This window comes from Pristiophorus japonicus, chromosome 2 (genome assembly GCF_044704955.1).
Source record: "Pristiophorus japonicus isolate sPriJap1 chromosome 2, sPriJap1.hap1, whole genome shotgun sequence".
Lineage (NCBI taxonomy): Eukaryota > Metazoa > Chordata > Chondrichthyes > Pristiophoridae > Pristiophorus > Pristiophorus japonicus.
The window spans coordinates 207,128,504-207,200,592 of NC_091978.1; positions in this window are offsets into that span (position 1 = coordinate 207,128,504).

The following is a 72,089-nucleotide window of genomic DNA, read 5'->3' on the forward strand; positions in this document are numbered from 1 at the left end:
CCAAATGGCTTCCTTCTGTGCTGTAACCATTCTATGATTCTATAGTCAGACATATTGGGGCTAATTTTGGCCTCAGGCCCTGGTGCCCAATGCACTTACCTTTTTCTAAGCATTCTGCTGTGGTTTCTTTAAAGACCGCCAGTTAGCCTGCTCAACACGAGCATGAATGGTGTGCACTCCGTCTATTGGTACCTGAAAATTTCACCTGCATCCTAGTGATGTCATAGAACCTCAATTTGCATGGGTTAATGAGGCTTGGGCATCTGGCTCACCCATAACAAGGAACCCATCACAGCACCGGTGGCCTAGACATCTGCAAGTGCTGCGCCTCGATTTTTAACACGCTACTGCCCTGTTCCCACCCAGTGGCAAAGCTGAAACTCTGCACTGTGGTCTTTGTTCGTGACATCACAAGTTAGCTTTGGAATGAGACGGCCTTTTAATCTCATCTGTCCAGAATACTAATCCTATCATCTTTCATTACCGTGTCTAGTTCTGTCTTAAATTAATCTAGTGACCTTGCCTCTCATCCGTTTTTATGCATGGGTCACTGATTGTTTAAATAGTTAATTGGTCTCACACCTGCCCAGTGATTTTGCATGTGTGCAGGATGATGATATAAATTATAAACCATTATTATCTCTTCCTTCTAAATTCATGACAAACCACTTTAGTAAAGCATGAATGTGATTCTGTGTTTCTAACAGTTCTTTATTGTGCTAATCAGACACCCAATCAGCGACAGCAACAAAATTCATTCCAGTGGAAACAACATTGCAATGTCTCCACTCAGTTTCACAAAAGAATTTAGGAAACAATGACCAGAATGCAAGGTCAGATTTTGTTATGATAATTATTAGGTATTTCTCTTTTTCAAATCAGAGAACAGGTGAAGTAAAATATATTTTTTTGATTGTGGTAAAATATCCTTTTTAATATTCTATTTTAGTTCTTTGTGAAATGTTGATTGATAATAATGAGTCATAATGAATTTCATACAGATCCAAATAGACATCATGACCTGTCTTTCTAGATTAATATCATTCAAAATATTTATTACACTGCCAAATTCCTAATTGGTAGAAGTGATAGAACACTAAAATTTATGCATTGCAAAAAAAAGCCAGCACTAATTTTAATTTCAAACAGCAATCATAACTTCCACGAAATGGAGCTACCAAAAGATCAAGTTGCTTTCAATGCTTAGTTTTTCATATAATGAAAGCACAGTAATTGTTGATAACCGTCGCATTGACATAGTCAAAGACTTCCAGTTCAACGTAGGCCCATTATGATTCATGTGCCTCACTCGCCACTAATTCCCCACCGAAATGTGACAATTTAGTATTCATGTGCTATCCACAAGAGCTACAGCAACATGTGGAGAAAAAAACAGTGGATTTCTCTGCATTTTGAAAATAAATCCCAATACTATAGGGTTTAATGTCCAGGACATTATTTACTTCAGAACTAGCACTGCTCAGGAAGGTTTCATTAAAAACAAAAGCATTTCTAAAAAAGTAAAATGTACTCTAGCATGTTATATCATGTCAAAAGAAATGTACCATGATCCCAACAGTTGCAAAACATAAAAGCAGGCTCTAAATACTGTAGCAACTTGAAAGGATACACCAGCTTTAATTTTCCAAGGTTCTTCAGGTCTTAATGAGTCTCAGATTGAGTGAGTCAAAGGGAGGAATTTTTTAGATGGTCAGGGGTGTGTTTGGAGATAGGTTGGGTGGGAAAAACATTTTTGACAGCATATCAGGACCCTGCTGTCAACCCACCTCCGTACCCCTTTCCCAGATGTCAGGTCTGTCAGCGCTGAACAAACCCGACACGCAGCGGTGGGGGAGGAAATTCAGGTCATTTTCACCTTGTTAACAGCACATTAAGAAGTATTTTGAGCTTAACTTTACATTTTACGTGGTCGCTCACAAGGTCCACACTGCTCAGGGATCACGTCAGGTAAGCAGGTCGAGAGTTGTGTGTCCAATGGAATCATCTCATTACTTGACAGCTGCAAATGTGCTATAAATGCTGCCATCTTACAGCTGTTCACTTTCCAAACTCAGAAGCTGCTTACTGCAGTTGGAAGACACATTGACCTTTATGCAGATTTCAAGTCTTTGGAGTAAACTCTCTATCCAGTGTCACCTCTTGGAAAAACCTCTCTCACCATTGACAGATCGCTTCTGTCATCTGAAGTGCCAGCAGCACCGGTGCCCTTGTAACTACCTCACCTTGGTCCTCAGAATCCCATCACGATCAGCCCCAACACCAGCAGCACTAGGCACACCAGCAGCATCAACAACAACATCAACCTTCTTTGCAATCAACTGATGCTGCACAGGACACAGGGCATCAGCACCCGAGCACATTGCTGCCCGGGACGCCAGGGATGGCCTCATCATGGCCACATTTACTTCACTTGACACCGTACACCCTGGCTGCCACATGATACGCCAGGTTGACACCACTCCACACCAACACCATAAAGCATCCCTACAATCCTTTCATACTCATCACCATTGAGGGGGGGGGTACCGTTATGTCTCACGATTCATTGCAACTCACTAAGCCACTTCCAAAGGTGCACACAAATCTGTCCAAGAACACAAAGTGTTGAAAATAACGGTTTCAATGTTTGACACTACATTAACAGAAATTTCAAATGAACATTGCATAAAACACCCAAGTGCCTACCCTTGTGTGTTGTTAGTTGGTATGATTAGACTAGGATGAGGGTGAGTGTGAGGGGTGGCTCGTGAGATGGGGATGTGATACTGTAGATGCAGAGGGATGGGTGGAGGTACAAGGTAAGTTGGTGTGAGTAAGGATATGCAGTAGTAAGGTAGGGAAGGCAGAGTGATGGGGATGTGATGAGTGGCACAGCAGGATGAGGTTGAGTGTGGCTTTGCAGTAACATTTCATGATCTACAGAGTTTATTGAAAGGTTCGCGTCACTGCAACCTGGCCCCCCTGATGACACCGCTGCTTGTGTCCTCCTGTGCAATGTACAACCAGGCTGCATTGGTCTCCTGGGGAGGTCTCTCCCACCCATTGGAAGGGAAGGGAACCCCCCTGCATGCTGTGACTCCCTCTATAAGCATCTGGAGGGAGTCATGGGAGAGCCTGGGTACGGCCCCACATCCATATACGGATCTGTCCTTTCATAACAACCCATGGCCTACACGAGTGGTATTTGATCACAGAAATATTGTTATGCACATCTATCCAGGAAGCAGTCATAATGCCTTTATTATGCAGCGGTGCCTGGTATCCATATTTTTGGAAATGGAATACTGGAGCAATGGCTCATAGGAGATCAGTGGTGACCTCTAACTGAGAAACCCCATAATACCAGAGGAGCATCTCAGTTTCAAAGCCTGTGCATCTGTTTGCAGTCACTTAACCGCCATCTCCATCTGTAAGAAAAGTGTGCCCTCCAACTTTGGCACAATGAAAGAGTGCGTGGAAAAGGGCAATGGTTTTTCACAATGCTTGAACTGTATTTTCCTGGCGGGTGACGGAAGTTTCTAACTTAGGTTTCTAACATGCTTTACAGGCCTCAGAAGAAATAGAATCACAGAATGATACAGCAAAGAAAGAGGCCATTCAGACCATCGTGCCTTTGCTGGCTCTTTGGTAGAGCTATCCAACTAGTCCCACTCCCCCATTCTTCCCCATAGCCCTGAAAATGGTTTCCCTTCAATTATTTATCCAGTTCCCTTTTGAAAGTTACTATTCAATCTGCTTCGATCACCCCTTCAGGCAGTGCATTCCAGACCACAACAACACGGTGTGTAAAAAATGTTTCCTCGTGACGCCTCTGGTTCTTTTGCCGAATGTGTAAGAAAATGAAGAGAACGTTTACCTTCACCTTGTTGCTGATAGCAGCACACCTCATCCTCAGTGGCAGCCAGGTACAAGGGGAATGAGTGACTGCATTGACTCATTGACCTTCCTCCGTGCAGCTGGCCCTTGTGTTTTATTGGAGGATGGATTTCATCCCCAAATAGGATCATTCTCCTTTGCGGCACCCTCTGCAGCAAGATATTCAACTACTTAGTGATTGTATTCCACTTGACAATAAGTCAGAGTTAAAATTATCACCAAACAGAACCACAGACTTATTTTTAATTTCTGATAAGTTTCTCTTATTTCTATATTTAGATTTTTCAGTTGGACAAGGAAAACTGGTTGAAAACAGGTGATACAGTCGACTGACGAATCAAAGTCATTTCTTGCATTTTTAATTTGAATTATCCAATAATATGAATTAAGAAATGTAAATAATGCAACTAAATGGGAATTCAGTGCCAACAAAAACTGAATTATCAGATCAGTTGAATTGAACAACTTTGAATTAAGAGGAATAAACTGTGTTAAGCAAACCACGGAACTGGTCATATGGAGAAGTCAAAGGAAAGAAGCCAGAGACAATGATCAAAAAATAGTGCGAAAAATGGTAAGTAATGATGGTATGATGTAAGGAGTTCGGGCAAATGCAGTCTGAGATCAAGTGCAGGAGGAGGATTAAAGCAGAATGCCTCCATATGTTCAGTGAGAAAATATGTATTCATCTTTAACAATGGTTCAGAGACAGCTCCAGTATTCCTTATTAACATTTCCAAACTCAGGCAGCAGGTTCTCTGCCAATCGCTCTTTGTTTAGGAAATCCTCATTGAAGCACACATGCCCTGTAGGAATACTCAGCTCTAATCATGGAGCTTCTAATGCTAAGATTATTTAAATTGGAAGAATAGCTTTTTGTATTGTCACTAAACCATTCCAAGGTATTTAAGTAATACATCCTGTCATGGCCATTCCCCAAATTTGGATCACCGCCACGGATCCATAAAACTGGATTTTCATTAGAATTTTAACGGAGTTAAATTGCACAGTTTGCAACAATGCAAGCGGCCTCAGCTTGACTTTGATGGTAACTGTGTAATATAACTTAAGTAAATCCAGACAGATTGAATACTGTGTAGCTGTTAAAGACTATCTGTATGAGGCAGAGTTTTCACTCTGTGTCAAACAGAGAGTTATGATTTTATTTTAGACAGTTTTCAAAGTTCTGGAATTAAAATGGAATCCAAATGTTCCTTGAGGTCAGTGTTGACAGCTGTAGGCAGCAGGTTTGGGCCGAAGTCCCAATAGCCTTTGAACCCCATGTAAAGCTAATGATTGGTTCTTTGAAAGACCAGGATAATTCAGATGTTGCTTACATTCCAACCACGAAACAGGTTTATAATTTCAATTACTGTCAGCTGTTTGAAATGTATCATGTACATAGGAGCTCAATGCCATTCAAAGGGACAAGTTGTGCATGCTCCATCCAGTCAAACCAAATGGTTACGAGGAACAGGTCCCCAAACTGTAAGTAAATAATTGTTTTTGTTGGGTCAGGAGGAGCAAGAGTTCTCCTCCGTGCTTCACAACAATAATGTGGGCCGTTACAACCTCGAGCTCCCCCACACTCCATGATCAGCACCTCCCGAAAGATTTGCACTTATATAGCACCTTTCTTGACCTTGAAACGTCCTAAAGTGCTTTACAGCCAATGAAGTACTTAAAAACATAAGAACATAAGAAATAGGAGCAGGAGTAGACCATACGGCCCCTCGAGCCTGCTCCGCCATTTAATACGATCATGACTGATCCGATCATGGATACAGGTCCACTTCTCTGCACGCTCCCCATAACCCCTTATTCCCTTATCATTTAAGAAACTGTCTATTTCTGTCTTAAACTTATTCAATGTCCCAGCTTCCACAGCTCTCTGAGGCAGCAAATTCCACAGATTTACAACCCTCTGAGAAAAGAAATTTCTCCTCATCTCAGTTTTAAATGGACGTCACCTTATTCAAAGATTATGCCCTCTAGTTCTAGTCTCCCCTATCAGTGGAAACATCCTCTCTGCATTCACCTTGTCAAGCCCCATCAAAATCTTTTACGTTTCGTTAAGATCACCTCTCATTCTTCTGAATTCCAATGAGTAGAGGCCCAACCTACTCAACCTTTCCTCATAAGTCAACTCCCTCATCTCCGGAATCAACCTAGTTAATTCAGAGACCAGGGTTGTGAACTTAGGGAAAGGTAACTTCGATAGTATGAGATGTGAATTGGCTAGAATAGACTGGCGAATGATACTTAAAGGGTTGATGGTGGATAGGCAATGGCAAACATTAAAAGATCACATGGATGAACTTCAACAATTGTACATCCCGGTCTGGAATAAAAATAAAACAGGGAAGGTGACTCAACCGTGGCTAACAAGGGAAATTAAGGATAGTGTAAAATCCAAGGAAGAGGCATATAAATTGGCCAGAAAAAGCAGCAAACCTGAGGCCTGGGAGAAATTTAGAATTCAGCAGAGGAGGACAAAGTGTTTAATAAGGAGGGCGAAAATAGAGTATAAGAGGAAGTTTGCTGGGAACATAAAAACTGACTGCAAAAGCTTCTATAGATACGTGAAGAGAAAGAGATTATTGAAGATAAATGTAGTTCCCTTGCTGTCAGAAGCAGGTGAATTTATAATGGGGAACAAAGAAATGACAGACTAATTGAACAAATACTTTGGTTCTGCCTTCACGAAGGAAGACACAAATAAACTTCCGGAAATACCAGGGGACAGAGAGTCTAATGAGAAGGAGGAACTGAAGGAAATTCTTATTAGTCAGGAAATTGTGTTAGGGAAATTGATGGGATTGAAGGCCAATAAATCCTCAGGGCCTGATAGTCTGCATCCGAGAGTACTTAAGGAAGTGGCCCTAGAAATAGTGGATGCATTGGTGATCATTTTCCAACAGTCTATCAACTCTGCATCAGTTCCTATGGACTGGTGGGTAGCTAATGTAACACCACTTTTTAAGAAAGGAGGGAGAGAGAAAACGGGGAAGTATAGACCGGTTAGCCTGACATCAGTAGTGGGGAAAATGTTGGAATCAATTATTAAAGATGAAATAGCAGCACATTTGGAAAACAGTGACAGGATCAGTCCAAGTTAGCATGGATTTATGAAAGGGAAATCATGCTTGACAAATCTTCTAGAATTTTATAACTAGTAGAGTGGACAGGGGAGAACCAGTGGAGATGGTGTATTTGGTCTTTCAAAAGGCTTTTGATATGGTCCCACACAAGAGATTGGTGTGCAAAATTAAAGCACATGGTATTGGGGGTAATGTATTGATGTGGATAGAGAACTGGTTGGCAGACAGGAAGCAAAGAGTAGGAATAAACTGGTCCTTTTCAGAATGGCAGGCAGTGACTAGTGGGGTGCCGCAGGGCTCAGTGTTGGGACCCTAGCTATTTACAATATACATCAATGATTTAGATGAAGGAATTGAATGTAATATCTCCAAGTTTGCAGATGACTCTAAGCTGGGTGGCAGTGTGAGTTGTGAGGAGGATATTAAGAGGCTGCAGGGTGATTGGACAGGTTAGGTGGGTAGACAAATGCATAGCAGATGCAGTATAATGTGGATAAATGTGAGGTTATCCACTTTGGTGGCAAAAACATGAAGGCAGAATATTATCTGAATGGCGGCAGATTAGTAAAAGGGGAGGTACAACGAGACCTGGGTGTCATGGTACATCAGTCATTGAAAGTTGGCATGCAGGTACAGCAGGCGGTGAAGAAGGCAAATGGCATGTTGGCCTTCATAGCTAAGGGATTTGAGTATAGGAGCATGGAGGTATTACTGCAGTTGTACAGGACCTTGGTGAGGCCTCACCTGGAATATTGTGTTCCGTTTTGTTCTCCTAATCTGAGGAAGGACGTTTTTGCTATTCAGGGAGTGCAGTAAAGGTTCACCAGACTGATTTCTGGGATGGCAGGACTGACATAGGAGGAGAGACTGGATCGACTGGGTCTGTATTCACTGGAGTTTAGAAGAATGAGAGGGAATCTCAAAGGAATAAAATACTAACGGGACTGGACAGTTTAGATGCAGGAAGAATGTTCCCGACGTTGGGGAAGTCCAGAACCAGGGGGCACAGTCTAAGGATAAGGGGGTAAGCCATTTCGGACCGAGACGAGGAGAAACTTCTTCACTCAGAGAGTTGTTAACCTCTGGAATTCTCTACCAGTTGTTGATACCAGTTTGTTGGATATATTAAAGAGGGAGTTAGATATGGCCCTTACGGCTAAAGGGATCAAGGGGTGTGGAGAGAAAGCAGGAAAGGGGTACTGAGTTTGAATGATCAGCCATGATCTTATTGAATGGTGGTGCAGGTTCGAAGGGCTGAATGGCCTATTCCTGCACCTAGTTTCTATGTTTCTATGTTTCTCTGAACTGCTCCCAAAGCAAGTATATCCTTTCGTAAATATGGAAACCAAAACTGCATGCAGTATTCCAGGTGTGGCCTCACCAATACCCTGTATAACTGTAGAAAGACTTCCCTGCTTTTATACTCCATCCATTGCAATAAAGGCCAAGATTCCATTGGCCTTCATGATCACTTGCTGTACCATTTTTGTTTCATGCACAAGTACCCCCAAGTCCTGCTGTACTGTAGCACTTTGCAATCTTTCTCTATTTAAATAATAACTTGCTCTTTGATTTTTTTCTGCCAAAGTGCATGACCTCACACTTTCTAACATTATACTCCATCTGCAAAATTTTTGCCCACTCAACTGGCCTGTCTATGTCCTTTTGCAGATTTTTTGTGTCCTCCTCACACATTGCTTTTCCTCCCATCTTTGTATCGTCAGCAAACTTGACTATGTTACACTCAGTCCCTTCTTCCAAGTCGTTAATATAGATTGTAAATAGTTGGGGTCCCAGCACTGATCCCTGTGGCACCCCACTAGTTACTGATTGTCAACCCAAGAATGAACCATTTACACCGACTCTCTGTTTTTCTGTTGGTTAGCTATACCTCTATCCATGCTAATATATTACCCCCAACCCCGTGAACCTTTATCTTGTGCAGTAACCTTTTATGTGACACCTTATCAAATGCCTTCTGGAAGTCCAAATACACCACATCCACTTGTTCCCCTTCATCCACCCTGTTCGTTACATCCTCAAAGAATTCCAGCAAATTTGTCAAACATGATTTCCCCTTCATAAATCCATGCTGACTCTGCCTGACCGAATTTTGCTTTTCCAAATGTCCTGCTACTGCTTCTTTAATAATGGACTCCAACATTTTCCCAACCACAGATGTTAGGCTGACTGGTCTATAGTTTCTTGCTTTTTGTCTGCCTCCTTTTTTAAATAGGGGTGTTACATTTGCAGTTTTCCAATCAGCTGGGACCTCCCCAGAATCCAGGGAATTTTGGTAAATTACAACCAATGCATCCACAATCTCTGCCGCAACTTCTCTTAAGACCCTAGGATGCAAGCCATCAGGTCCAGGAGATTTATCTGCCTTTAGTCCCATTATCTTACTGAGTGCCACCTCCTTAGTGATTGTGATTGTGTTAAGTTCCTCCTGAGCTATAGCCCCTTGACTATCCACTGTTGAGATATTGTTAGTGTCCTCTACCGTAAAATATTTGTTCATAGTTCCTGCCATCTCCATGTTCCCCATTACTGATTCCCTGGTCTCGTCCTCTAAGGGATCAACATTTACTTTAGCCACTCTTTTCCTTTTTATATATCTATGGAAACTCTTGCTATCTGTTTTTATATTTCATGCTAGTTTACTTTCGTAGTCTATCTTCCCTTTTGTCATGTATGTAGATCATGTATACTAACTGTATATTAACATAAGGTATGCCACCAAAGGGCACTGCGGTGGGAGACCTGAGGGTCACTTGCATAGGTGTGCAGGGCCCAGTATAAAAGGCTGCCCACCATGCTTGTGCCTCACTCTGGAGTTACAATAAATGGGACTAACGTCACAACAGCTCAAGTACAATACTAGGTCTCATAGAGTCATTCATAAGAGTATTAAAGACATAACAACTGGCGATGAGATTACGAACTTTCACACAAAAATTACTAATGTTGGTGCATTAGAAAAGTTCTCAGAGGTTGAAGATTGGGAAGCCTTTATGGAGCGGCTTGACCAATATTTCGTAGCAAACGACCTGATAGGTGATGATCCGGCCACACTGGCAGATAAGCGCAGAGCTATCCTGTTGACCAGTTGTGGGCCTGCAGTCTACGGCCTCGTCAGGGACTTGCTTGCACCAGAGAAAACAATGACCACGTCATACGAGGAGCTGAAAGTGCTAATTCGGGACCAACTCAAACCGAAGGAGAACATCCTCATGGCCAGGCATCAGTTTTATACACACCGCCGCCCTGAAGGCCATGAAATCATGAAGTACGCTGCCAACCTCAGGAGGCTGACAGGACAGTGTGAATTCTGCACATCCCTCGCCGATGCGTTGCGGGACATCTTCGTAATTGACATCGGTCATGAGGCCCTTCTTCATAGGCTACTGTCTGCCAAAACTACCGTCACTCTGCAGAAGGCCATCAGCATCACCCAAGTGGTCATGACCTCAAGCTGCAGTTCCAAGCAGATGATGACTCACTCTCAGGACTCAAACCCGGCAAGTACTGTAAATAGAATGGTGCCTTTCACAGGCAGAACTGTTGAACATGAATCTGCCCAGGGCAGAGCGTACAGGCCCCCGAGTCCTTTAACTCAGAGTCCGCCGAGGGGTGCAAACGTAAGTCGAGTAGCACCATGCTGGCATTACAGAGGTAATCACAGGGCACATCAGTGTTGGTTCAGAGACTATGCATGCAAAAACTGCAGCACAAAGGGCCACCTCCAGCAAATGTGCAAAAGAGCTGTGACTCACCACATGGAAGAGGAGTCAGTAGATGGCTTTGAATCCAACACGGATTATGAGGAGATGGCTAGAGAGGCAGCTCAGTCCCAGGACAAAGTGTATGGAGTATATACCTGCACCATCGATTGTCCTCCAGTGATAATGGAAGTCGAGATAAAAGGCATTCCAGTCGTCATGGAAATGGACACATGGGCGAGTCAGTCAGTAATGAGCCAGGAAGCCCTTGAGAGGCTATGGAACGATCAAGCTGAACGACCCAAGCTCGTCCCGGTTTAGGCAAAGCTGCGCACCTACATCAAGGAACTGATATCAGTTGTTGGTAGTGCGGATGTACGTGTATCCCATGATGGCGCGGTGCACAATTTACCCTTGTGGATTGTTTCAGGTGATGGACCAACGCTACTTGGAAGAAGATGGATGGGGAAGATTCATTGGAACGGGGAAGACTTCATCCCTCCAGCGATTGACATCCCCCGTGCTCAGAGCCAGAGCAGGGTCCCACCTTCGGTTGGACTAGACACCAAAGAGCAGATCCACGCAGCCCCCGAGGCACAGACCGCTCATCACGACTGCGTGGTGATGATCCGGCTGAGACGACCCGAACGCACTTTCCCGGTTTCAGTGGCAGGACTCCTGGGGTGGAAGATTGGATCCGAGGGCTCCTTCCCAGCTTCTGTGGCAGAATCCCTAGGAAAGCAGATCGCAGCAGTCGACATCATGGACAGGGAAAAGATGGTGCCCAAACCACAAGGTGCAGCGCTAATGGAGCAACGACACGTGGTTCCATGCAAGGAAGACGATTGGCATAAAAGTAGTAAGACCATTTTAATGAAGGCCAGCAACCCGCCATTTTTGAATGAACTGCTTGAAATTGGTAACCAATTTAAAAGTCCAGCTGTAACGAGCAAAATGTTGTTGAGTGATGTCGGGTGCAAATTGCAATCAGCCAATGTAGTTGGCGAACATCTAACAGTCATATACAGGTCCAGCGCTACCCAATGCTGTAACTTGTGTCCCCAGAACCAGAACGATGTATCATACAGTATCCCCACAGCTGACAGAAGTAGACAAGCCGCAGAGTAAACGATCCCCGGAGAGCAGAGACACCGGTAGCGATACCCTGCCTCAGATCGGTTTAACTTTGCAGGCACCCGATGGCATGAACCGCAATGGGCCAGAAACTGTAAATTGCGCCGATGCTTGGAGTCGGCTACCATCGCCCACCACCCGGGTGGAAAAGGCGCAGCCCACAAACCCACTCACCACCATGGCAATGCCCAAGAGCGAAGGGTCATCTGCAATGGCTCCTTCGAACAGGACTTGGACCAGCCAGGATTCCAAACTAGAGAGTGCTCACAACGTGCCCTCAAGGAAAGCGAGTCAGCAGTCCCCTACGAACTGCTAGTCAAGACGAGGCAGCCCCACCGTCGCTTAGACAAAATGCTCACTCGCTCAGGGAGCAGCAGGGACACTGTGCAAACGAAAAGGACAGGGAGGTCACAGACACATCAGCTGTCTTTGGGCCTGCCTGACACTAGGAGTAACGGCAAGAGCCCTGAGCTCCAGCAACTCGAGCAAAATGAGCTCACCTCGCCCACAGACCCACGGACATGGGGCACTGCGCCGCCACCAGACAACCCAGATCTCATTCCGCCGTGCTGGAACTAGACTGTCCTTGTGTACCTGTACTGATATACCTGTACTGATCATGTAAATGTACCACACAAAAAGAAACGCAACTGTAATCCACCCAACAAATGTACCAAGATGTAAATGTAAAACCCATGTGATAAACTTAAATGCAACTTGCATGTAACGGGCCATTAGCCTGATCTCTGTGTAGGACGGGGGGGGGGGGAGGTGAGAATGGAGTAGTCATGGACTCACAACCAGAAACCACTGAGACCTCCATTGGCAACAAATCTCACTACCAACCCACCCAAGCTGGAAGCGACCCTCCAATGGTCAACCAGGAAGAGCAAAGCCCAGGTCACCATCAATGTATGAGTCAATTTGCGTTAAAGACTTGGGGGGGGCGGGGAAGTGATGTCATGTATGTAGACCACGTTTCCTAACTGTATAGTCACATAAAGTGTGCCACTAGAGGGCACTGCAGTGGGAAACCTGAGGGTCACCTGCAGGGCCCACTATAAAAGGCTGCCCACCATGCTTGTGTCTCACTGTGGAGTTACAATAAATGGGATTAAGGTCACAACAGCTCAAGTACAATACTAATCCTTGTGGAGTCATTCATAAGAGTCTTAAAGACATAACATATTTCTTAATCATTGTTTTAGTCATTCTTTGCTGGCTTTTAAAAGCTTCCTAATCTTCTGCCCTCCCACTAGTTTTGGCCACATTGTATGCCCTTGTTTTTAATTGGAAACCGTCCTTTATTTCTTTAGTTAGCCACGGATGTCTATCTTTTCTCTTACACTCTTTTCTCCTCATTGGAATATAATTTTCTTGAGAGTTGTGAAATAGTTCCTTAATTGTACACCACTGTTCATCAACCGTCCTATACTTTAATCTATTTTCCCAGTCCCCTTTAGCCAACTCTGCCCTCATACCTTCATAGTCTCCTTTATTAAGCTTAGTACGCCTTTTAGAGGTCCAACTTTCTCACCTTCTATCTGAATTTGAAAGTCAATCATGCTATGATCACTCATTCCAAGGGGATCCTTTACTAGAAGATTGTTTATTAATCCTGTCTCATTACACAGGAGCAGATCTAAGATTGTGTTGGGGAAATTGATGGGATTGAAGGCCGATAAATCCCCAGCGCCTGATGGACTGCATCCCAGAGTACTTAAGGAGGTGGCCTTGGAAATAGCGGATGCATTGACAGTCATTTTCCAACATTCCATGGACTCTGGATCAGTTCCTATGGAGTGGAGGGTAGCCAATGTAACCCCACTTTTTAAAAAAAGAGGGAGAGAGAAAACAGGGAATTATAGACCGGTCAGCCTGACATCAGTAGTGGGTAAAATGATGGAATCAATTATTAAGGATGTCATAGCAGCGCATTTGGAAAAAGGTGACATGATAGGTCCAAGTCAGCATGGATTTTTGAAAGGGAAATCATGCTTGACAAATCTTCTGGAATTTTTTGAGGATGTTTCCAGTAAAGTGGACAAGGGAGAACCAGTTGATGTGGTATATTTGGACTTTCAGAAGGCTTTTGACAAGGTCCCACACAAGAGATTAATGTGCAAAGTTAAAGCACATGGGATTGGGGGTAGTGTGCTGACGTGGATTGAGAACTGGTTGTCAGACAGGAAGCAAAGAGTAGGAGTAAATGGGCACTTTTCAGAATGGCAGGCAGTGACTAGTGGGGTACCGCAAGGTTCTGTGCTGGGGCCCCAGCTGTTTACATTGTACATTAATGATTTAGATGAGGGGATTAAATGTAGTATCTCCAAATTTGCAGATGACACTAAGTTGGGTGGCAGTGTGAGCTGCGAGGAGGATGCTATGAGGCTGCAGAGTGACTTGGATAGGTTAGGTGAGTGGGCAAATGCATGGCAGATGAAGTATAATGTGAGGTTATCCACTTTGGTGGTAAAAACAGAGAGACAGACTATTATCTGAATGGTGACAGATTAGGAAAAGGGGAGATGCAACGAGACCTGGGTGTCATGGTACATCAGTCATTGAAGGTTGGCATGCAGGTACAGCAGGCGGTTAAGAAAGCAAATGGCATGTTGGCCTTCATAGCGAGGGGATTTGAGTACAGGGGCAGGGAGGTGTTGCTACAGTTGTACAGGGCCTTGGTGAGGCCACACCTGGAGTATTGTGTACAGTTTTGGTCTCCTAACTTGAGGAAGGACATTCTTGCTATTGAGGGAGTGCAGCGAAGGTTCACCAGACTGATTCCCGGGATGGCGGGACTGACATATCAAGAAAGACTGGATCAACTGGGCTTGTATTCACTGGAGTTCAGAAGAATGAGAGGGGATCTCATAGAAACGTTTAAAATTCTGACGGGTTTAGACAGGTTAGATGCAGGAAGAATGTTCACAATGTTGGGGAAGTCCAGAACCAGGGGTCACAGTCTAAGGATAAGGGGTAAGCCATTTAAGACCGAGATGAGGAGAAACTTCTTCACCCAGAGAGTGGTGAACCTGTGGAATTCTCTACCACAGAAAGTTGTTGAGGCCAATTCACTAAATATATTCAAAAGGGAGTTAGATGAAGTCCTTACTACTAGGGGAATCAAGGGGTATGGCGAGAAAGCAGGAATGGGGTACTGAAGTTGCATGTTCAGCCATGAACTCATTGAATGGCGGTGCAGGCAAGAAGGGCCGAATGGCCTACTCCTGCACCTATTTTCTATGTTTCTATGTAAGATAGCCTGCACCCTGGTTGGTTCTGTAACATACTGTTCAAGGAACCCATCCCTTATACACTCTATGAACTCTTCCTCAAGGCTACCCTGACCAATTTGATTTGTCCAATCAATATGGAGGTTAAAATCACCCATGAAGTGTAGTCACTGTTGTAACATAGGAAACATGGCAACCAAATTGCACACAGCAAGCTCCCAAAAACAGCAATGTGATAGTGATCAGATAATCTGTTTGAATGATGTTGATTGAGCGATAAGTGTTGACCAGGACAAGAGGGATGACTCCCCTGCTCTTCTTCAAAATAGTGCCATGGGATCTTTTACATCCATCGAAGAGAACAGGTGGGGCTGCGATTTAATGTCTCATCTGAAAAACAGCATCTCTGACAGAGCAGTGGGCCCTCAGTTCTGCAGTAGAATGTCAGCCTAAATTTTTTTACTCAAGTCTCTAGAGCAGTTTTTGAACCCTTAACCTTCTGATTCAGAGGCAAGAGTGCTATCACCTGAGCCACGGCTGACATGTTGGAGATATTGCATTGGACCAGAGTCAGGGAGCTGTAGCAGGATGCCTGGTCAAGGCATGCAGCTCGCCAGTGACATAGTAACAAGGACTAATCTTCAAAGTGGCTTGGGCCATCTGTCTTCTGTCCGCCCATTCCTTACCTGTAGTTTAAATGCACCGTGTATGTACCTGGCAATAATTTAGTACTTAAACAGCTAAAACTTTCAACAATTAAAATAATCCTAGCATTAGAAGCTACATGATTAAAGCACAGTTCTCTTACAGTTGGATGTTATGTGTTTCCACGAGAGGCCCAGTGTAGTGTAAAAAATTGAACTGCTAGAAGCAATCAACAAATGTTAGCATAGTTGAATCACATTTGTTATAAGATATAAATCAACGGCTGGCAGTGACATGAGGTCATTGTAAATGTCAGTAATGAAAATCAGTTTGTTGGCAAATTCCATGTTACCATTCAAACTTTTATATTTTCCAGAATCAAAGGTTGGCAAATGCAGCTGCTAATCCAGGAAAGCCAGGAAAACACATTTAATTCAATTGCTTTCTAAAGACAGTTACTGGAACTACTATTGAGTCATTCAGTTGGATTTACAAATGAAGACTGCCAGCTCAGAGCCTGGCTTTCTTTTTATACACTCTGCAACGTCCTTGTTTTAATAATAATGCAACCTGTTAATGAACTATTTTGGGGCATCAGGACACACATACATTCTTTCTCTTAAGACCACTTGCTTTCATCTTCACAACATTACTGCTTCTATCTTGCCCCACTGCCGCTGAAACCCTTATCTACATCTTTGTCAGCTTTAACCTTGGGGATTGGCGGGAGGGAGACATTTTGAGACCTCCCACTTGGCAGAGATGGGCGGTAGCACACTGAAAACAGTAGGGTGGGATTACAAAGAATTACATAGAATTTACAACACAGAAACAGACCGTTCAGCCCAACAAGTCTATGCAGGTATTTATGCTCCACATGAGCCTCCCCCCACATTACTTCATCTCACCCTATCCATATATCCTTCTATTATTTCTCCCAATCTACTTATCCAACTTCCCCTTAAAAGCATCCAAGTAATACTGATCCTTGATCATTTTGTCAACTATTTTTTATTTACTATTGCAAGCATGCCTTTTTGCAATTGCACTTGGGCGTATTTGACACCAAAATAAGTCGGTAGTACTTAGTATCATTGTCCAGTGAAATGTACCTTTAAGTCAAACACCTTTAAAACCTTCAAAACTCATCTTTTGGACTAAATTTTTGATCACCTCTCCTAACTCCCTCAAAGGTTCAGTAACTGTTCTTCTTCCTCCCCTGTGAAGCAGCCTGGATCATTTTTCATATTCAAGTTGTTATTATAATTGAATAAAGGCAATTGTTCTTTAAATATAGAAATTTTCTTTGATTTTCATTGGTAGCTGTATTAAAGCTACAAAAATGTTTAGATCTCAGGGGGTGAACTTCCTCATAGCAATTAATCTCAGTGATTTTTTTTGTATGTGAGACTTGAAACATTGGTGGTAATTTTATTGCCCCAAAACAGGTGGCTTGGCTCAGGTGAGAATTTATTTTTAACTTTCAGACCCAACCCCAACCTGCCCACTTCTGGGTCTAATGAAAGGCGGGACAGAATGTGGACGGCCAAACACTCCCATCAGGCAGACTGACCATTTAAATATGATAATGAGGCTGGAAGCCTCACATGTGAACACAAAAGCAAAATACTGCGAATGTGGAAATCTGAAATAAAAACAGAGGCCCCAAAACAGGAGCCTCACACTTAACCTGGTTTACAGGGTTAACCCAGGTCGGCCAGGTTTTCCGAGCCTTGGGAAACCCAACAGCCCAAGGGAGGTGAGGGCAGCTTTGGGGAAAAGGAAAGTTTACTTACAGGACTGCCTGTGGGCCAGGAGGAGCAGGAGCACTTCCTCCCAGTCCACCAAGCTGCTTTCTTCCCTGCCAGCGGACCCCCCCCCCCCCCCATCCAAAGACACCTCCTCCAGATAAGGGATCGGACACCCCTACCCATGCCTCCATTAATGCAGCAGCAGATTCCTTACCTATGACTTCTCTACCTGACAGGAAGCCAAGCCTATCAATCAGGCTAGCTTCCGGGTGGGGATCCTGTTTAAAAGAAAAGATGTACGCTGTGGATTTAAAACTCCACAGCACCTGACCAAAACCACTCCCCTCCCGAGCTTAAGCAACCTGTCCCAGTGCATATCGGGGCCATTCTCTCTCATCAATCGTGAGAATCGGGGCAGAGTTAATGTTGAAGAATTGGGCAGGGGTCAAAATGCAGATTTTGGTGGGCAGATTTGTTATCACGTCCTATCGGCGCCCAACCCAAAATTCTCCCCTAATGCTTTATGACTATGCACAAAATTGGCTGACCTCTACGTAATGAGGGGGTGGGGGTCATGAACCCCCTTGACCTCCAGTGGCTCTGCGCCCTGGTAAGAAACAGCTTGGCAGGGATGAGATGAACAGAGTGTAATTCCTCATTAATCAACATGATTCCTCAGTTTAACCCACTGTACTCCTGAACTCTGGAATTCCCTCCCTAAACCTCTCCACCTCTCTGCCTTTCTCTCCTCCTTTAAGACACTCCTAAAACCTACCTCATCACCTTTTCTAACATCTCCTTACGTGTTTCAGTGTCAAATTCTGTTTGATAATGCTCCTGTGAAGCACCTTGGGATATTTTACTACATTAATTGCGCTATATAAATGCAAGTTGTTGTTGATGATCTCTCTGGTGTCTGCTACAGGAAAGACACCTCTCTGCTGATTCAGTGAAGGAGAGAATTGTAAGTTTGTATGGAAAGGTGAGCTACATGAATGAAATTGCTTCCCCCATCTGTATGAGTAGTGAGAGAGATTTGTTCAGTGAGGAATCTCAGAGAGATAAAGCTGCAGTATTTTCAAGATGATTGTTGCATGTTGTTCTTCTGGAAGAGAGTGAATAGCTGAGTCCAAGGTCCCTAGGATTGTATATGCTCAGCACGTGCCTCAGTACTCTCAACTATGAATGTGGCTGGGAGATTTCAGGGTTTGGAATATTGTCTGTAATCAGTCATAAACCAGCCCTTGAAATAAATAAGTTCTCAGCACATCATCTGTCTGTGGAAACATAAGTTTGGATGCTCACGCAGTCCAGCTAAATACCTTCCTGGCATTAGACTAACAATCAGGCATTAGGTTCTCACCACAAGGTTTACAAATAAAAATCTCAAATTCAGCATTTCCTTATGACATCTATTCTACAACTAATATCCTCTAACTCTCATAATTAAAGATTAAGCTCGATAGCAGCTTGAGGATGAAAGGAAATATGAGGGGCCATGGGGCTTGACTCAGCTATTGCAAATTGTTTAGCAGAGATGGCAATCAGTGAGTAACAAAAGATGATAGGCAGAATTAAGAGCTGGAGCTAATGTAAATGTGGTGAGTAGACAAGGCAGAATAGTCCTTTGTCTGAAGGATTTAATGAGTTGGGGTCATTGGCCTAGAAGTGATGGCAAGCCCCCAAAGAATGCTTAGTCCCCCCCTTTATCAATAGCTTATTGCAATACAACAGTTCATAAAAGCATCAAATTTTATCCATGCCCGCGCGGCAGAACCGGGGAGGCAGTTAAAATTGCTCATGGGACTTAACTGCTGAGATCCTGTTCTCCTCCCACTGGTTCTGATTTTAACCTACTCTTCTGAGCTAGTGGAAAGGACAGTGGAAATACTTTATTTTAACCAGGGGCTTGTGTGGAGAAGCTGTTGAGGCTTTCCCTCTAGGACTGGAGCCTGGAGGAGCCACAAGGGAAGGTTAGGCCTTCCCTGTCCTAGACTACACCTCATTCCCCCAATCAAAAACCTCCCTCTTCCCCGCTTCCCCGCCCCGGTGGATTACCTGCTTTACTTCAGTCCCCAGGCCTCCAGCTGCTTCAGCCAGTTGTGGGAAATTGACTGGGCCTGTGCAGATGTGGCCTGTGAGTTAAAATCTCCCTGTCCGCACGCTGCCTAGATCGGAACGGTTTGGAACCACCCGCCCCCCGACTCCCCCCCCCCCCCACCCCCCCCCCCCCCGCCATCTCCCCACCCCCACCCCCGCCTCGGCTCCCACTATTCGGAAGGCCTTTCTTGTTATGTTGGAAAGAGGTCAGTAATTTCATAGGTACTGAAAATATTAGCTGAGCTAACAAACATCTGGTTTAAGAAGGAAGAGAAAATATCATTGTACTATCTTGTCGTTGTAAACTATAAATGAGTTCTTTCAGTTGTCATTTCATTTTCCACTTAGACCTTGAACAGAAAGTAACAAATAAGTTGCTTTTGATTTGTGCAAGGATGTTACCAAAAGAAATAATCACAAAGCTGTGCTTTCAGAGCAAATAAAAGATACAAGACATGACTCCCTTGTGTGTACAATGAGTACAAGTAGCGTTCCCTCAGACACAGTTTAAAAAAATCAATTGTTCATGAGAAATCCAATAAATCAGTTTCTTTTCCTCATGTCTAAATGCGAAGAGTTTTTTTTTTGCTTTCTAAATTTATTTTTATCAGAAAGGGAAAAACATAAAAGCATCCTGCTGGAATTTCTTTATCAGATGTGACAGTTTAAACAAGTTTAGAAATATTTTGGCTGAAAAGACATCTTTGTTTCTTTTTTTGTTGAATCTTGTATTTAATCGGTCCAATCGCAGTTTATAGATACCATTACATTTTATATTTTGGGGCAATATTGTAATCCAATCTTTTGTACAGTTAAAGAAAAATAGACTTAAATGTATGCAAGTCCTTATAATTTATCTCAGAAACATCTCAAAGCATTTCACATCACAATGAATTATTTTTGAAGTGTTGTTACACAGGAAAATGTGGCAGCCATTTTGTGCATAGTAAGGTCCCTCAAGATCCTTTTTTTTGGTGGTCTTGATTGGAGGAGGACAAATACTACCACCCGAAGCAAGCAACAGACAGGACATTGGTTTAACATCTTAGCTGAAAAATGGCACCCTTGAAAATGTTGCACTGCCTCAGTACATACCAAAAGAATGTCCTGGTCTATATAACAGTGGAGCTAGCACACTTAATTATTTCATGTGGCTAAACTCAATAATACACATGGAAAACCCTCCACCTCCTTGCCCTCTAGAAACAAAATTGCATCATGTAAATGAAGCCATCAGTGCCACAGAATTACCATGACTTTTATCAGGTATTTGTATGAATATTTTGATGAGAAGAATCTGCCGATGTTAGCTTGTTACTAAGAAGACGCACCAGCAGATCAGTAAAATACAATAGATGCACTCGTAATTCCATGAGTATTTCTGGAGCATTCAGATGACAATAAAGTGATTGATGGCACTGACTGAGAACGCAGAGTTAAATAACTGTTTATGGCATGAACAGTAATGGAGATTACTAATACAATGCATCACAGCATCACTGATATGAAATTCATAAATCATGTATTTAAACATTTGAGAAATTAGAACTTGGTACACGTTTTTGTTTGAACTACACAAAGCACGTCCACCTGACTACTAACTGAATGCAAACATAGATCACGTTTTCATGTAATTAGGTGGCAACATCAGTGTAAAATTCAATCTTACTTTGTGTGATGGATAAGAGTTGCTATAGTAACAGTGACAATTAGATCAGCAGGATTCTTTATTGCTTTACTCCCTTGGGGTCAGAATGGACAGGTTGCTATGAGGAGTCTTGCATAATGATTTTGTTCCACCAATAAAATATGCAATAATAAAATTGGAAAAATGACACAGCCTCCAAGACTGAGCAGACACTTTCTGGAGTTTCAGCATGTCATGGGACCAAAGATCATTTAATACGAGACAGATAAAATGACAATGAATATAAGATTTACTTTCTTTAATTAGGAACTGTTGATGATAGATATTTTTTAATTCAAAGTTGTTTTTGTGTTTTTGCTGTTTGTATTTGTAAAATAAAGCAGAGCACTCAAAATGAATATTCAAAGAATCAGGGAATTAAATTGTATGATATACTTTAGAGGTTATATCAGATAATATTTTTTAATGAATTTATGAATTATATTTGTGTCACATGGATTTTTTGGCAATATAGCAGAGGACTAAAATCTACAGAACCCCATATAACCAACTTATCAAAAGAATTCACATTGCTGTTTAGATAAGCCAATGTTAATGTAATATACTTGGTTTCAAAAGATCGGATAAAATGCATCAGCTTTGTAGTACAACCAGCTTCTCGTCTTATTTTGACTGTACATTAACCTTATCTATACCCTGCTAAAGGATATAATGTGTTTCATTGTAACACCTGTATGTGCTGATACAAAGAACTGTGAAGTAAAATTTGAAAGAGAAAAGAGAGAAATGAAAGTCTACGGACCCGAGTTTGGTTGACTTCCCGTCGGCTGCCGCTGAGTTTTCTCAGCGGTCTCGAAGTTTTCCGTGCACTCTCCCGTCCGAGCGAGTTTCATCGGGTCCTCACGCCAACGGGAGAGAAGACGGCTGGGGAGCATCCGCTGGCATGTGTCAGCGTGCAACGCCCACAAGAGTCCTTCCGCCCGCTGCAACCCCAGTTTGGTGCGGGCGGTCCTCCGCTTCAGCAGAGGAACAGACCGCCGCGTGGAGGTAAGTCTTACCTGAACAGTAAGTATGAAAACCGACAAAAAAAGGTTAGTGCACTTCTTTTCTTTATTTCTTTTGCAGGGATTTAGATGGATGGGGTTCCCAGGAAGGATTTCTGGTGTTTTTTTTTATTGTTTTGAAAACTTTTTATTTTATCAGTTTCCCCCCTCCCTGGTTCCGACTCTATCCTCGGCAGTACTTTGCCGAGGATCGCATTTGCCATCCAGAATGGGAGCAACTGCCCGCTGCCACCCAGAATCGGCACGTAAGTCCCATTGTTGCCACCAGGTGGTCTTTCCCACACTTTTTCATGAAACTTTCACCCAAAGTACCGTCAGAGTCCTTTGGATGATAGCTGGGCGGAACTTAGGTTTCACCAAACACGGGCCCTTTGTGATTTGTGATAATTATTATGCAAGCCCAGGTGAATTTACAAACAAGATACTTTTGACTAAACAGCAAAGTGAGCCCCAGACGATCATAAGAAGAAACTCGCTGAGTGACATGTTTGAACAAAGACCAGTGTACAGCAGACACTTCCTCATTAACAATAGACAGAGTCAAAAATAAAAAATTTAGAATCACTTAAAAGATGTCGCTCTAGATTTTACTCAGGAAAAGACACAATTTTCTGATCTTACACATAACTTCATTGATGGGAGAATTTTTCATCATTTGATGGCAAAGAGCTTTGCATTCCAGGAGCACACGTTGGAAATTTAGGTGGACTTGTAAGTAATGTTTCTCATGATTTTTCGTTCATTCAAACTAATAATAAAAACAACTTGTATTAATATAGCATCTTTAACATAGTAAAACATCCCAAGGCGCTTCACAGGAGCGCAATGACAACAATTGATGCCAAAGAAGGTGATATTAGAGCAGATGACCAAAAGTTTAGTCAAAGAGGGAGATTTTGAGGAGCATCTTAATGGAGGAAATAGAGGCATAGAGGCGGAGAGGTTTAGGGAGGAAATTCCAGAATTTAGGAGTACAGTTGGTTAAACTGAGGAACATAAGAACATAAGAACATAAGAATTAGGAACAGGAGTAGGCCATCTAGCCCCTCGAGCCTGCTCCACCATTCAATAAGATCATGGCTGAACTGGCCGTGGACTCAGCTCCACTTACCCACCCTCTCCCCATGACCCTGAATTCCCTTATTGGTTAAAAATCTATCTATCTGTGACTTGAATACATTCAATGAGCTAGCCTCAACTGCTTCCTTGGGCAGAGAATTCCACAGATTCACAACCCTCTGGGAGAAGAAATTCCTTCTCAACTCGGTTTTAAATTGGCTCCCCCCGTATTTTGAGGCTGTGCCCCCTAGTTCTAGTCTCCCCTACCAGTGGAAACAACCTCTCTGCCTCTATTTTGTCTATCCCTTTCATTATTTTAAATGTTTCTATAAGATCACTCCTCATCCTTCTGAACTCCAATGAGTAAAGACCCAGTCTACTCAATCTATCATCATAAGGTAACACCTCATCTCCAGAATCAGCCTAGTGAATTGTCTCTGTACTCCCTCCAAAGCCAGTATATCCTTCCTTAAGTAAGGTGACCAAAACTGCACGCAATACTCCAGGTGCGGCCTTACCAATACCCTATACAGTTGCAGCAGGACCTCCCTGCTTTTGTACTCCATCCCTCTCACAATGAAGGCCAACATTCCATTCGCCTTCCTGATTACCTGCTGCACCTGCAAACTAACTTTTTGGGATTCATGCACCAATGGTGGAGCAGTTGAGGCGTGTCCTGCACAGTTGGAGCTGAGCTGCAGTGAGGAGAGGAGCTACCAACTTTTGCTCCTGCCTTTGAAGGCCTGGAGAGCCCTGAGAACAGCCCAGGAAGAGAAGGAAGGAAGGGGCTTCACCACCAACTTTCACCCAGAGGGAGAGGAGGGAAGCAGAAAACTTTTAACATCTTTACCTTTTCTACAAAGAGTTGGAGAGAGGGGGAAAGACCAACAACAAAATCCAGTGTGGAAGGAGGGAGACTCTACCATTCTACAGGTGGGTGTATTGGTGCAGTCCCCAATAGACTTTATTATATTGGTGGGGGGAGGAAAGAAGACCACTGAGGGCCGGAACATCGCGGGGGGTGTGTGTGTGTGGAAGTGTGTGTGGGGGTCTTGCCCACAGCTAGGCCCCACACACAATTGAACACCCCTCCCCCATTGCCTAGCCTGGGATAGCTGGAGCTACCAGGCTCAAGAAAATTTACCACCTATTTAACATCGTTAGGAGTGTGTGCCTGGTGGCTCTAGCTGCCCCAGGTGAAGACATCTTCTCCCCTCACTCGAAGACCACCCCCAAAGACTATTTGTGTTTTGCCATCTGGGGATTGCACCCACCCACAGCTGCGAGGGGAGACCTGCCCTCGCAGCCTCCCTCTTTCCCGCACCCCCCTTTCTTTATCTCTCTCTCTCTGTCTCTCCCCTCTCTCTCTGAGACCCCTTCCTCCTAATTTAAAAAAAAAACAAACAAAAAAACAACTGAGCAGAGGGAGCAAGGCCCCTCCCCAATTGCCAACTAGGGGAGAGGTGTGCCTCATTAAGAGCTCCTCTGCTCAGTCTATATACGAGGCCAATCAAGACCATTAAGGCCTGTGACTTTGGGGTGGGTGTAGCCCTTAAAGGGACCCCGTGATGGCGACCCCATCCACGCCAGTGGCGGGGCCAGCGAGGACATATGCGCAGGCGGTGTCCACATCCACGGCACCTCCTGCGCCACCCGCTGCCCTGCCACCTTTTCAACTAATCACGAAAAAACACGGGGTCAAGAGCTACACTCACCCCACAGTGAGCATCGAGGAGTGCGTGCGGGCGATGGCTGGGGTAGTCGGCCCCTCGGCCATTGTCGCAGCCTCCAAGATGTCTGGGAAGGCCGTGTTCTTCCTGGGGTCGGAGCGGGCGGTGTCCCTGGCCATCGAAAAGGGGCTCACGGTGGGCGGGACGTTCCTGCCGGTGGACCCTCTCGAGGCCACCGCGCAGAGGGTCATCATATCAAACGTCCCGCCCTTTGTTCCCACTGAGCTCCTCCTCCCTCACCTACACCAACTGGGGGAGGTAAGGTCGGGGATCAACCCCATACCGCTCGGCCTCAGGGAGAACAGCCTGCGCCACGTGTTCTCCTTCCACCGCCAGCTCTTTGTCCAGCTGGCGCGGGAGTACATGACGGAAGGGCACTTTAATGTGGTGCACGAGGGGACTGCCTACCGCGTCTTCGGGACGTCGGACGGCGTGCGGTGCCATGCCTGCAAGGAGGTGGGGCACGTTCGTAAGAACTGCCCCGCCTCCAAGGCCGCCAAACCACCGAAGGCGGCCAAGGCTGGCGCCGCCGCCACCCCTCCCCCTAGTTGCGTCCGCGTGCCGGGAGCCGTAGGTGCGCGGGCATCGTCGGAGGCCTTTGTTTTCAGGGCCTCCGGCGGGGGGGAGGGAGAGCGTCCGACCGGAAAGAAGGCGCGGAACAAGGCGAAACATCTGGAGGCGGGTCCCCTCAGTGCGCCAGAATGTTTGACCACCGCGCTCGGCCCAACCCAGCCACCGGCGAGCGCGGGGTGCCCTGAGCCCGTGCCCGAGCCCTTGAACAACACCGCAGAGGGGCCCGGGCGCGGGCAAGAAAAGGAAAAGGGGGGAGCGGAGCGGGAGGCCTCGGCAGACATGGAGGTCTCCCTGCCTCAGCGCGCCCCCAGGAACAAAAGGAGGCACGGCTCCGATGAGACGGAGAGGGAACAACATCCCTCCGTGGAGGAGTCGGTGCCCGCCGCGTGTCCCGCGTCCCCCACCAGCGCCCCCAAGCAGCGCCGTAGGCGGGAGGAGTCTGTCTCCGGGGAGGGTGAGACAGTTGAGGCTGCCCAGCCTCTGCCTCCCGGGGATGGCGTGGAAGATCTGCCTGTCGTGGGGGGCGTGGGGATCGCGGAGGAAAGCATTGCCGCCGGGCCGGGCGTCCCGGGGACTGAGGCGGGCGAAGCCGAAAAGGCCGAACCTGAGCACGCCCAGCCAATATCCAACTTCCCCCGGGATTTGCTCGACCCGGCAGAAACACAAATTAACAATTTTAATGAAACTGTAGATGCTGGGCCGGGGGGTGGCAGCGGGGAGGGGGAGGAACACCCACCCTCGCCCCTTACTTTGGAGCTGGAGCACTTGGAGAGCCTGGGGATTTCCTATGGCCGGGTCTCTCCTTGTTCCTCAGTTCCTGGGGCGGAGGGGGAACCCCTTCCGCTGTCTTTTCCCGACCCAGCACCATTTTTTAAAGAGCCCAGTGGGGACTCCTCTGCCGACGATCCTGGGGGTGGGATCGGGGCAGAGCCAGAGCCGGTTGGAGCGGCCGGGTCATTTGCCATACCTTGTGCGGTCGATGGGCCGGCTGCTGGCGGCCACCTCCCGGAGGAGGACGGGGACTCGGTGGGGGACGTGGGAGAAGAACTAGAGACCACCGCCAGAGAGGCAGTGGATCTGCTCGCGGCCGCCGCTGAGGCCCTCCTCATTCCTGCAAAGGAACTCCGGGACTTTTTGGCCCAGAGCCGGGGTCGCTGCGACCAAGCCCGACTGGCCCTGGAAAAATGGTCCGAGCCAGAGCTGATCAAGGGGTCCGTCCGCGCCGCCGCTAAAACCTTGGCCGCGGGCGGGCCCTTGACAAAGGAGCAACACCTTGAGCTGCACGAGCTCGAGGGACTCCTCGCTGGGCTGCGGAGGGAGCGGAGTTCAACAAAAGACTCCGCTCCCTCCCCCACAATAGGTTAAGGTAGAGGTTGCATTATGCTTTTGCCATGAAGATAACCATAGCCAGCCTCAACATCAAAGGCGGCAGAGGGGCACGCCGTAGATTTGACAATTTTTCGCTCCTGCGGGAAGGGAAATATGCGGTGTGCTTCCTGCAAGAAACCCACACCGTTCCGGGAGACGAAGCCACGTGGCTCCTGCAATGACAAGGAGAGGTCCGCATGAGCCACCTCACCGCCATTTCTAGTGGGGTGGCCATCTTGCTGGGCCCGCATTTTCAGCCGGAGATCTTGGGGGTCGAGGAGCCCGTGCCAGGCCGCTTGCTGCACGTAACGGTTCGCCTGGGGGACGTGCCGCTCCACCTCGTGAACGTGTACGCCCCTCAGCCCGGCCCGCAGCAAACGCGCTTCTTTGAAGAGGTGTCCGCTCTTCTTGGCTCCGTCGACGTCGGCGACTGCATTGTCCTCGGGGGGGATTTTAACTGCACCCTCGAGGCGAGGGACCGCTCCGGTGCCCCGCAGTGCATGACGGCGATGGAGAAGTTGAGGGACCTGGTCGGGTCCTTCGACTTGATGGACGTCTGGCGAAATCTCCACCCCGACTCCAGCGCCTTTACTTGGGTGAGGCCTGGAGTAGGATGGTCCAGAGTCGACCGCCTTTACGTGTCTCGGGCGTACGTTTCCTGCGTCCCGGCGGCCTACATGCGGCCGGTGCCGTGTTCAGACCACCACCTGGTGTGGGCGGAGCTCGCTTCGCTCTGCGCGAGGACGGGGTCCGCGTACTGGCACTTTAACAACCGGCTGCTGGAGGACGTGCGGTTCCAGGACTCGTTCCGTCAATTCTGGTCCGACTGGAGAAGGAAGCAGGGGGGCTTCCCCTCCTTGAGGCTATGGTGGGACGTGGGCAAGGCTCACGTCCGCGTCTTCTGTCAAGAGTACGCGAGGGGGTCAACCAAGAGGCGGGCGGCCAGAGTCGGGCGCCTAGAAAAAGAGGTGCTCGACCTGGAATCCCGTCTCGGTCAAGTCGTCCAGGACCCGGCCCTGCAGCTCGTCGGGTCCCGAGGCGCGTTCGTGAGGTCGCGGATCCGGTTCCTGCGGGATCTGGACCGCGGCTCCCCCTTCTTCTACTCGCTGGAAAAAAGGCAGAGTGTCCGTAAGCAGCTCTTGACGCTGCTGGCCGACGACGGCTCTCTCGTCTCGGATCCGGAGGGCGTCAACAACAGGGCCCGTGAATATTACGGGGCTCTGTTCTCTCCGGATCCGTCCAGCGAGGAAGCGCGTAGAATTTTGTGGGAGGACCTGCCGAAGGTCAGCCCGGAGGGCGCCGAAAATCTGGAAGCTCCGCTAAGCCTGGCGGAGCTGACCGGTGCCCTCGACCGGCTCTCGAGGGGAAAATCCCCGGGGCTGGACGGGCTGACCGTGGAGTTCCACAGGGCGTTCTGGGACGTCCTGGGGGGCGACTACGCGCGGGTCCTGGGGGAAAGTCTGGCGACCGGGGAGATGCCCCTCTCTTGGCGCAGGGCAGTCATCGTCCTGCTGCCTAAGAAGGGCGATCTCCGCCTCCTTAAGAACTGACGCCCGGTCTCCCTCCTCAGCACGGACTACAAAATCTTCGCCAGGGCGATGTCTGCTCGCCTTGGTGCCGTGCTGGACCACATGATCCACCCCGACCAGTCCTACACGGTCCCGGGCCGGACAATCCACGATAACATCCATCTGGTCCGGGACCTCATCCATTGTTCCCAGGAGGCTGGTCTGTCGGTCGCCTTCCTATCCCTCGACCAAGAGAAGGCGTTCGACAGGGTGGATCACGACTATCTGCTCGGAACTCTGCGCGCTTTCGGGTTCGGGACGCATTTCGTCGCCCGGATCCGATTTTTGTACGCCGCCGCGGAGTGTCTGATTAAGGTTAACGGGTCCTTGACGGCGCCCCTTCGCTTTAGGAGAGGGGTGCGCCAGGGATGCCCCATGTCCGGCCAGTTATACGCCGTTTGCGTGGAGCCTTTCCTGCGCCTCTTGCGGACGAGGTTTACGGGACTGGCTCTGCAAGGGCCGGGCATGGAGGTCGTCCTCTCGGCTTACGCCGATGACGTGCTCCTCGCGGTAGAGGATCCCGCTGACCTGCGGAGGATGCGTGAGTGCCAGGAGATTTACTCGGCCGCGTCCTCCGCCAGGATCAACTGGGAGAAATGTTCCGGACTCCTGGTGGGTCAGTGGCAGGTGGACTCCCTGCCGGAGGAGCTCAGGCCTTTTGCCTGGAGCACGACCCATCTCCTCTATCTGGGAGTCTACCTTAGCCCCAACGAGGGAGCCTGGCCGGCGAACTGGCAGGAGCTGGAGGCCAAGGTCGCCGCTCGCCTAGGGCGCTGGACAGGACTGCTCCGAGTGCTGTCCTACAGGGGTCGAGCGCTAGTCATAAACCAGCTGGTGGCCGCAATGTTGTGGTACCGGCTGGTCACTTTGACCCCTCTCCCTGCGTTTGTCGCCAAGATACAGAAGAAGTTGGTGGACTTCTTCTGGAACAACAGGAAGCACTGGGTCTCTGCTGCGGTCTTGAGTCTCCCGCTTGAGGAGGGCGGTCAGTCGTTGGTGTGCGTCAGCGCCCAGCTCGCGACTTTCCGTCTTCAGACCCTGCAGAGATACCTTTACGTCGAGCCCCCTCCTAGGTGGTGCGCTCTGGCGACGTATTTCTTCCGCCAGCAGCGCGACCTCAACTACGACACGCAGCTCCTGTTTGTGAACTTGGGGGGTGTCAGGACCACCCTCCGGGAGCTGCCTGTCTTTTACAGGGATCTCATCAGGGTCTGGAACAAAGTCTCCACCAAGCGCAGCTCTCCGCCGGCTGGAGTGGCGGCTGTCCTGCAGGAGCGGCCGATGCCATCGAGTCGCTAAAAACAGCTCTGGGCCCTGACTCCGTTAGGTGCATCGAGGAGGCTCAAGCATGTGGGGAGATCCCGTCCGAACTGACCCCCGTCCGGACGGAATTCCTCATCGGCGCCAAACCCCGGAACCTCCCTCGGGGGCCGGCGCCTCACAACTTGAGCCGCCTCGGGGAAATCCCCTCCGTGCCTTTCAGTTCCGCGCGGAGGGGTTTCTTATACGGGCTGCTCCTGCACACTCTCAACTTTGCCATCCTCGCCTGCCGTCCGGTCACGCCATGGCGTACCATCTTGCCGTCCGGAGGAGGCGGGGGTCCCCGATGGAGGGCACTCTACGCAGGGGTCCTCCCACTATTCATCGGGGACTTGGCCTGGAGGGTGGTGCACGGAGCAGTGCCGTGCAACAAATTTTTAAGCCGGTTCACGGACTCCCAGGCCGCCTGCAATTTCTGCGGTCTCGAAGAGTCCGTGTTCCATGTTTTTATGGAATGCACAAGGTTGCAGCCCCTGTTTTATTATTTGAAGCGGCTGCTCCTGAAATTTTGGCTGCACTTCAGTCCCACTCTCCTGATCTTTGGGCACCCTGTGCGGAGGGGAGCGGGTAGGTCCGAAGGCCTCCTCGTAGGACTGCTCCTGGGCACGGCCAAGGGTGCCATCAGCCGGTCCAGGCAGCAGGCGGTCGAGGGGGTCGTTCAACCTGACTGCCTGCCTCTCTTCCGCTCTTACATCCGGTCCAGGGTGTCCGTGAAGATGGAGCACGCGGTGTCCACCGGTACGCTCGCGGCCTTCCGCGAGAGGTGGGCACCGGAGGGACTGGAGTGCATCATCACGCCCGGCAACCAAATTTTAATTTGATTTTACGTTTTAAAGTTTAATTTGTTTTAATTGCCGGTGCTTTTAGTGTCCCCCTCCCCTTTTATAGGGGGCACTTGGAAAAATGTGATTTTAGTGCCCAAAAAAAACCCCAAAAAAAGAAAAACAAAAAAAAAACCACAAAAAAAGGAAAAAAAAAAGGGGCCTTGAAAATGTCTGCTGTGTCACCCAGGCGGGTGGCACGGTTTAATGTTTATGTTTTTTTTTTCAGGTAAACTCAAAAGAGTTTCATGCACAAGGACCCCCAGGTCCCTCTGCACCACAGCTTGTTGTAATTTCTCCCCATTCAAATAATATTCCCTTTTACTGTTTTTTTCCCCAAGGTGGATGACCTCACACTTTCCGACATTGTATTCCATCTGCCAAACCTTAGCCCATTTGCTTAACCTATCTAAATCTCTTTGCAGCCTCTCTGTGTCCTCTACACAATCCGCTTTCCCACTAACCTTTGTGTCATCTGCAAATTTTGTTACACTACACTCTGTCCCCTCTTCCAGGTCATCGATGTATATTGTAAACAGTTGTGGTCCCAGCACCGATCCCTGTGGCACACCACTAACCACCGATTTCCAACCCGAAAAGGACCCATTTATCCCGACTCTCTGCTTTCTGTTTGCCAGCCAATTCTCTATCCATGCTAATACATTTCGTCTGAATCTGCGTACCTCTATCTTCTGCAGTAACCTTTTGTGTGGCACCTTATCGAATGCCTTTTGGAAATCTAAATACACCACATCCATCGGTACACCTCTATCCACCATGCTCGTTGTATCCTCAAAGAATGCTAGTAAATTAGTTAAACATGATTTCCCCTTCATGAATCCATGCTGCATTTGCCTGATTGCACTATTCCTATCTAGATGTCCCGCTATTTCTTCCTTAATGATAGTTTCAAGCATTTTCCCCACTACAGATGTTAAACTAACCGGCCTATAGTTCCCTGCCTTTTGTCTGCCTCCTTTTTTAAACAGAGGCATTACATTAGCTGCTTTCCAATCCGCTGGTACCTCCCCAGAGTCCAGAGAATTTTGGTAGATTATAACGAATGCATCTGCTATAACTTCCTCCATCTCTTTTAATACCCTGGGATGCATTTCATCAGGACCAGGGGACTTGTCTACCTTGAGTCCCATTAGCCTGTCCAGCACTACCCCCCTAGTGATAGTGATTGTCTCAAGGTCCTCCCTTCCCACATTCCCGTGACTAGCAATTTTTGGCATGGTTTTTGTGTCTTCCACTGTGAAGACCGAAGCAAAATAATTGTTTGAGGTCTCAGTCATTTCCACATTTCCCATTATTAAATCCCCCTTCTCATCTTCTAAGGGACCAACATTTACTTCAGTCACTCTTTTCCGTTTTATATATCTGTAAAAGCTTTTACGATCTGTTTTTATGTTTTGTGCAAGTTTACCTTCGAAATCTATCTTTCCTTTCTCTATTGCTTTTTTAGTCATTCTTTGCTGTTGTTTAAAATTTTCCCAATCCTCTAGCTTCCCACTAACCTTGGCCACCTTATACGCATTGGTATTTGATTTGATACTCTCCTTTATTTCCTTGGTTATCCACGGCTGGTTATCCCTTCTCTTACCGCCTTTCTTTTTCACTGGAATATATTTTTGTTGCACACTATGAAAGAGCACCTTAAAAGTCCTCCACTGTTCCTCAATTGTGCCACCGTTTAGTCTGTGTTTCCAGTCTACTTTAGCCAACTCTGCCCTCATCCCACTGTAGTCCCCTTTGTTTAAGCATAGTACGCTCGTTTCTGACACAACTTCCTCACCCTCAATCTGTATTACAAATTCAACCATACTGTGATCACTCATTCCGAGAGGATCTTTTACTAGGAGATCGTTTATTTTTCCTGTCTCATTACACAGGACCAGATCTAAGATAGCTTGCTCCCTTGTAGGTTCTGTAACATACTGTTCTAAAAAACAATCCCGTATGCATTCTATGAATTCCTCCTCCAGGCTACCCCGTGCGATTTGAGTTGACCAATCGATATGTAGGTTAAAATCCCCCATGACTACTGCCGTTCCTTTTTCACATGCCTCCATTATTCCCTTGATTATTGCCCGCCCCACCGTGAAGTTATTATTTTGGGGCCTATAAACTACGCCCACCAGTGACTTTTTCCCCTTACTATCTCTAATCTCCACCCACAATGATTCAACATTTTGTTCATTAGAACCAATATCGTCTCTCACAACTGCCCTGATATCATCCTTTATTAACAGAGCTACCCCACCTCCTTTCCCTTCTTGTCTATCTTTCCGAATCGTCAGATACCCCTGTATGTTTAAGTCCCAGTCTTGGCCACCCTGCAACCACGTTTCTGTAATGGCCACCAAATCATACCCATTTGTAATGATTTGTGCCGTCAACTCATTTACTTTATTTCGAATGCTGCGTGCGTTTAGGTAGAGTGTTTTAATACTAGTTTTTAAACCATGATTTTTAGTTTTGACCCCTCCTGCAGCCCCTTTATATTCAGTGGCCCTTTTTGTTTTTTGCCTTGGGTTTCTCTGCCCTCCACTTTTACTCATCTCCTTTCTGTCTTTTGCTTCCCTCATGATGGTGGAGCGAAATGTTCGTAAGGAATTGCACTCTGTTTATCACACCCCTGCCAAGCTGTTTCTCACCAGGTTGCAGAGCCGCTGGACGTCAAGGGGGTTCATGACCCCATCCTATTACTTAGAGGTCAGCCAATTTTGTGCATAGTCACAAAGCATTGGGGGAGACTTTTAGGTTGGGCACCGATAGGGCATGATAACAAATCTTTCCACCGAAATCTGCATTTCGACCCCTGCCCAATTCTTCGACCTAAGCTCTACTCCTGATTCTCACCATTGATGAAAAAGAATCTTTTCAAGTCTCACGAATTAAAAAATCACTGCGATTAATTGCTATGAGGAAGTTCACCCCTTATATTTAAACATATTTGTAACTTTAATATATTTACCAATGATAATTAAAGAAAATTTCTATATTTAAAGGAAAATTACTTTTATTCAAGTATAATAACATCTTTAATTCACAAAAAGGTCCAAGTTGCTTCACAGGGGAGGAAGAAGAACAGTTACTGAATCTTTGAGGGAGTTCGGAGAGGTATTCAAAAACTTAGTCAAAAAGATGACTTTTGAAGAAAGCTTTAAAGATGTTTGACATGCACGGGCCTCCTTCAAAGGGTCAGGTTTGGGGCCCCTACATTTAACTATAGATAATGATATTAAATTCTCCCGACGTAATCTGTTGTCAAATCCGCACACATGCAATCGTGAAAAGGCATGTTTGCAATTGACCTCTAACTAAAGGTAAGTTTTTGAATTATTTAAAAATCCTTCCCGTCTACTCAGGAGGAGCAGGAGTGCTCATGGAAGACCAAGGGTTAGATAGCTAAAAGTTTGAAAGTGAGACTTGGGAGAAAGATTTTCCCTGAGGTGGACAGATGGACCTCAAAGGTAGTCAGCTCAGGATTGCTACCAGTGCCACGTGCCAGTCAGAGTAGGAATGGCAGGATAGCTAAAATGAATACGTGGCTTGAGGAGTGGTGCAGGAGGGAGGGATTCAAATTCCTGGGACATTGGAACCGGTTCTGGGGGAGGTGGGACCAGTACAAACCTGACGGTCTGCACCTGGGCAGGACCGGAACCAATGTCCTAGGGGGAGTGTTTGCTAGTGCTGTTGGGAAGGGGTTAAACTAATATGGCAGGGAGACGGAGGCAAGTAAAATGGGGGCAGAAGCAAAAAATAGAAAGAAGAAAAGTAAAAGTGGAGGGCAGAGAAACCCAAGGCAAAAATCAAAAAGGGCCACATTATCGCAAAATTCTAAAGGGACCAAGTGTGTTAAAAAGACAAGCCTGAAGACTTTGTGCCTCAATGCGAGGAGTATTCGTAATAAGGTGGATGAATTAACTGTGCAGGCAGCTATTAACAAATATGATATAATTGGGGTTATGGAGACATGGCTCCAGGTTGACCAAGGCTGGGAACTCAACATTCAGGGGTATTCAACATTCAGGAAGGATAGACAGAAAGGAAAAGGAGGTGGGGTAGTGTTGCTGGTGAAGGAGGAAATTCACGCAATAGTAAGGAAGGACATTAGCTTGGATGATGTGGAATCTGTATGGGTAGAGCTGCGGAATACCAAAGGGCAGAAAACGTTAGTAGGAGTTGTATACAGACCACCAACAGTCGTAGTGAGGTTGGGGACAGCATCAAACAAGAAATTAGGGATACGTGCAATAAAGGTACAGCAGTTATCATGGGTGACTTTCATCTACATATTGATTGGGCTAATCAAACTGGTAGCAAAGTGGTGGAGGAGGATTTCCTGGAGTGTATTAGGGATGGTTTTCTAGACCAATATGTAGAGGATCCCAACCAGGAAGCTGGCCATCCTAGACTGGGTGATGTGCAATGAGAAAGGACTAATTAGCAATCTTGTTGTGCGAGACCCCTTGGGGAAGAGTGACCATAATATGGTAGAATTCTTTATTAAGATGGAGAGTGACACAGTTAATTCAGAGACTAGGGTCCTGAACTTAAGGAAAGGTAACTTCGATGGTGTGAGGTGTGAATTGGCTAGAATAGATTGGCGAATGATACTTAAAGGGTTGATGGTGGATAGGCAATGGCAAACATTTAAAGATCACATGGATGAACTTCAACAATTATACAGCCTTGTTTGAAATAAAAACAAAATGGGGAAGGTGGCTCAACCGTGGCTAACAAGGGAAATTAGGGATAGTGTTAAATCCAAGGAAGAGGCATATAAATTGGCCAGAAAAAGCGCAAACCTGAGGACTGGGAGACATTTACAATTCAGCAGACGAGGACAAAGGGTTTAATTAGGAGGGGGAAAATAGAGTATGAGAGGAAGCTTGCTGGGAACTTAAAAACTGACTGAAGCTTCTACAGATATGTGGAGAAAAAGATTAGTGCAGACAAACGTAGGTCCCTTGCAGTCAGAATCAGGTGAATTTATAATGGGGAACAAAGAAATGGCAGACCAATTGAACAAATACTTTGGTTCTGTCTTCATGAAGGACGACACATATAACCTTCCGGAAATATTAGTAGTCCGAGGGTCTAGCGAGAAGGAGGAATGGAAGGAAATCCTTATTAGTCAGGAAATTGTGTTAGGGAAATTGATTGGATTGAAGGCCGATAAATCCCCAGGGCCTGATAGTCTGCATCCAAGAGTACTTAAGGAAGTGGCCCTAAAAATAGTGGATGCATTGGTGATCATTTTCCAACAGTCTATCGTCTCGGGATCAGTTCCTATGGACTGGAGGGTAACTAATGTAACCCCACTTTTTAAAAAGGGAGGGGGAGAGAAAGCAGGTAATTATAGACCGGTTAGCCTGACATCAGTAGTGGGGAAAATGTTGGAATCAATGATTAAGGATGGAACAGCAGTGCATTTGGAAAGCAGTGACAGAATCGGTCCAAGTCAGCATGGATTTATGAAAGGGAAATCATGCTTGACAAATCTTCTGGAATTTTTTGAGGATGTAACTAATAGAGGGGACAAGGGAGAACCAGTGGATGTGGTGTATTTGGACTTTCAAAAGGTTTTTGACACGGTCCCACACAAGAGATTCGTGTGCAAAATCAAAGCACATGTTATTGGGGGGTAATATACTGACGTGGATCGAGAAATGGTTGGCAGAGAGGAAGCAGAGAGTCGGGATAAATGGGTCCTTTTCAGAATGGCAGGCAGTGGCTAGTGGAGTGCCGCAGGGCTCAGTGCTGGGACCCCAGCTATTTATAATATACATTAATGATTTGGATGAAGGAATTGAGTGTAATATCTCCAAGTTTGCAGATGACACTAAACTGGGTGGCGGTGTGAGCTGTCAGGGGGACGCTAAGAGGCTGCATGGTGACTTAGACAGGTTAGGTGAGTAGCCAAATGCATGGCAGATGCAGTATAATGTGGATAAATGTGAGGTTATCCACTTTGGTGGCAAAAATGCAAAGACAGAATATTATCTGAATGGTGTCAGATTAGGAAAAGGGGAGGTGCAACGAGACCTGGGTGTCATGGTTCATCAGTCATTGAAAGTTGGCATACAGGTACAGCAGGCGGTAAAGAAGGCAAATGGTATGTTGGCCTCCACAGCTCTCTGGGGCAGAGAATTCCACAAATTTACAACCCTCAGAGAAGAAATTTCTCCTCATCTCAGTTTTAAATGGGCGACTCCTTAATCTGAAACAATGCCCCTTAGTTGTAGATTTCCTCATGAGGGGAAACATCCTCTCTGCTTCTACCTTGTCGAGCCCCCTTGGTATCTTTTATGTTTCAATAAGATCACCTCTTATTCTTTTAAACTCCAGTGAGTATCGGCCCAACCTACTCAACCTTTCTTCATAAGTCAACCTCTTCGCCTCAGGAATCAACCTCGTAAACCTTCTCTGAACTGTCTCCAATGCAAGTGTATCCTTAAATAAGGAGACTAAAACTCTATGCAGTATTCTAGGTGTGGCCTCACCAATACCATATGCAATTGTAGCAGGACTTCTCTGCTTTTATACTCCATCCCCTTTGAAATAAAGGCCAACATTCCATTTGCCTTCTTGATTACTTGCTGTACCTGCATACTAATTTTTTGTGTTTCATGCACAAGGACCCCCAGGTCCCTCTCTGCTTCAGCACTTTGTAATTTAAATAATAATTTGCTTTTTTATTTTTCCTGCCAAAGTGAATAACCTCATACTTTCTCACATTATACTCCATCTGCCAAATGTTTGCCCACTCACTTAGCCTGTCTATATCCCTTTAAAGATGTTTTTGTGTCCTCCTCACAATGTGCTTTCCCACCCATCATTGTGTCATCAGCAAACTTGGCCACATTACACTCGGTCCCTTCATCCAAGTCATTAATATTAATTGTAAATAGTTGAGGCCCCAGCACCGATCCCGGCGACACTCCACTAGTTACCATTTGCCAACCGGAAAATGACCCAATTATCCCGACTCTTTGTTTTCTGTTAGTTAGCCAATTCACTGTCATGCTAATATATTACCCCCAACCCCGTGAGCTTTTATCTTTCGCTGTAACCTTTTATTTGGCACCTTATCGAATGTCTTCCGGAAATCCAAATACACCACATCCACTGGTTCCCCCTTATTCACCTTGCTTGTTACATCCTCAAAGAACTCCAGCAAATTTGTCAAACATGATTTCCCTTTCATAAAAACATGCTGACTCTGCTTGACTGTATTATGCTTTTCCAAATGTCCTGTTACTGCTTCCTTAATAATGGACTCCAGCATTTTCCCAACGACATATGCTAGGCTAATTGGTCTATAGTTTCCTGATTTCTGTCTGCCTCCTTTTTTAAATAGGGGCGTTACATTTGCGGTATTCTAATCTAATGGGACCTCCCCAGAATCCAGGGTATTTTGGTAGATTAAAACCAATGCAACCACTATCTCTGCAGCCACTTCTTTTAAGACCCTAGGATGCAAGCTATCAGGTCAAGGGGACTTGTTCATCTTTCGTCCCATTATTTTACTGAGTATTTTTTCTTTAGTGATAGTGATTGTATTAAGTTCCTCCCTCCCTATAGCTGCTTGATTATCCACTATTGGGATGCTTTTAGTATCTTCTACCGTGAAGACCGATACAAAATATTTGTTCAAAGTCTCTGCCATTTCCCTGTTCCCCATTATTAATTCCCCAATCTCATCCTCTGAAGGACCAACGTTTACTTTAGCCACTCTCTTCCTTATACCTATAGAAATTCTTACTATCTATTTTTATACTTTTTGCTCGTTTGCTTTCATAATCTATTTTCCCTCTCTTTATTACATTTTTAGTCGTTCTTTGCTGTTTTTTTAAAAGTTTCCCAATGCTCTGGCCTCCCACTAATCTTGGCCACTTTGTATGCCATTGTTTTCAATTTGATACCATCCTTTATTTCCTTAGTTAGCCACATATGGTTATCCCTTCTCTTAAAGTCTTTGCTTCTCACTAGAATATATCTTTGCTGAGAGTTATCAAATATATCCTTAAATGTCTGCCACTGCTTATCAACTGTCTTACACTTTAATCTATTTCCCCAGTCCACTTTAGTCAACTCTGCCTTCAGTTCTTTGTAGTATCCTTTATTTAAGCTCAGGACACTGGTTTGAGATTCAACTTCCTCGCTCTCCAACTGAATTTGAAATTCAGCCATGCTATGCTCACTCTTTCCTGGAGGATCCTTTACTATGAGATCATTTATTAATCCTGTCTCATTACACAGTACCAGATCTAAGATAGCCTGCTTCCTGGTTGGTTCCGCAACATACTGTTCAAGGAAACCATCCCAGTACACTCTATGAACTCTTCCTCAAGGCTACCGTGATCAATTTGATTTGTCCAATCAACATGAAGAGTAAAATCTGCCATGATTATTGCCGTACCTTTCTTGTAAGCCTCCATTATTTCTTGATTTATACTCTGTTCAACAGTGTAGCTACTGTTAGGGGGCCTATGGACTACGCCCACCATTGACTTCTTCCCCTTATTATTTCTTATCTCCACCCAAACTGATTCAACATCTTGATCTTCTGAGCCAATATCATTTCTCACTACTGCACTGCTCTCATCCTTTTATTAACAGAGCTACCCCACCTCCTTTTCCTTTCTGTCTATCCTTCTCAATTGTCAAATACCCCTGAATTTTCAGTTCCCAACCTTGGTTACCTTGCAACCACGACCCTGTGATGGCCATCAGAGCATTCCCATTGATTTAGGGGTCCTTGTGCAAGAAACACAGAAAGCTAGCATGCAGGGACAGCAAGCAATAAGGAAGGCAAATGGCATGTTGGTCTTTATTGTAAGGGGGATGAAGTATAAGAGTAATAAAGTTTTGTTACAATTGTACAGGGCCTTGGTGATACAACACCTGGAGTACTGTGCACAGTTTTTGTCTCTTTATCTAAAGAAGGATATACTTGCCTTGGAGGCGGAGCACCATAGGTTCACTAGATTGATTCCTGGGATGAGTAGGCTGTTTTATGATGAGAGATTGTGCAGAATGGGCGTATACTCTCTGGAGTTTAGAAGAATGAGAGGTGATCTCATTGAAACATACACAATTCTGAAGGATATTGACAGGGTAGATGCGGAGAGGTTTTTCCCCTGGCTGGAGAGTCTAGAGCTAGGGGGCACTATCTCCGGATAAGGGGTAAGCCATTTACGACTGAGATGACGAGGTATTTCTTCCTCAGAGGGTTATGAATCTTTGGAATTCTCTGCCCCAGAGGGCTGTGGATGCTGAGTCTTTGAGTATATTCAAGGCTGAGATAGATAGATTTTTGGACTCTAGTGGAATTAAGGGATATGGGGATAGTACGGGAAAGTGGAGTTGACATCTAAGATCTTATTGAATGGCGGAGCAGGCTCAAGGGGTTGTATCGTCTACTCCTGCTCCTATTCTTAAGTTCTTCTGTTCTTAGGACGATTAAGACGTCACAGCCGTGTTAAAAAAAATCATGTAGCATTCCACAGCTGTAGAGTCACATCAAAAAATGAACATTTTAGACTAGGTCTGACCTAACACTACTGAGTTGAGCAAAATGAAAGGTTTCAAATTATTACTGCAGAAATTAGACAAATTAAAAGGATAGAGAAGATTCTTGTCCAAGACCAAGATTAATACTTGTTAAAAGTATTTGGATCTTGCACATATAAATGTATTTTCTGCTGTATATGGTGAATCCTGTCTAGCTCCATATTTATACAATGTATTTTATTTGAATAGTATATTTAGCATTGCTCATTGTATATTTGATTTGAATATCATTAAGTTGGTTTGAAAATCTCTATTTCAAAAGAATTAAAAGGTTAAGAATGGGACTTTATTCAAGTTCAGCCTCTTTCAAGTCCTGGTATATAATCAGATAAAACATAAAATATTCCATTTTGTTCCTTTAAAACACAAAGCAATATGCCATTAACAAAAATGCACCAAAGGTCAAAACAGACTGAAACAGAATTTTATTCAACAATTATAAGAGAATTTCCTTTTCATTTTAAGATGTTCATGTGAAACGTAATTGGCTGATTGTAAAGCTTTCTCCAGCTTTATTCCATTTTGTTAGTATTTGCTGATCTTTTGTGCTTCATAGGGCTAATTGTCTGACATTGTCCTCCTGCCAGAGAGCCGTGCCTGCCAGCATCATGTACCAGCAATTTGGGTGCACACTGCACATCATTTTTCAACCATTTAAATTAATGGACAGAAAATTATTCACTCCCAGTAGAAGAAGCTCCCCACTGGGAGCACAAAGTCATAAAATTATCCTTCCTATTTCTATTTTATTTCTAAATGGAATACTACTGTAATCTGAATACCTGCCCCACATTTAATATCTACCATTGTAAAGTGACACTGTAGTATCGCTCAGTCCAGTAATTGGATTACAAGAAGTAGAGTGCTGTTAATTCTTGGTGTATGTACATGTGCTCGGTCAGATTACAATTCTGGATCATACTGGAAAAGATCTGATCACAGGAACTGTTGCTGAAGTACTGAGCGAGAAGACAGTTATACAAAAGCCCCACATTCTAAAATCCCCATGGACAGGTCTAGTGCAGCAGGAGGATATGGAAGAAAAAAGAGCAGTCCAAGTGTTAAGTATGTAACAGGCACTACTCCAGACATTGGGTTTAACGCAACAGAGCCAGATAACTGGATGTTGCACATGAGAAATTCATGAATATGCTCAGGCTCATCGGGAGGGCTAAGATTTAAGTGCTGCTCCATGCAAGATGAGCCTACTATTCCCAATGCATTAGCAGTGACAGTGAAAATCACCATTGGCCCCAATATTTCGAGCACAGGGACCCTACAGACAATGTCAGAGGACATCTCAGAATCAGTTACTTTGCCCTCTGGAGCTCCTTTAAGAAGGTATCTGAAATCCAATATCACTACCCTGCGAGAGCCAGCATAGCTTAACTGGTGCTGGGGGGCAGGTCTGCAAGAATTCCTTGTCTAGCCACTACTTCCAATGAGCTCTGCAATTAGACAACAACTATATTTTTTTTCACATAATTACAATCATGGAATTGCTAAGTTCCATCCCTGTTTAGTTTTTCATGCATATTGCATGTCTTTTGTTTGTTTGGCCTTTGAGCAATTGATACATTAATTAAAGAAATGACAAAATGCAAGATATATTAAAAGTGAATTATATTGTGTAGTGCTAGATATTTAATGACCCAAAATTTGAGGTCAGCTGAGAAGCAACTGGCTTCAAAGAAAGCTGCCCAGAAAGATCTAGCGATCTCTGCCGTGAATTTCAGCTGTCCTGAATCTGGTGTCAAATAATGCGAATCTCCAATATCCAGCAACAGTGATATCATCAAGCAGGCTAAGCAGCCAATCACATTGAAGCATTCTCACAGCTAGCAAACCAGGAAGTAAAATGCACAGGTTATAATTCACTTTTTAATAAATTTTACAGAGAGCAAACTAAAGATTGGGATATACACACAAGATTAAGGTAGAAGCTGAAATATCATAAACAAACTTTAGCAAAAATATTATTACATTAAAAACCATGTAATCTTTACTATATTATTAGAAAAATTTGAGATTCCATAAATATAAAATTAGTTTTTCAAGGCCAGAACAATGGTTCAGCAGTCAATACACCATTAAAAACCCAGTTGCACCTCTTTCAAGAAAGCACAACATTTTCGGGTGTGGGTGGGGGGTGCGGGGGGCAGTTGTGATTAAAATGTTATTCCAGCATAATTGGGGAAGTTTTCGTCAGGAACTGTGATTTGAATTGATTGTCGGCTCTGGGAAATTTCACAGCGCATCCTGTGGCGGAGCAGGGAATGAATGACAACAACTTTTGGATTTCCGTGTATCTGCTCCTGCACTGTCTTCAGAAGTTGCTGTCACTGTCAAAGGAATAATGATGGTGAACGCTAACAGTTTCACTATCATTACCACCACAAAGTCTGGGCTAATATGTTTTGCTGCTGCATTTACTCCTCATGGGGGTCATTATAACTTTTGCCGATGGTGTGTATGATGGGGCACTATCCGATTGGCCGTCTTTTACACACCCCGCCTAATTTTTGTTTCCACTGAAGTTAATGTAAATGAAAATCAGTAAAGGTGTATAATTAGTGGACAATCTGATATCGTCCCATTTACACTATCGAAGAAAGTTAAATTTACCCTTTATGTGTGATGAATTTTTCCATGTTTGTTCCGGTTGCACCCTCCTAATACGTGCATCTTCTAGTGGGATGGTGCCACAACTAATTACTGAACTTTCAATGTAAGGAGTACAAGAAATAAAGCAGATGAGCTGAAAGCACAGATTGATACTTGGGAGTATGATAGTATAGCTATTACTGAGACATGGCTGAAAGAAGGTCAGGTATGGCAGCTCAACATTCCTGGTTACAGGGTTTTCAGACGGGATAGAGAGGGGGATAAAAAAGGAGGGGGGCTCGTAATATTGATTAAAGAAACAATTACAGCTGTGAGAAGGGTTGAAATGTTAGAGGGGTCATCAAACGAGGCAATATAGTTTGAATTAAAGAACAAAAAAGGGGTGATCACACTACTGGGAGTGTACTATAGACCCCCAAGCAGTCAGAGTGAGATAGAAGAACAAATATGTGGGAAAATTGCTGCAAAGTGCAAAAACTATAGAGCTGTAATAGTGGGGGATTTCAACTACACTAATGTTAACTGGGAAAACGGTAGTATGAATGGTACAGAGGGTGCGGAATTCCTAAAATGCATTCAGGAGAACTTCTTTAGCCAGTATGTAACAAACCCAACAAGGGAAGGGAAGGTTCTGGACTTGGTTTTGGGGAATGAAGAGGAGCAGGTGGAAGGGATATTAGTGGGAGAACATTTTGGTGCTAGTGATCATAATTCAGTAAGATTTAGGGTAGTTATGGAAAAGAACAAAGGAGGACCAGAAATAAAAGTTCTGAATTAGGGTAAAGCCAATTTTGCTGAGCTGAGATGGGATTTGGCTAATGTGGACTGGAAATGGCTACTTGATGGTAAAACAGTGTCAGAGCAGTGGGAGGCATTCAAGGAGGAGATCCTGAGGATACAGAGCAAATATGTTCCCTTTAAAAAAAAGGGTGGGGTTAACAAATCTAAAGCCCCCTGGATGTCAAGGGACTTACAAGGTAAGATAAAGAAAAAAAGGGAAGCTTATGACAGATACTGAGAACTCAACACTGCAAAAGCTCTAGAGGAGTATAAGAAGTGCAGGGATGCAATTAAAAAAGATATCAGGAAAACAAAGAGAGAGCATGGAAGAATGTTGGCAAGTAAAATCAGGGAAAATCCAAAGATGGTTTATAAATACATTAAGAGCAAGAGGATAACTAGAGAAAGAGTGGGGTCTATAAGAGACCATAAATGAAATCTGTGTGTGGAGGCAGAAGACGTGAGTAGGATTCTTAATGAATACATTGCATCTGTTTTCACAAAAGAGAGGGGTGATGCAGACTTTGCAATGAGGGAGGACGAGTGTGAAATATAGATGATATAAACATAGTGAGTGAGGAAGTATTAAGGGGCTTAGCAGCTTTGAAAGTGGATAAATTCCCAGGCCCGGATAAAATGTATCCAAGGCTGTTAAGAGAAGCATTAGAGGAAATAGCAGAAGCTCTGACCATCATTTTCCAGTCCTCTCTGGCTACAGATGCGGTGCCAGAGGACTGGAGGACTGCTAATGTTGTACTTTTGTTTAAAAAGGTGGAAAGGGATAGACCGAGTAATTTACAGGACAGGCAGCCTAACTTCGGTGGTGGGAAAATTATTGGAAAAATTCCTGAGGGTAGGATAAATTTTCATTTGGAAAGATATGGATTAATCAAGGACAGTCAGCATGGATTTGTCAAGAGAAGGTCATGTCCGACTATCTTGATTTAATTTTTCGAGAAGGTAACCCGGAGGGTCAATGAGGGCACTATATATGATGTAGTGTATATGGATTTTAGCAAAACTTTTGATAAGGTCACACATGGCAGACTGGTCACGAAAGTAATAAGCCCATGGACTCCACGGCAAAATTGACTCTGAGGCAAGAAGCAAAGGGTAATGGTTGATGGGTGTTTTTGTGGCTGGAAGGCTCTAGTCAGTGGGGTTCCGCAGGACTCAGTGCTGGGTCCCTTGCTTTTTGTGGTATATATCAATGACTTGCAGTTAACTATTGGGGATATGATTAAGAAATTTTCAGATGATACTAAAATAGGCTGTTGGTTGATAAAGAAGAAGAAAGCTGTGGACTGCAGGAAGATATCAATATACTGGTCAGGTGGGCAGAACAGTGGTAAATGGAATTCAATCCGGATAAGTGTGAGGTAATGCATTCTTGGAGATCTAACAAGGCAAAGGAATACACATTAAATGGTATGACACTGAAAACTGTAGAGGAACAAAGGGACCTTGGAGTGCAGGTCCACAGATCCCTGAAGTTAGCAGACCAGCTAGATAAGGTGGTTAAGAAGGCATATGAAATACGTGCCTTTATAAGTTGAGGCATGGAATACAACAGCAAGGAGGTTATGCTTGAACTGTATAAAACACTGGTTAGGCCACAGCTGGAGTGCTGTGCGCAGTTCTGGTCACCACATTATAGGAAAGATATGATTGCACTGGAAAGGGTGCAGAAGAGATTTACAAGAATGTTACCTGAACTGAAGAATTTTGACTATCAGGAAAGATTGGAGATGCTGGGTCTGTTTTCTTTGGAACAGAGGAGGCTAGGGGGAGACCTGATTGAGGTGTATAAAATTATGAGGGTCCTGGATAGAGTGGATAGGAAGGACCTGTTTCCCTTGGCAGAGGGGTCAACAACCAGGGGGCATAGATTTAAAGTAATTGGGGGGAGGTTTAGAGGAGATATGAGGGGAAGTTTCTTCACCCAGAGGGTGGTGGGGGTCTGGAACTCACTGCCTAAAAGGGTGGTAGTGGCAAAAACCCTCACCACATTTAAAAGATACTTGGATGTGCACTCAAAAGTGCCGTAACCTATAGGGCTATGGACCAAGAGCTGGAAAGTGGGATTAGGCTGGATAGCTCTTGGTCAGCCGGCGCAGACACGATGGCCTCATTCCAAGCTGTAAATTTCTATGATTCTATGATTCTCCCTCCCAAATTATGTGGCAATTTTGCCTTCAAATATAAAAACAAGGAGGCTTGGGACATGTTGATATTTTCCACAGAAATTTCTTCTTGCAGCATCGTAGCATGTATAATGTAAGTTGTGTAACCTGCTGTTTTCAATTTTGTCTTTAATGCCTGGTCGTTATGCATCACCTGGAAAAAATGCAGAGAGGAAAATTGGCCGGGAGGATTGCAGGCCTCCCACTCAATTACCTAGCATTAATGTAAATGCAATCCTCCCCATCTGATATACCTCTCTGTGCTCCACCCTGGTATGTTTAACACCCAGGAGGTAAAGCTGATGATTTACCCCATAATATCTTCCTTTCTGTACCCTTGCTAGCATTTCTCTGTGTCAGCACACCATTTCTGGCATGTATCTTTTTGTATATGCACATTCATCAAATTTTGCTCAGGAGGCTCCATTATTGTGCTTAAGAGCAATTATAGGGTCTTTGCTGACATCCAGCCATTTTGTCCCATAACTGTACACTCCACCACCAGATCTTTGTGTTCTTTTCATATTTAGTACAGTGCCTAGGTGGGTCCTTAGTTACTTAGGCAGCTTTAAAGAATCGTTATTACAAATTGTACGCTACGTGCTCTTTGGCGGTATCAAAATTGCGTTCTCAGGAATTACAGGCTGGATTTTGGGCTTTTTGGAAGTCGGGGTGTTAAAGTTAGCGCCTGAAAATAGCTTGCATCTTCGACGGCAAGATTCAGCAAAAATGTAAACTGGAGGAGCGTTGACATTAAGTCAGGCGTTGCACAACTGACTTTGTGTGCCCGAGCCAAAACTTGTGGCGTTAAAGGAGGTGGCCATTTTGCGCATGCGCAAGGATTTTTTTTTCCCGGGTCGAGAACAATAAAGCAGCGTGCAGCAGCTTCCTGCATGCATGTGCATATAAACTGCTCCACTTCAGCCTCTTCTGCAGAGATGGAGGAGCAGGAGGGAAGGCAGCGTGCCAGACGCTTCACCAATGAGGCGAGTGAGGCCTTAGTGAATGCAGTGGAGAGGAGGTGGTCCTCACTCCATCTTGCTGGGGGAGCCAGACCTCTCCCACCTGTTTTTAAGAGACTGTGGAGGGACATTGCTCAGGAGGTGTCTGCTGCAGACACTGTGCCCAGAATTGCCAGTGTCGTAAAAAGTTAACAACCTTACCAATGTCGCCAGGGTGAGTACCATTTGCAATTATGTATGCCCCAATGACTTCTAACATGTATCTCATACACTATGTAAAGTTTTTCATGCATATGGTCCCTCTCAACACTCTGTGGGGTGGGTTTCACCAGACTGATTCCCGGGAAGGCAGGACTGACATATGAGGAGAGATTGGATCTACTGGGCTTGTATTAGTTAGTTATGGCCCTTATGGCTAAGGGGATCAAGGGGTATGGAGAGAAAACAGGAAAGGGATACTGAGGTTGAATGATCAGCCATGATCTTATTGAATGGCAGTGCAGGTTCAAAGGGCCGAATGGCCTACTCCTGCACTTATTTTCTATGTTTCAATGGGCCCAAGTTTCGAGCCGCGCCTAGAACGGTGCAGTCCCGGCCTGGACGCCCGTTTTTCGCGCCACAAAGTGCGCCTAAAAAAAACCTCTAGATTCTCCACCTCCCTGCAGGTCTTCTGGCCCTCGGCGCAGCGCAGCACGAGCTGTAGGGGGCGGAGCTGGGTCCCTGCGCTGAAAACAGTGCCGGGACCTCTGCACATGCGCGCTACAGTGGGCGCGCAAGTGCAGTAGCTCCAGGCGCCCGAAACTGTGTGGGAGGGGCCCGAAGCACGCAGCCCCTAGCCCTGGCCTCACTGGGGCTGCGTGAATAAGGCTCCTCCCACGCCTAGCTCCTGCTTCCTCCCGACCCGACTCGACTCACGCTTCCCGCCTCCGGACCCGACACCGACCCGGCTCCCGTTTCCACCCCCGCCACCCCCATCGGACCCGACCCGACTCCCGCTTCCCCCTCCCACCCCCGGACCAGACCCGATCCAACTCCCGTTTCCCCCCCCCCCACCCCCGCGGACTGGATCCGACCTGACCTCCCTCACCCCGACCTGACCTCCCTCTCCCTCCCTCCCCCCGACCCGAACCGAACCGACCTCCCTCCCACCACCCCCCCGACCCAACCCAACGCCACCTACCTGTAAATCTGGTGCTGGGGACGGGCCGTTCAGCCTCCCTCCCCATTCTCCTTCCCCCCCACTCCCACATCTCCTTCTCCCCCCCCCATCTCCTTCCCCCACCCATCTCCTTCCTCCATCTCCTTCCCCCATCTCCTTCCCCCCATCTCCTTTCCCCCCCATCTCCTTTCCCCCCATCTCCTTTCCCCTCCCATCTCCTTTCCCCCCATCTCCTTTCTCCCCCTTCTCCCCTTTATCCCCTTCTCCCTCCTCCCCTTCTCCCCCTTCTCCCCCCCTCCCCCTTCTGCCCCCTCCCCCTTCTCCCCCACTCCCCTTCTCCCCCACTCCCCTTCTCCCCGCCTCCCCCTTCTCCCCCATACCTCCCCCTTCTCCCCCTTCCCTCCCTCTGCTCCCCCCCCTCTCCCTCTACCCCCCTCCTCCCCCTCCCCTCGCTGTCAGAAACACAGACACTGACAGACAGAGAATGAGAGATGCACACAGACAGACAGAGAGATAGAGACACTGACAGAGACACACTGGGGGGCGGGGGGGGGGGCATCCCAGCACACAGTTGGAGGGCTCCCGGTGCTGCAGTCGGTAAGTAGAAAATGTTTTATTTATTGATTTAAAAAATGTTTTATTGCTTATTAATTTTTTTTGATTGATTTATTGGTTGGTTGATTTATTGATGTATTTATCATTTATTATTGATGATGGCTCTTTATTTGTAAAACTGAAGTGTTTAATGTTTGTAAACTTCCCTTTAAACCCTCCCCATTCCCTACACCTGATTTGTAACCTACGCCTGATTTTCTAAAGTGTGGACAAGGTTTTTTCGAGCGTACAAAAATCTTCACTTACTCCATTCAAAGTTAGCTTGGAGTAAGTTTTCACTGCCGAAACTTTGAAAACAGGCGTAAGTGGCCGGACATGCCCCCTTTTGAAAAAAAAATTCTGTTCCAAAGTGAAACTGTTCCAACTGACTAGAACTGGAGCAAACTAAATGACGAGAATTCCGATTTCTAAGATACTCCATTCTACACCAGTTGCTCCTAAAAACCAGGAGCAAATCATGTGGAAACTTAGGGCCTATGTTTCTATGTATTCACTGGAGTTCAGAAGAATGAGAGGGGATCTTATAGAAACATATAAAATTCTGACAGGATTGGACAGGTTAGAGGCAGGAAGAATGTTCCTGATGCTGGGGAGTTCCAGAACCAGGGGTCACAGTCTAAGGATAAGGGGTAAGCCATTTAGGACCAAGATGAGGAGAAACTTCATCACTCAGAGAGTTGTGAACCTGTGGAATTCTCTACCGCAGAAAGTTGTTGAGGCCAGTTCATTAGATATATTCAAAAGGGAGTTAGATATGGCCCTTATGGCTAAAGGGATCAAGGGGTATGGAGAGAAAGCAGGAAAGGGGTACTGAGGGAATGATCAGCCATGATCTTATTGAATGGTGGTGCAGGCTCGAAGGGCCAAATGGCCTACTCCTGCGTCTATTTTCTATGTTTCTAGTTTCTATGTTTCACAATGCGTAAGAAAGATGAAGGCTTACTTCTGGACCCATTGGCTTTTAATGATCCATCCACATAAACTCAATTATTTACATCCTTCCTCACAATACACTCCCACTGCTGCTATGCCTTTCAGAAAGATCACCTACAGCTCCCATGTTACATCCATCTAACCTCCTAACAGTTCCTCATGAAGCTCATGCAACATCCAAACAAATTGAACGGAAGGCACTTGAACATTCACATAGTGTCACCTGTGGTACCATGGTAGGCATATGTGCCACAACAGCAGAGAAACCCTTTCTGAACCCTTCCTATTTTACTCTTTGCAGTCGAAGCACTCCCACAATAGGAGGGAGCAGCTGCGCACAGGCCGGGGGCCGCCTTAATTATTGCCACTGACTGATGTCAAGGAACGGGTGTCGGCTCTCATACATGTTCCAACTTGGACAGTTGCTGGGGGCGATGCTGAGCCCCCTTCGGTAGTGAGGGTATGTAAATGGATAGAGCGACTGAAGAGACTGCATTGAGACATATAATGAAGTGGGTGGCCCTTCAAATGAACATGTGCAATGCCACCTTCCTCATGTCACCTTGCCCCGCCCCCCCCCACCCAACCCGCTGCTAAACGCACATCTATTGTTTTCTACTTGCAGATGACCAGCCACAAGTGCAACATCCTTCAAGGGAGCCATCTATATCTGGCCATAGGGGAGACAATGAGGGAAGGGAAGAGAGTGTTCTGCCTGAGACTCAGAGCCCACCAGTTGCCCCGTCCAGCCTCACTACATCTGAGGACGATGCCGATTTCCAGGCGTTTGAGGAGTTGGAGGCTCCTGGCCCCAGTCGCCTACAGCATCGCAGTGTGAGAGGGAAATCTCGCAGCCCAGCTCTCCAGACAGTGAGTGGGCAAAGTTGGTCTGCTCAATGACAGGCAAATATGGAACTGGACTTGGTGGAAATGTCCAGGGAAAACACAGGAATGCACTGTGAGCTTATGGATGCATTAGGACGAATCCCAAGGAGCATTGACAAGTTTACTGTGACTATTACGGAGGCAGCGTCACAGGTTGTCAGTGTGACTTGGGAGTACAGCAAGGCCATCATCACCCATACACAGAGCCTGGTGGCGTCGAGCAGCGACAGTGGTGTTCCAGAGTGTATGGCTCACACCCTTGATCACATCGCAGACTTGAACGCATCGCAGGCACAAGCTTTGCTTGAGCTTGGTCAAGTAATGCAGTCAATGTCTGCTACCATACTCTTTGCATTCCCCACTGTCCAACAGGGAAGCGACGGTGCCAAAGCAGACCAGCGAGTTCTGGAGACACATTGTGCTCCAAATGCTGAGGCCCAGTCCTGTCGGTGAGTCAGTGGTTCCAGGGAATGGAAGGTGCTGTCCTTCCTCAGGATGATAGCATTCCGGCTCCCATCACTGAATCACCAACCATGCACCATACACAGTTGAAACCCCAGACACCAGTGACTGCTTCCGCCAATGATGAGGCACAGCAGTATCCTGCTGGGCCTTCCAAGCCAAGAGCTGGCCCAGGGCATCCTCAGGAGCCTCTGCATTGTCTGTCTCCCCAACACAGCAGCCCTCTAGCAGCCTTGCTGTTGACACTGAGGTCTCATTGAGGAGAAGCAGTAGCCATGGGAGGGGGTTGAAGGGAAGGGGGTGGGGGAGTGTGGATAAGAGCCATTAAGGCCTGGCACAAGTTGGTACTCATGGATGTATGTAGCATTGTAAAAATTGTACATAGTTGTGTGATAACAATTGACTCATCTTGAATTGTCTTGCTGCAGGAAGCAGTTTACTGTTTATTTACATTCTGTTCTCAGCAGGAAGCAGCTTTGTGTTTATTTACATTTTGTTTACTGCAGGAAGGAGTTTACTGTACATCGAAGCATTGACAATGCTCGATCAACTCCGATGGACGGGCCACATCGTGCATATGTCCGATATGAGACACCAAAGCAAGTACTCTACTTGAAGCTCGGACACGGCAAATGAGCCCAGGTAGGCAGAGGAAATGCTTCAAGGACACCCTCAAGGTCTCCTTGAAGAAGTTCAACATCCCCATCTGTTGTGTATGCACACCTGTTTACTGTGTGATGTCTGTAACACTGTTATGCCACATTGAATGTACCCTTATACTGTACACACCTTACCGGTACACCAGAGGGTGCTGCTGCTGGAGACCTAGGGGTTGCCTGCATACGACAGGTAACCCAGTATAAAAGGGAACTCATGGCTTGTTGTCGTTACTCAGGAGCTGCAAATAAAGGACTACAGGTCTACACAGCTTAAGTATCATACCCTGCCTCGTGGAGTCATTACTAAAGGTGCGTACATACACTATAACTGGCGACGGGAATACGAGGTCACGAACTACACGCTCAACGTGTCTAACCTCAGCAACTTTCAGCAATTTACAGAGGGGGAAGATTGGGACGCTTTTGTGGAAATATTGGAACACTTCTTTATAGCCAACGGTCTGGACGGGGACACACCGGCTACACTACCGAACAAACGCAGGGCCATCCTGCTTAGCAGTTGTGGGCCCACCATCTACAGTCTCGTCAGGGACTTACTAGCCCCGGAGAAGACAACCACGAAGAGCTATGAGCAACTTGTAACAATCATACAGGAACAATTAAAACCGAAAGAAAGCATCGTCACAGCCAGGCACCGGTTCCACACTTACCGGCGACCTGAGGGCCAAGAAATTGCCAAGTATGCTGCACACTTAAGAAGACTAGCTACACCGTGTGATTTTGGTGGCCACTTAATGAAGCACTAAGGGACATATTTGTCATTGGAATCGGCCACGAAGGCCTCCTACACAAATTGCTCTCGGCTGACATCACGGTCACCCTGCAGAAAGCAATTCAAGTCAGCCAGGCCGACACGGTTTCGGCCAGCGACTCCAGGTGAATACTGACCCATGACTCTAAACCGGCGAGCACAGTGCACCGCATGGATACTTCTAAAGGCAGAAATGCTGCCCCGAGTCCCGCAACCCTGAGTCCGCCACATGGGGCAAACCGGATGGCCCCGTGCTGGCACTGTGGAGGAAACCAGTGCCGGTACAAAGACTATGCATGCAAAGGCTGCAAAGAGAAAGGGCACCTTCAGAGAATGTGCAGAAAAGGCTGTACTCACTGTGTCTCTGATGAGTTGGCTGATCACCGGGGCTCCGACACAGATGAAGATGCAGCTGCTCAAACCCTGGAAGAAGAGTACGGAATCTTTACCTGCTCCACCGGAAGTTCTCTGTGGATGATGGAAGTGGACATCGATGGGGTCCCAGTCTCCATGGAGATCGACACAGGGGTGAGCCAGTCTGTGATGAGCCAAATGACCTTTGAAAAAATTTGGATGAATCCTGCTACTTGATCAAAACTGTCTCCTGTCCAGGCAAAGCTGCTCACCTATACCAAAGGTAAAATCCAAATCGTTGGCAGAGTCGACGTCCAGGTCTCCCAGGGCGGCGTGTTGAACAAACTCCCCCTGTGGATTGCAGCCGGCGACGGTCCCACGCTGCTGGGTAGGAATTGGATGAACCGGGTCCACATCAGGCGAAGTGGCCCTGTGGAAGAAAAGACCACCACAGCCCTCCTTCAGGAAAGCCAGGAAATGGCTGCAGCACCAGCAGCACAAGGAGAAACACTTGTAATCAAAATGGCCACCGCCATGCCACCAGTGAGCATGGAGGAGCATCACATGACACCGAGCGGCCAATCGGATTTGAAGGCTCCCTTAAAGGAGACCGGTAACCAAAGTAATTTAAAGGGGAAGTTTCAACTATTTAAGTACACAGACTTTAAAGCTAAAGATGGCAAGTATGAAAATGTATGCAATGTAACAATGAAGTGTGATGCTGGTTTAACTAATGTGAATAATGATTTGAATGCAGGTGTCAGTAAGGTTAAGAACAAGTTTATTATGCTTAACAGTAATGATAGAGATTGTGAAATGCCTAATGTAACCATGTCTGTTGAAACCAGACTAAAAAAAGTGATGCAAATGCTAGAATGTATAATGCAGGCTCGACTATGTGTGATCAGAGCCAAGGTGTCATGTATACCGGTAGGACACTGCCAAAGGACATTGAGTCCTACAGGGACCATGCTGATGCCAATGGAATCCACCTGACCATGTAGCCTGGACCTTTGGAACGAATGTGATGCCCCTTGCAGGACACATACACAGGCAGTGGGAGCAGACCCACAACAGGGACAGTGGTCAATGGGCAGCCCAGCCACCACCAATGGCAACCTGCACCAGACCAGCCCTACAGCCCCTGGCCACCAGGGCCAACACCAGGAGCATGAGGCCAATACCCTCCAGCTTCCCTGGCAAACCCTGGGATGACCTGACCCTCATCCCAATTGGTGGACAAGGACCCCACCCAATCTTTTGGCCCTGCCCACCACCCCACAACTACCCACATCACAGTGTATATACACCACCCATTGCTGCCGTGGCTACCCCCCCGAGGGATCCCACAACAGTGACACCCACTTGGTTTGTATGTGAGGGAAGGGAAACGTATGAGGCCAGCCTCAAGCACAGGGGTCACACCTGGCAACCACACAACCCTCACCACAACCTCCCATAGCCCACCACTGATCACCTCCCCTGGTCATGACAATAAGGATATGAAAAATGCTCAGGGGGGAGTATTGTTGTGTATGCATGCCTGTTTACTGTGTGATGTCTGTAACACTGTTATGCCACATTGAATGTACCCTTATAGTGTACACACCTTACCGGTACACCAGAGGGTGCTGCTGCTGGAGATCTAGGGGTTGCCTACACACGGCAGGTAACCCAGTATAAAAGGGAACTCACGGCTTCTTGTTGTCACTCAGGAGCTACAAATAAAGGACTACAGGTCTACTCAGTTTAAGTATCATACCCTGCCTCGTGGAGTCATTACTAAAAGTGCCTGCATAAACTATACCATCGACACCTGGGAATCCCTGGCACAAGATCGCTCAAAGTGGAAGAGAATAGTCTGGGAAGGCGCCGAACACCTCGAGTCGCTTCGCCAGGAGCAAGCAGAGACCAAGCGCAAACGGCAGAATGAGCGCATGACAACCCAAGCACTTCAACAAACCAGCACTTCAACCAACGTCCTTTCAACCACCGTGTGTCCAACCTGCAACAGAGACTGTAGTTCCTGCATCGGACTTATCAATCATCTGACAACTCATTTTTAATTTGGAAGCAAGCCAACCTTGACTCCGAGGGACTGCCTATGATGATGTCATTTTGTATACTGCAGGAAGCAGTTTACTGGTTATTTACTTTTACTTTAACCATTGTAACGTTTTGGGTTTTTTGCGGGGAAACATTGTTAGAACATAATAAGAACATAAGAAATAGGAGCAGGAGTAGGCCATTTGGGCCCTCGAGCCTGCTCCGCCATTTAATAAGATCATGGCTGATCTGATCTTGGCACAGCTCCACTTCCCTGCCAGCTCCCCATAACCTTTCACTTCCTTGTCATTCAAAAATATGTCTATCGCCACCTTAAATTTATTCAATGACCTAGCCTCCACAGCTCTCTGGGGCAGAGAATTCCACAGAATTATGACCTGCTGAGAGAAGAAATTCCTCCTCATCTCATTCTAAGACGACCGCTTATCCTTAAACTAGATGCCCCCACGAGTGGAAACAACCTCTCTGTATCTACCTTGTCGAGCCCCCTCAGTATCTTTTTTGTTTCAATAAGATCACCTCTCATTCTTCTAAACTCCAATTAGTATAGGCCCAACATGCTCAATATTCCCTCATCTCCGGAATCAACCTAGTGAACCTTCTCTGAACAGCCTCCAATGCAAGTATATCCTTCCTTAAATAAGGAGACCAAAACTGCACGCAGTACTCCAGCTGTGGCCTCACCAATGCCCTGTACAGTTGAAGTAGGACTTCTCTGCTTTTATACTCCAACCCCTTGCAATAAAGGCCAACATTATATTTGCCTTCCTGATTACTTGCTGTACCTGCATACTAACTTTTTGTGTTTAATGCACAAGGGCCCCCAGGTCCCACTGTACTGCAACATGTTGTAATCTCTCTCCATTTAAATAATTATTTGCTTTTTTATTTGCCAAAGTGGATAACCTCACACTTTCCCACATTATACTCCATCTGCCAAATATTTGGCCAATTACTTAGCCTGTCTATATCTTTTTGCAGATTTTTTGTGTCCTCCTCACAACTTGCATTCCCACCCATCTTTGTATCATCAGAAAAGTTGGCAACATTACACTCGGTTCCTTCATCCAAGTCATTAATATAGATTGTAAATAGTTGAGGACCCAGCACTGATCCCTGTGGCACCCCACTAGTCACTATTTGCTAACCAGAAAATGACCCATTTATCCCGACTCTCTGTTTTCTATTAGCTAGCCAATCCTCTATCCATGCTAATATATTACCCCAATCCCATGAGCTCGTATCTTGTGCACTAATCTTTTATGTGGCATCTCAACGAATGCCTTTTGGAAATCCAAGTATACCACTTCTACTGGTTCCCCCTTATCCATTCTGCTCATTACATCTTCAAAGAACACCAGAAAATTTGACAAAATCATGCTGACTCTGCTTGACTGTATTATGCTTTTCCAAATATTCTGATACTGCTTTCTTAATAATGGAGTCTAGCAGTTTTCCAACGACAGATGTGAGGTTAATTGGTCTATAGTTTCCTGCTTTCTGTCTCCTTCCTTTATTAAATAGAGACATTACATTTGCGGGTTTCTAATCCACTGGGACTTCTCCAGAATCCAGGGAATTTTGGTACATTACAACCAATGCATCCACTATCTCTGCAGCCACTTCTTTTAAGACCCAAGGATGCAGGCCATCAGGCTCGTGGGACTTGTCCACCTTTAGTCCCATTAGTTTGTCTAGTACTTTTTCTTTAGTGATAATGATTGTTTTAAGTTTCCCCTCCCTATAGCTGCTTGAGTTATCTCTTAGTTGGATGATTTTAGTGCCTTCCACCATGAAGACCGATACAAAATATTTGTTCAAAGTCTTTGCCATTTCCCTGTTTCCCTTTATTAATTCCCCAGTCTCATCCCCTGAGGCACCAACATTTACTTTAGCTACTCTCTTCCTTTTTATATACCTGTAGAAACTCTTACTATCTGTTTTAATATTTCTTGCCAGTTTACTCTCATCATCTATCTTCCCTCTCTTTATTATTTTTTTCGTCGTCCTTTGCTGTTTTTTAAAATGTTCCAATCCTCTGGCCTCCCACTAATCTTGGCAACATTGTGTGCCATTGTTTTCAATTTGATACCATCCTTTACTTCCTTAGTTAGCCACAGATGGTTCTCCCTTCTCTTAAAGTCTTCCTTCTCACTGGAATATATTTTTGTTGCGAGTTATGAAATATCTCCTTAATGTCTGCCACTGCTCATCAACCGTCTTACACTTTAATCTATTTACCCAATCTACTTTCGCCAACTCTGCCTTCATACCTTTGTAATCGTATTTATTTAAGATCAGGACACTGGTTTGAGACTCAACTTTCTCACCCTCCAACTGAATTTGAAATTCAACCATGCTATGATCATTCTTTGCTAGAGGATCCTTTACTATGAAATTGTTAATTATTCTGGTCTATAAAAATGTTTGATTGACTTTTGCCATTGGTATCTTGTGTCTCATTCACAGAATTCAGTGTAGATTAGCCGGGATGGTGGCATAGAATAGCGAGTCAACGCTGCAATCCCACCATCCCCATTCAAGCAAACCGGTCAATGATGAGCTGCGGACATAAGGCTCTTGCTGCGCCCACATCCCCACACTGCCTCCCCTGTGGTTGTGGTCTCACCGGAATGGGTTCCTCGTCAGGCTCCTCTTCCTCATCCTCCTCCTCCTGGGGTGGTCCTGAAATCCTCACTGGCAATGCCTGGCCCCTCATGATAGCTAAGTTGTGTAGCATGCCGCACAAACAATGAATTTGGATACTGTTATGGGGAGCATTGAAGACTGCCTCCAGAGCAGTCCAGGCATCGGAAGTGCTGCTTGAGCACTCCAATTGTCTGTTGGATGATGTTGCAGGTGGCTGCATGGCTCTCATTATAGCCATGCTCGGCCTCTGTGGCAGGTTCTGGAGGGGGTCATGAGCCATTTGGCCAGACCGTGACCTTTGTCCCCGATCAGCCAGCCCTGGCCTTGTCTTTGTCGCTGAAACATTCGTGAGACACTGCGCTCATGCAAGATGAAAGCATCATGTGTGCTCCCTGGATAGCGGGCATTCAATGTGAGGATGCGCTCTGTATGGCCACAAACCAGCTGTACGTTTAGGGAGTGATATCCCTTTCTGTTTCTGAAGACCTCTGCATTGTGTAATGGTGCTTGTAAGGTGACGGGTGTGCAGTCAATAGCTCCTTGAACCTTGGGGAAGCCTTCAAATCATCCAAACTCTGGAGCCCTCTCATTCTGGTTGTCCCTGCTCATTGAGAACTTTATGAAGTCCATTACGTGTGCGTACAGTGCCGTTGTAACCTGGTGAATGCAGCAATGTGCAGCATGCTGAGAGATGCTGCATATGTCCCCTGCTGCTGCCTGGAAGGAGCCTGAGGCATAGAAGACCATCGCTGTCATGTATGTAACCACAATGTAACACCACTGTATTACTGTATATACTCAACCTAGATGCACACCTTGACCACAAGCGGTGAACTTGTGGGAGACACTCCTTACCTGATCACACAGGTATAAAAAGGGAGGTCCCACGCAGGGTCGTCGTCTTTGGAGTCCTGTGAATAAAGAGTTAAGATCACAGAGAAATCTTGTCCCCAGAATGTGCCTCGTGTGGTGTCATACTGTAGAGTTAGGACCTTACATTGGCGACGAGAAACGGGAATTTACGACCCACGAGAATGGCCACCGGTAGCACAGAGGAACAGTACTGTGTTGGGGAAGACTGGGACGATTTTGTCGCGAGGCTTCAGCAAAGCTTCATTACGAAAGAATGGCTGGGGGATGCAGCAGCCGACAAACGAAGGGCTCATCTTTTGACCAGCTGCGGACCAAAGACTTACGCGCTCATGAAGGACTTACTACACCCGAAAAGCCAGCGGACAAAACCTTTGAATAACTTAGCAAATTGATCGGGGAGCACCTCAAACCGGCGAGTAGTATAAATATGGCCCGACACAGATTCTACACCCACCGACGTCGTGAAGGACAGAGCATAGCGGACTTCGTAGCGGACCTCCGGCGTTTGGCCAGCCTCTGTAAGTTCACAAATGCCTGCAGGGGGGAGATGCTAAGGGACTTCTTTATCGAGGGCACCGGTCATGCGGGAATTTTCCGCAAATTAATTGAGACCAAGGATTTGACCTTGGAAGCGGCGGCATTGATAGCTCAAACTTTCATGGCGGGGGAGAAAGAGACGAAAATAATATACGCACGCAATTCTGCCTCTAACACGGTGATGGATCAGGGAGTCAACATCATCAATGCGACTCAGAGCTCCGCAGGCAGGCAGGGGCAGTCCGACACTCCCCAGGCAGCAATAGACCCTAGTGTAGGACTTCAACAGAGACAATGGCAGGCTGAACAGACATTCATGCCATCACAGTGGACAATGCGGCCTGGGATGGGGCCATTGACACCCACTAATAGGGTACTTAAGAGCAGTCAAAGGGACAGTCAGCGCGGAATGCCTGGCCATAGTCTCTTTGTTCCCAACAATGGAAACTTTAACTCATGCTGGAGGTGTGGGGGAAAACACTCAGCTAGATCTTGCAGATTTCAACAGTTTGTCTGCAGGAACTGAAATCTCAGTGGCCTCTTAGCTCGAATGTGCAGGAAGTCTGCAACCAGACTAATATATGAGGCGGATGGACCAGAAGAGGGTTCTTTGAGGCAGGCTGACTTTTGGGGCAAATCGATGGATGCCAAGGTTCAGCGGATCCATGTGGCGAATATTCACAGTTCATACACCAAAACGCCACCAATGATGATGAGGGTTTTATTAAACGGTATCCCAGTACGCATGGAGCTGGACACTGGGCCAGCCAGTCACTTATGGGTGTTCAGCAATTTGAGAAGCTATGGCCACTTAAAGCCAGTAGACCCAAATTAGAATGTAGTGAGACACAATTATGGACTTACACTAAAGAAATCATTCTGGTGCTAGGCAGTGCAATGTTGGCTGTCACACACAATGGGTTAGTGAATCGGCTGCTGCTCTGGATTGTCCCGGGCAATGGTCCCGCACTGTTGGGGAGGAGCTGGTTAGCTGAAATGAACTGGAAATGGGGGGATGTTCATGCAATGTCATCTGTGGAGCGAAGTTCGTGCTCACAAGTCCTACAACAATTCGATTCACTATTTCTACCTGGCGTCGGGACTTTCAAAGGCACTAAAGTAGTGATACACATCACCCCGGACGCCAGGCCAGTGCACCACAAAACCAGAGCGGTGCCGTATGTTATGCAGGAAAAGATCGAGAACAAATTGGACCGGCTGTTGAGAGAGGGCATCATCTCGCCTGTTGAATTCAGCGACTGGGTGAGCCCCATCGTTCCCATCCTAAAAGCGGATGGCTCTGTCAGGATCTGTGGCGACTACAAGGCCACCATCAATCGGGAGTCCCTAAAAGATCAATACCCGCTCCCGAGAGTGGAGGACCTCTTCGCCACGCTGGCAGGCGGCAAGCTGTTCACCAAGTTGGACCTCACTTCAGCCTATATGACCCAGGAACTGGCCGACGAATCTAAAATACTGACCACCATCACCACGCACAAGGGACTGTTCGTTTATAACAGGTGCCCATTTGGCATTCGATCAGCGATTTTTCAACGAAACATGGAAAGCCTGCTTAAATCCATTCCTGGAACGATCGTATTCCAGGACAACATCCTCATCACGGGTCGAAACAACGAGGAACACCTCCACAACCTGGAGGAGGTGCTACGCCGACTGGACCGGGTAGGCCTGCGACTCAAGAAGTCTAAATGTGTGTTTTTAGCTCCTGAGGTTGAGTTTCTGGGCAGGAGGGTTGCTGCAGATGGGATTCGGCCCACCGAATCCAAAACAGAGGCGATTCGATGAGCACCCAGGCCCTGCAACACATCGGAGTTGCGTTCATTCCTGGGACTGTTGAACTATTTCGGGAACTTTCTGCCGAACTTGAGAACGTTGTTGGAGCTGCTACACGTGCTCCTGCATAAGGGTTGCGATTGGTTTTGGGGGGACTGTCAGGAACGGGCTTTTGATCGGGCGCGAAACCTATTTTGTTCAAACAAGTTGTTGACCCTGTACGACCCCTGTAAAAAATTGGTTCTGACATATGATGCATCGTCCTATGGGGTTGGGTGCATGTTGCAGCAGGGCAATGCTGAGGGTAACTATAACCTGTGGCTTATGCCTCCAGGTCGCTCTCTCAAGCAGAACGGGGATATGGGATGGTCGAGAAGGAAGCGCTTGCATGTGTCTATGGTGTAAATAAAATGCATCAGTACCTTTTTGGTAGGAAGTTTGAATTAGAGACGGACCACAAGCCATTAACATCCCTGTTGTCAGACAGCAAGGCTATCAATGCTAATGCATCAGCTCGCATGCAGCGATGGGCTCTCACGCTGGCTGCTTATGACTACCCAATCCGGCACCGGCCTGGCACTGAAAATTGCGCTGATGCGCTCAGCAGGCTTCCTCTGGTAACCACTGAGAGTGCAGCGGAGCAAAGCGCCGAGATGGTCATGGCTGTCGATGACTTTGACAATGCAGGCTCCCCCATCACAGCCTGCCAGATCAAAATCTGGACAAACTGAGATCCCTCCTATCCCTGATTAAGAAATGTGTCCTGACTGGGGATTGGGCGCCCGCACGCGGAGCATGCCCTGAGGAGGTCAGACCGTTCCACAGACAGATGGATGAGCTCTCCATCCAAGCCGACTGCCTACTATGGGGTAGCCGGGTAGTTAGGCTCCAGAAGGGCAGGGAGGCATTCATCAAGGAACTCCACAGCGAGCACCCAGGCATTGTGCTGATGAAGGCCATTACCCAGTCACACATTTGGTGGCCTGGAATTGATTCAGACCTGGAACACTTTTTTCGCAGGTGCACGACATGTGCGCAGCTGGTTAATGTCGCCAGGGAGGCCCCGCTCAGCCAGTGGCCCTGGCCCACCAGGCCATGGTCACACATTCATGTTGACTAAGCGGGCCCATTCATGGGTAAGATGTTCCTTATTGTGGTAGATGCGTACTTGAAATGGATCGAGTGCATCATTCTGAATTCATGCACGTCATCCACCACTGTGGAAAGCCTTGACATCCTGGTTAGCGATAATGGCCCATGTTTCACATGCTATGAATTCCGAGAGTTTATGTCTGGCAATGGCATCAACCACGTCAGGACTGCACCTTTCAAGCCGGCCTCCAATAGCCAGGCGGAACGTGCGGTCCAAATCATTAAGCAAGGTATGCTCAGGATTCAAGGACCCTCCCTACAATGCCGCCTATCACGTCTCCTGCTGGCCTATGGATCCCGAGCGCACTCGCTCACGGGGGTACCGCCCGCAGAGCTACTAATGAAACGGACACTCAAAACTCGGTTGTTCCTCATTCCCCTAGTCCTGACCGACATAGTTGAAGGCAAGCACAAGTCACAAAACAAGTACCATGACCGTAATTCGAGGGGGAGATGTATAGAAATAAATGATCCTGTATTCGTCCTCAATGACGCCATGGGGCCCAAATGGCTTGAGGGCACTGTAATTGACAAAGAGGGGAATAGGGTCATCATGGTAAAACTCAACAATGGACAGATATGCCGTAAGCATCTGGACCAAGTAAAAAAAAGGTTCAGCATCAATATGGAGGAACCTGAAGAAGACCATGAGATGGAGCTCACAACACCGCCAGTGAACGAGCAACAAGAGCAATCAGAAGAATGCACAGTCCCTGCGGTCAGCCCGGATAGGCCGGAATCACCACAAGTGACAGACACCCACGTCAGTGTCCAACAATCAGAGCCCCAACTGCGGCGCTCCACGAGGGAGCATAGACCATCTGAAAGACTAAACTTATGATCCCAATAAAACTTTGGGGGGGGAGGTGATGTCATGTATTTAACCACAATGTAACACCACTGTATTACTGTATACACTCAACCTAGATGCACACCTTGACCACAAGGTGTGAACTTGTGGGAGACACTCCTTACCTGATCACACAGGTATAAAAAGTGAGGTGCCACGCAGGGTCATCGTCTTTAGAGTCCTGTGAATAAAGAGTTAAGGTCGCAGAGTAACCTTGTCCCCAGAATGCGCCTCATGTGGTTTCATACTGCAGAGTAAGGACCTTACAATCGCCACAGTCACTTTCATCTCGACAGGCAATGCAGTCTTGTTGGTGCTGGTAGGCTGTAAGTCTGCCTGGATGAGCTGGCATATCTCTGTAAGCACTTCTTTTCAGAAGCGCAGCTTTCAAACGCACTGCAGAGATACGGAGGTTTGAGCGATGCTCCCTGTAAACCCGTGGGGGTACAGCCTCCTCCCCATATGTCTGCAACCTCTTCGAATCCATGGCTTCCAGCTTACAGTCGCCTGCCAACCAAAATAGCAACCAGCAACTAGTATTGCCCCCATTGAAATCTCTCACTGACCTTGTAAGCAAAGTGTCAAGGCACATAAACGTGCTGTTTGCAACTCGCAGCGTTCTACGCGCAACTGTAGCAGTCACTGACAAATACATATTAGATCCTCCAGCCTCCCTTTAAATATGTCGCCAGCAGCGCCTGCTGCACCCTGGGACCGCCTGTTTTTTCCAGGCGTTTCCACGGACGGATATTAAATGAGGCATTAGGTTTGAAGGTTCCATCCGGGGCAATAGCGCAACCTTGGACGACGATTGACGTCATAATCACGCGGAAAACGGAGGGCAGGGCGGTTAGATTTTGCGCCGTGCAAACCAATAGCCGAATCTTCTGGCCAGGCACAAAATCCTAGATACCCGGCATCACATGCAGAAACAGCATTTAATGCCCCGCCGGGGTGCTAAACGAGGCACAAAATAGCCGAAAATACAGCCCTTGATGTTTAATATCCAGACATTCCTGCAATAATGTTAGAACCTCATTGACATTAGCAAAAAACGTGCCTTTCTCTGTTGTCATAAAAGATTGTTGGCCCTCTACTGCTTTTTTATTGGCCAATTAAATGTATGAGCTGAAATGATTCAGTAAAAAATGAATAACATTTTAAAAATTCAATATGTACATAGAAAACACCTCAATAACCTCAGGACTATGAAGGTGGCTGTAACATTTCTGGGTCTTTTAAAATCTTGCGCTGGATTATTTGCCCCTCGTATTTTAGATCAGTCTCATAGGTGAGTCCCAACTCACCTTTGAGAGTGTCTGTCCTGAACTTACAATCTTAGTCAGCTTTTGATAATATGCCCGAGCCCTGTTTGGTAACCGGTAATGATTTCTATCCAATTGTATGCCTCCAAAAAATCTCACTTCAATCTTCAGAACAAGTAAAGAATCACATCACTTAAAGGGGAGAGCCTTCTCCATTTTAAAACTTCGGCCCACTGGGCCACCAGGGGGGGTTTCGGCTGGGCCAGCAGCCTGGCACCTATGAGGGGGTGCCAGGCTGCCTGTTGGCGGCCTGGCCAAACCCGAGGGCATAATTGTCGGCCCAACCTGCCAGTCAGCCAACAAAACAAAAAACATGACAGCCGCAGCAGTGCACCTTCCCCTTGAATAACCATCGCACTGCCATGTTGCACTTCCAACAAGGTGGACCGACAGAAAAAGCTGTCGGGGGCTCCGCACGGCGGATCAAAGATGTTTTACGTTGAATTTGGCTGGAGGTGTGGGAGATCGGTGGTGCGCGCTTTGATTATGCACTTAGGACTGGTCAGCCGCAGGTGCAGCGGAAGTGGGGATGGCTGGAAAAAACCCCAAGCTGAATTTCACTGGCGGTGGCCATTCGACCCCAAATCAGCGTGGCCACTGTTTTTCAACGGTAAGAGGCCTTTTCGAGAGGCTGAATTTCAGCCCCCCTGTCTTTCTTATGATCCTCTCTGACTGCAAGAGTTAGCTAGTCTATTTAATCCTTTCCTGTGAAGTTTTCAGTTGGTTTGACTCCATTCTAATAACACAACCTAATGAACAGATGCAGCCAGTTAAATAGCCTTTCACTCATTGCTATGGCTGGTTTGGATTTTTAATAACTGACAGTCAGATTCAAAGCAATTTGTTGTCATGCATTTAACTGAACAAATCTCCCCACAGCCTGTAGTTCAAAAGCCAGTTTTAACTGATGTTACAGCACCTCAAAATATGTTTGGTACAGGGATCTGAACTGTAGTCGTTTTTTTTAAAACTGCTTAAGTACACTAACTGAATTCAGAAGGACAGCCACTAACTAAAACTAGATATGAGCCCGAAGCTCTGGAATTTCTTCCCGAAACACCTCCACCGCTCTATCTCTCTCTCCTCCTTTACAACATTCCTTAAAACCTACCACTTTAACCTTTTTTCATCCGTTCATAGGATGTGGGCATTGCTGACAAGGCCAGCATTTATTGTCCATCCCTAGTTGCCCTCGAGAAGATGGTGGTAAGCCACCTTCTTGAACCGCCATGATACTTCTTTGCAGTGGATTTTTACAACTGAGTGGCTTGCTGGGCCATTTTAGAGGGCAGTTAAGAGTCAACCACATTGTTGTGGGTCTAGAGTCACATATAGGCCAGATCGGGTAAGGACGTCAGATTTCTTTCCCTAAAGGACATTAGTGAACCAGATGTGATTTTATGACAATCCGGTAGTTTCATAGGGGTCAAGTTTCGGGCCGCGCCTAGAACGGTGCAGCCCCGACCTGGACGCCGGTTTTTCGTGCCTAAAAGTGCGACAGAAAAATACCTCTTAATTCTCTGACTCCTTGCTGGTCCCTGGGAGCTTGGCGCGGCGCGCGCACAGCAGCGGGGGGTGGAGCCACAGAGTCGTGCCGATTCTGCAAGTGGAGGGGGGCAGGGCTAAATTAAATGAGGTAACGTCGTGCCAGCAGCCCTGCGCGTGCACGTTGGAGCATGCGCGCATGCGCAGTAGCCCAGAAACATTGGCACTCGGCCATTTTTAAAGGGAATTGAAGAAAAGTGTTGATTTGTCTCGTGGATCCCTGGAAAGGCTTGGGATTGAATTTTGGTGATTATTTTGTGTCTGAAGGAGTGCTTTTAGCAGCACTGTTGAATAAATCACCTGCTGAAATTAGTGAGTGCTGCTTTTCACTGCTAAACTTCCAGAACAGGTGCTGCATAGGTGCATGCAAATTAAGGACTGTGTGTTTTGAAAAATAAAGTGTTAATTCAATACAGCAATGTAACAACATCCACCAAGAACAAAGAATTTCTTGCATGAGGAAGTGGAGATATTAGTCAACGTCATTGAGCAGAGATGGCAGGAGCTGGATACCAGCAACAGAGGTCGCATAAAAGTGCCAACCAAAGAAATGAAGAAACGCTGGAACCAAGTTGCAGAAGATTACTGCGCAGTGGTGCATACCATGAGATCTGAAAGCCAGTGTAAAAAGAAATGGCATGACCTTGGTCAAGTAGTTAGTGTAAGTAATACTTTCCATTTTTAATGTAATCGTAATTGTAATGTGACTATCTGTATGTCCCACCCTGCAGAAAGACATACTCTGTAAAAAGTTATATTTTACTCTTTGCAGAAGAAATTGTCCCACAACAAAAGGGAAGCAACTCGAACAGGAGGAGGCGTGCCAAATCTGCATCCACTGACACCCTTGGAACAGAGGGTAGCTGCTATGATGAGTCGTACATGGAGAAAAGCAATCAGTACAGCACAAGTTGGGCCCGCACGTGAGGAAGAGGGTAAGTCCTGAAAATGCACCGTGGCCCTTCAAATCAACCTGCTGTCTGGCCTGCTATGTGTGAGAGTACTCATGCCACCCATCCTGCCCCCTCCCTTGCTGTTAAACATTTGACTGTTCTGATGTATTTTGCAGAGCATGATGATGATGATGATGATGATGATGATGATGATGCCAACCCTGAGGATCCTGAAGATACAGAACAAGAACCAGTACAACCAGATGCGGACGATCCAGACTGGATGATGGCGGCGATGACTGAAATGTCGACAGGGGAGAGCTTCCAAATTAATGTTTATGAGCCCCCATTAAGGGGCATGAGAGTTTCAACCCCTTGCATAGGTCCTGGTTCCACCTTTCATGGTTTTGATTCCGATGTTGCGGGTCCCAGTGGTGCTACTGGTGTAATGCAGCAGTTTACAGCCAGTGCACCACCATCCGAGCCTGCGCTTCCCACTCGCATAGGTTCTGGTTCCATCTTCCATGGTTTTGATTCCGACATTGCAGGTCCCAGTGGTACTGGTAAGATAATGGAGCAGTTTGCACCCATTCATCCACCATCCCAGCCCACGGTTCGCACTCGACTGCTGTCGTCTGGAACACCGAGCGGCCCACCGTCCCAGCCTGAGCCTCTCTCTCTAGTACTGCCGTCTGGAACACCGAGCGCCCCACCGTCCCAGCCCGTGCTTCCCTGTGTAGTGGTGCCGTTTGGAACACCGAGCGTCCCACCGTCCCTGCCTGAGCCTCTCTCTCTAGTACTGCCGTCTGGAACACCGAGCGGCCCACCGTCCCAGCCCGCGCCTCTCTCTCTAGTACTGCCGTCTGGAACACCGAGCAGCCCACCGTCCCAGCCCGCGCCTCTCTCTCTAGTACTGCCGTCTGGAACACAGAGCGTCCCACCGTCCCAGCCCGCGCCTCTCTCTCTAGTACTGCCGTCTGGAACACCGAGCGGCCCACCGTCCCAGCCCGCGCCTCTCTCTCTAGTACTGCCGTCTGGAACACCGAGCGGCCCACCGTCCCAGCCCGCGCCTCTCTCTCTAGTACTGCCGTCTGGAACACAGAGCGTCCCACCGTCCCAGCCCGCGCCTCTCTCTCTAGTGCTGCCGTCTGGAACACCGAGCGGCCCATCGTCCCAGCCCGTAATAACACGGGAACTTAGGGAGGGAATGTCCGAGGGAGTGCAATCGATGGCACAGGCCATCATGGAGGTAGCTGCTGCAGTAAGGACACACAGCCCCGCCAATCAATTGACACCCCCATGAAGAAGTGAACATTCACTGAGATGTGGATGAGAGATAGTTGCAGCCTTTCTTTGCTGCTTTTGTTCTTGTTCTTGATGTAGCTGTAGTAACGTTTTTCAAATTGAAATTGTTTCATAAGTTTTGTAACTTTACAACTTATAAGTGAACTTAGGGTTTTTAAGTGATCTTATTGTGTAAATGCTCTCACATTTTGTATCTTATTTAATTTTGCACCTAAAAAGTGATCCTGAAGTCTAAGTGATCCTAAGAGTGTAAGATTTTTCACATTGAAATTGTTTTTTAAGTTTTGTAACTTTACAGCTACTAAGTGAACTTCGGGTTTTTAAATGATCTTATAGTGTAAATGCTCTCACATTTTGTAACTTATTTAATTTTGCATCTAAAAAGTGATCTTGAAGTTTAAGTGATCTTAAGAGTGTAAGATTTTTCACATTGAAGTTGTTTTGTAACTTTTGTAACTTTACATGTGTGTAAGTGATCTTAAAGTTTTTAAGTGATCTTCAAGAGTCATCTTAAAAAGTAAAGTTTGATACAACAAATATTTTATTATAGTGACATTAACTTTTCAATAAAATATTTTTTCATTAAAACTGATTCATCTTCCATTAACACAACACAACGTAGGAATAACTGCAAAGAATAAACATGTTCATGCGCAATAGTGGTCGCAGAACCCTCAGGCATCAGTAATTGAAGCGTTCACGGATGAGCTGCTGGCGCAGGGCTCGAGCAATCATTAAAGGAGCACGATGGGCGGCCCTCCTCCGACCTCGTGCTCCGGTATCAGTCACTTGCATGCTTTCCTGATCATCGTCATCATCCACATCCTGCTCCTCCGTAATACTATCATCATGCACTGGACCTCACATGGGTCTTCTGGTTCCACTACCAGCTCCTGCTGCCTCATGATGGCTAAGTTATGCAGCATGCAGCACACAACAGTGAAGTGACCGACAACCTGAGGAGAGTATTGCAAGTGGCCTCCGGAATGGTCCAGGCATCGGAAACGTTGTTTCAAGATGCCAATGGTCCTCTCAATGAAGCTGCGCGTCGCAATGTGCGCCATGTTGTATTGACGGTCAGCTTCTGTCCGTGCCACGCGTAGGGGCAACATGAGCCAGGTGGTCAGGCCGTACCCTTTGTCTCCCAGTAGCCAGCTCGGCCCTTCTGGCTGCTGCTCAAACATGTCAGGTATAACGCTGTCGTGTAGGATGAACGCATCATGGGCACTGCCAGGGTATCTCGCATTGACTGACATGATGTGATTCTTGTCGTCACACACGAGCTGCAAATTGATGGAGTGGAAACCTTTTCTGTTCTGGCTCGGAATCCTCCACAGGTGCTCGCAAGGCTATGTGGGTACAATCAATGCAGCCCTGTACCTTTGGGAAGCCGGCAATCCTGAAGAAGCCCACAGCCCTCTCATGGATCGCTTGTGCGGTCATTGGGAAATTGATGAAGTCATTCCTCCGCGCATACAGTGCAGCCGTGACCTGGTAAACGCAGGCATGTATTGCACATTGAGAAATGGTGCACACATCTCCAGTTGTAGCCTGAAACGATCCCGAGGCATAGAAGGCAAGTGCAGCTGTTACCTTCACTTCAACAGACAAGGCAATTGGCGTTTTGCTTCTGGGCTGCAAATCTGCTCTCAGCATATCACAGATCTCAGCGACAACTTCTCTGCGGAAACGCAGCCTTTTGACACAATCAGCCTTGCTCAGGTACGAGCGCCTGGCTCGATATTGCCGACGTGGGTAATCAGCCCATCAGCCTACGGGCTATGACATTCCTGGTGCGGTGAGCTCTAATCAATTCTCTCCTATGCAGTGAATTGCTGGCGAACCATTGCATAATCCGTAGTGTTGACAATGCAGCACCCATTCTGCAAATTTAAGTTTCAACCTGGCTATCTGGCTGTCTCTTCATGTCCCTGGCTGAATGGCCTCAATCTCCCTCGCAGCTCAAAGGCTGCTTGCTGTGTCTTCGGCCGCCATCAGCCACTGGCGCCGCCCCTATCCCATGGCCGAATGGCCTCAGCCTCCCTCGTAGCTCGAAGGTTGCTTGCTTGCTGTTTCTTCGGCTGCCGTCGAGTCACTGACACCGCCCCTGTCTCCTATATGGAAGGAATGCCTGCTAGAAGCACTGCAGCTCGAAGACTGCTTGCTGCCGTTGTTGTTGGGCTGCCGTCAAGTCACTGTCGCCGCCCCTGTCTCCAACATGGAAGGCCTGCCTGAAGAACCGCAGCTCGAAGGCTGCTGCTGCTTCTCACAGGCAGGAATATTCAATATTTTGTCTTTGCTTTGTTTATAATTTTTTCGTCAGAATGGCTCTTTATTTGTATAAGTAAGACTGTTGAATGCTTGTAGAATTTAATTACTTCCCTTCCCCCCCCCCCCTCCTCAGTTCCCTACGCCTGATTTGTAACCTACGCCTGATTTGTAAAGTGTAGGCAAGGTTTTTCTGAGCGTACAAAAATCTACACTTACTCCATTCTAAGTTAGTTTGGAGTAAGTTTTCACTGCCTAAACTTTCAAAACAGACATAAGTGGCCGGACACAACCCCTTTTGAAAAAAACAATCTGTTCCAAAATGAAACTGTTCTAACTGACTAGAACTGGAGCAAACTAAATGCCGAGAATTGCAATTTCTAAGATACTCCATTCTAAACCAGTTGCTCCAAAAAAATAGGAGCAACTCAGGCCGAAACTTGACCCCAAAAACACCCAGATCTCGACCATTTCTCAACAAAATGGAAACTAACGCCCATGTATTGCTCGCTTCTCGCCCAGCGTTACTTTCGGCATGTACTTAATGCCGAGAATTAATAATACCGCCCGCCCACTTTTTTCTGCCATAAAGATCAGAATGGGCGAAACTAACGCCCATGATATTGCCAAGCATTACTTTCGGCAACTCGGCCACATATCGCCGAAAATATCGCTCACCGAAAAAAACGCTGAGAAAATATTGCTCTCACCTGAACTAAACCCAGCGGTATGGATGCCATTTTGTAAATCGGAGGTTGGTTCATATAAAAGGCTGCTTCAACTTCTGGGGAGTTTTGATCTACTCTGGAGTTCTTTTAAGGTGATTTGAACATCTGAACAAACATCTTATCATACTGTGGACGATTTGAATTTATTTTAGGTGTCTTAGTAGATAAATTTATTGTTTGTGAACAATAGGTATAATACTAAGAGTTATTGTAATGGGGCCTGTAATTTCTCAGCCTGTCTTGATGACTACGCACATACTGCAGACTAGAGATGGCAGAAGGTATATTCAAGAGCATTATGTGCCCAATCTAAGAGGTGGCAGATGGCTGAGGAGGACGAGAACTTACACCCCACACACTTACAGGGAGAAGCGGTCTTACCTGAACGTGTCCGATAACACGTGCCTTCGGAGAGTGCACTTGCGATAAAAGGTTATCAGTGAGATATGCCAGCTCATCAGGAGAGATCTGCAGCCTTCCAGCACCATCAGGATCGCACTGTCCTTTGAGATCAAGGTCACTGAGGCACTTTCCTTCTAAGCATTGGGTTCCTTTCAGGCTTCAGCTGGCGACATTTGCACTATATCTCAGCATGCCACACATTGCTGCATTCGACAGGTCACTGAAGCCCTTTACGCACGCAGGATGGACTTTATCAGCTTTCCTATGACCAGGGAGCCTCAGACTGAGAGGATTCTCCAGAATTGCAAACTTCCCCAAGGTGCAGGGAGCAATAGACTGTATTCACATCTGCATGTGGGCACCTTTTCAGCATGCAGAGGTTTTTCAAAACCGAAAGGGATTCCACTCCCTGAATGTGCAACTCGTCGACCACCAGCAAATTATAATGGCAGTAAATGCAAAATTTCCAGGCAGCATCCATGATGCTCACATCCTGCGTGAGAGCGCTGTATCTGACATATTTACCAGTCAGCCACAAGGTCAATGCTGGATGCTTGGTGACAAAGGATATGGCTTCGCCACCTGGCTGATGACCCCTCCTGCGTAATACCCAGACTGAAGTCAAGAAGCGATACAATGAGAGCCACAGAGCTACGTGCAATATCGTCGAGAATACAATTGGAGTACTTAAGCAGTGCTTTAGATGCCTGGACTACTCAGGAGGCGAGTTACAATAACACCCTGAGCAGGTAGCTCAATTCGTGGTGGTGTGCTGCTGCATGCTGCACAACTTGGCTATCAGGAGGGGACAAGAATTGCCAGAAGAGACTACCGGTCCACCTCAGGAGAGAGAGGAAGAGGAGGACAAGGAGATGGATGCTGACTTCGGGGAAGACAATCAGGCTGATGATTAAACCATGTCCCCACCCCCCTCTATACTGCAGGAAAGGGCCTGTGGTGGCTACATAGCTGCAAGACTCTTATGTC